At 52.3% G+C, this 62,250-nt stretch overlaps 2 protein-coding genes across 2 annotated transcripts; one reads left to right on the forward strand and one right to left on the reverse strand.

The window, feature by feature from the left end:
* The first annotated feature begins 2,935 nt into the window (after positions 1–2,935).
* LOC149444796 (matrix metalloproteinase-25-like) lies at positions 2,936–26,039 on the forward strand. The gene is made up of 9 exons (XM_089654513.1): positions 2,936–3,202; positions 8,981–9,119; positions 10,196–10,464; positions 15,572–15,748; positions 15,839–15,923; positions 18,784–18,866; positions 18,950–19,102; positions 19,313–19,570; positions 25,620–26,039. Exons 1-9 carry the CDS (start codon positions 3,163–3,165, stop codon positions 25,883–25,885), a joined length of 1,470 nt encoding a protein of 489 aa, XP_089510639.1. The 5' UTR covers positions 2,936–3,162; the 3' UTR covers positions 25,886–26,039.
* LOC149444797 (uncharacterized) lies at positions 25,942–60,276 on the reverse strand (the record flags this gene model as incomplete). Its single annotated transcript, XM_089654512.1, has 10 exons — positions 25,942–26,419; positions 27,927–28,019; positions 28,100–28,204; positions 31,353–31,595; positions 32,961–39,127; positions 54,258–54,405; positions 56,559–56,627; positions 56,732–56,782; positions 59,581–59,607; positions 60,123–60,276. Coding segments are annotated over 10 exons (7,067 nt in total), but the record flags the coding sequence as incomplete, so codon positions are not given.
* Between the last annotated feature and the right edge of the window lie 1,974 nt (positions 60,277–62,250).

The raw sequence follows: 62,250 nt of genomic DNA on the forward strand, positions 1-62,250 counted from the left end.
TGAGAGGGAGAGGAGAGGAGAGGAAGAGGGATATCGAGAGGGGAGGGAGATGGAGAGGAGAGGGAGAGGAGAAGAGGGAGAGGAGAGGGGGAGGGGTGGAGGGAGAGGAAAGGGAGAGGAGGAGAGGGAGAGGAGAAGAAAGGAGAAGAGGGAGAGGGGAGGGGTGGAGGGAGAGGAAAGGGAGAGGAGGAGAGGGAAAGGAGAAGAAGAGAGGAGGGAGAGGATTGGAGAGGAGAAGGAGAGGGAGAGGAGAGGAGAGGAGAGGAAAGGAGGAGAGGGAGAAGAGAGGGAGAGGAGAGGGGGAGGGAGAGGAAAGGGAGCAGAGGGGAGAGCAGAGGAGGGGAGAGGAGAGGGAGAGGAGAAGAGGAAGAATGAAGAGAGAGGAGAGAAGGGGAGAGGGAGAGGGAGAAGAGAGAGAGTGCAGCTGCTGCAATAGGTGATTGTTGTCAGAATCAGATGAATATCTTGTCGGTGGAGTGGGGGGGGGGGTTGGTGAGGTAGGTGGGGTATGTGGAGTGGGGGGGGGGGGGTTGCTGAGGTAGGTGGGGTATGTGGAGTGGGGGGGGGTTGGTAAGGTAGGTGGGGTATGTGGAGAGGGGGGGGGGGTTGGTAAGGTAGGTGGGGTATATGGAGTGGGGGGGGGGGTTGGTGAGGTAGGTGGGGTATGTGGAGTGGGGGGGTTGGTAAGGTAGGTGGGGTATGTGGAGTGGGGGGGGGGTTGGTAAGGTAGGTGGGAGTCGGTGGAGTGGGGGGGGGGGGTTGGTGAGGTAGGTGGGGTATGTGGAGTGGGGGGGTTGGTGAGGTAGGTGGGGTATGTGGAGTGGGGGGGGGGTTGGTAAGGTAGGTGGGGTATGTGGAGTGGGGGGGGGTTGGTAAGGTAGGTGGGAGTCGGTGGAGTCGGGGGGGGGTGAGGTAGGTGGGGTATGTGGAGTGGGGGGGGGTTGGTAAGGTAGGTGGGGTATGTGGAGTGGGGGGGGGGGTTGGTAAGGTAGGTGGGGCAGGTGGAGTGGGGGGGGGGTTGGTAAGGTAGGTGGGGTATGTGGAGTGGGGGGGTTGGTAAGGTAGGTGGGGTATGTGGAGTGGGGGGGTTGGTAAGGTAGGTGGGGTATGTGGAGTGGGGGGGTTGGTGAGGTAGGTGGGAGTCGGTGGAGTGGGGGGGGGGGTTGGTGAGGTAGGTGGGGTATGTGGAGTGGGGGGGTGAGGTAGGTGGGGTATGTGGAGTGGGGGGGGGGGTTGGTAAGGTAGGTGGGGTATGTGGAGTGGGGGGGGTTGGTAAGGTAGGTGGGGTATGTGGAGTGGGGGGGTTTGGTGAGGTAGGTGGGAGTCGGTGGAGTGGGGGGGGGTTGGTGAGGTAGGTGGGGTATGTGGAGTGGGGGGGGTGAGGTAGGTGGGGTATGTGGAGTGGGGGGGGGTTGGTAAGGTAGGTGGGGTATGTGGAGTGGGGGGGCGGGGGGTTGGTAAGGTAGGTGGGGTATGTGGAGTGGGGGGGTTGGTAAGGTAGGTGGGAGTCGGTGGAGTGGGGGGGTGGGTTGGTGAGGTAGGTGGGAGTCGGTGGAGAGGGGGGGGGGGTTGGTGAGGTAGGTGGGAGTAGGTGGAAAGGGTGGGTTGGTGAGGTAGGTGGGAGTCGGTGGAGAGGGGGTGGGTTGGTGAGGTAGGTGGGAGTCGGTGGAGTGGGGGGGGGTTGATGAGGTAGGTGGGGTATGTGGAGTTGGGGGGTTGGTGAGGTAGGTGGGAGTCGGTGGAGTGGGGGGGTTGGTGAGGTAGGTGGGGTATGTGGAAAGGGGGGGTTGATAAGGTAGGTGGGAGTCGGTGGAGTGGGGGGGGGATTGGTGAGGTAGGTGGGGTATGTGGAGTGGGAGGGGGGTTGGTGAGGTAGGTGGGAGTCGGTGGAGTGGGGGGGGGGGTTGGTGAGGTAGGTGGGGTATGTGGAGTGGGGGGGGGGTTGCTGAGGTAGGTGGGGTATGTGGAGTGGGGGGGGGGTTGGTAAGGTAGGTGGGGTATGTGGAGAGGGGGGGGGGTTGGTAAGGTAGGTGGGGTATGTGGAGTGGGGGGGGGGTTGGTAAGGTAGGTGGGAGTCGGTGGAGTCGGGGGGGGGTGAGGTAGGTGGGGTATGTGGAGTGGGGGGGGTTGGTAAGGTAGGTGGGGTATGTGGAGTGGGGGGGGGGGGGTTGGTAAGGTAGGTGGGGTATGTGGAGTGGGGGGGTTGGTGAGGTAGGTGGGGTATGTGGAGTGGGGGGGTTGGTGAGGTAGGTGGGGTATGTGGAGTGGGGGGGTTGGTGAGGTAGGTGGGGTATGTGGAGTGGGGGGGTTGGTGAGGTAGGTGGGGTATGTGGAGTGGGGGGGTTGGTAAGGTAGGTGGGGTATGTGGAGTGGGGGGGTTGGTGAGGTAGGTGGGGTATGTGGAGTGGGGGGGTTGGTGAGGTAGGTGGGGTATGTGGAGTGGGGGGGTTGGTAAGGTAGGTGGGGTATGTGGAGTGGGGGGGTTGGTGAGGTAGGTGGGGTATGTGGAGTGGGGGGGTTGGTGAGGTAGGTGGGGTATGTGGAGTGGGGGGGGTTGGTAAGGTAGGTGGGGTATGTGGAGTGGGGGGGTTGGTGAGGTAGGTGGACAGGGTCAGGACAATGGGTTACATTGTATTAATAAAGAGTTATAATTCCCGAAGGCAATGCTAAGACCTCCCCCTCAGGGTTACCCTCCCCCTTCATACCCCTAATCTACCCCCTAACCTTCCTCCCACACCCGCTGACCTCTGACCTTGGTCTAAAGTACCCGTCACCTACCCCCTTGCTCTGAATACTTACCCCCTCCCCCCGTCCGGTGGCTCTCGGAGTTCCCAGCTCCGCCCACCTGCTATCAGCCTCAGTATTGAATATGTGCAGCAGGAGAAGGGAGACTCCCTTGTCTGTCCGTGTGGTTTGGCTGTGTGTGGGCAATGGAGGACTGTGAGGAGTCAACCCCATAGAGTCCAACCAAACATCTGAGGAGGCATTTGGGTGGATTCAGCCCTTAGCAGAGGAAATGACTTCCTAAAGGGGACCTCTGCCTGTAAGTGACTCTCTTCCTCCTTCCAGGACTGGCTGACCCGCTATGGCTACCTACCCCCACCGGATCCGTATTCTGCCCAGCAACAGACGCTGGAGAGCCTCAGAGAAGCTGTGAGGACCATGCAGAGGCTTGCTGGCCTGGAGATGACCGGAGAGCTGGGTAATCACCAACCTCCCCTCGGGGAGACTCACTTCATACGCTGCAAACATGGGGAGGGGTCACCTCGGGTCATGATCCTATGTACCCCGCAATATTGGTCACCTTATCCTAAGTACCCCCAATATAGGTCACCTTACCCTAAGTACCCCCCAATATAGGTCACCTTATCCTAAGTACCCCCAATATTGGTCACCTTATCCTAAGTACCCCCCCAATATAGGTCACCTTATCCTATGTACCCCCAATATAGGTCACCTTATCCTAAGTACCCCCCCAATATAGGTCACCTTATCCTAAGTACCCCCCAATATAGGTCACCTTATCCTAAGTACCCCCCCAATATAGGTCACCTTATCCTAAGTACCCCCAAATATAGGTCACCTTACCCTAAGTACCCCCAATATAGGTCACCTTACCCTAAGTACCCCCCAATATAGGTCACCTTATCCTAAGTACCCCCCAATATAGGTCATCGTATCCTAAGTACCCCCAATATAGGTCACCTTATCCTAAGTACCCCCCAATATAGGTCACCTTATCCTAATTACCCCCAAATATAGGTGACCTTACCCTAAGTACCCCCCAATATAGGTCACCTTATCCTAAGTACCCCCCAATATAGGTCATTGTATCCTAAGTACCCCCAATATAGGTCACCTTAACCTATGTACCCCCAATATGGGTCACCTTATCCTAAGTACCCCCCAATATAGGTCACCTTATCCTAAGTACCCCCAATATAGGTCACCTTAACCTATGTACCCCCAATATAGGTCACCTTATCCTAAATACCCCCCAATATAGGTCACCTTACCCTAAGTACCCCCCAATATAGGTCACCTTACCCTAAGTACCCCCAATATAGGTCACCTTATCCTAAGTACCCCCAATATAGGTCACCTTATCCTATGTACCCCCAATATAGGTCACCTTATCCTAAGTACCCCCCAATATAGGTCACCTTATCCTATGTACCCCCAATATAGGTCACCTTATCCTAAGTACCCCCCAATATAGGTCACCTTATCCTAAGTACCCCCAATATAGGTCACCTTATCCTATGTACCCCCCAATATAGGTCACCTTAACCTATGTACCCCCAATATAGGTCACCTTACCCTAAGTACCCCCCAATATAGGTAACCTTACCCTATGTACCCCCAATATAGGTCACCTTATCCTAAGTACCCCCCAATATAGGTCACCTTATCCTATGTACCCCCGATATAGGTCACCTTATCCTAAGTACCCCCCAGTATAGGTCACCTTATCCTATGTACCCCCAATATAGGTCACCTTATCCTAAGTACCCCCCAATATAGGTCACCTTATCCTATGTACCCCCGATATAGGTCACCTTATCCTAAGTACCCCCCAATATAGGTCACCTTATCCTATGTACCCCCATTATAGGTCACCTTATCCTATGTACCCCCAATATAGGTCACCTTATCCTAAGTACCCCCCAATATAGGTCACCTTATCCTATGTACCCCCCAATATAGGTCACCTTATCCTATGTACCCCCATTATAGGTCACCTTATCCTATGTACCCCCAATATAGGTCACCTTATACTAAGTACCCCCAATATAGGTCATCGTATCCTAAGTACCCCCAATATAGGTCACCTTAACCTATGTACCCCCAATATAGGTCACCTTATCCTAAGTACCCCCCAATATAGGTCACCTTATCCTAAGTACCCCCCAATATAGGTCAACTTATCCTATGTACCCCCAATATAGGTCACCTTATCCTAAGTACCCCCAATATAGGTCACCTTATCCTAAGTACCCCCAATATAGGTCACCTTACCCTAAGTACCCCCCAATATAGGTCACCTTACCCTAAGTACCCCCCAATATAGGTCACCTTACCCTATGTACCCCCAGTATAGGTCACCTTATCCTATGTACCCCGCAATATAGGTCACCTTATGCTAAGTACCCCCCAATATAGGTCACCTTATCCTAAGTACCCCCAATATAGGTCACCTTATCCTATTTACCCCCCAATATAGGTCACCTTATCCTAAGTACCCCCAATATAGGTCACCTTATCCTAAGTACCCCCCAATATAGGTCACCTTATCCTATGTACCCCCCCAATATAGGTCACCTTATCCTAAGTACCCCCCAATATAGGTCACCTTACCCTAAGTACCCCCCAATATAGGTCACCTTATCCTATGTACCCCCGATATAGGTCACCTTATCCTAAGTACCCCCCAATATAGGTCACCTTACCCTAAGTACCCCCCAATATAGGTCACCTTATCCTATGTACCCCCAATATAGGTCACCTTATCCTAAGTACCCCCAATATAGGTCACCTTATCCTAAGTACCCCCAATATAGGTCACCTTATCCTATGTAACCCCAATATAGGTCACCTTATCCTAAGAACCCCCAATATAGGTCACTTTATCCTATGTACCCCCAATATAGGTCACCTTATCCTATGTACCCCCCAATATAGGTCACCTTATCCTAAGTACCCCCCAATATAGGTCACCTTATCCTATGTACCCCCAATATAGGTCACCTTATCCTATGTACCCCCAATATAGGTCACCTTATCCTAAGAACCCCCAATATAGGTCACCTTATCCTATGTACCCCCAATATAGGTCACCTTATCCTATGTACCCCCCAATATAGGTCACCTTATCCTAAGTACCCCCAATATAGGTCACCTTATCCTAAGTACCCCCCAATATAGGTCACCTTATCCTAAGTACCCCCCAATATAGGTCACGTTATCCTAAGTACCCCCCAATATAGGTCACCTTACCCTAAGTACCCCCCAATATAGGTCACCTTATCCTATGTACCCCCGATATAGGTCACCTTATCCTAAGTACCCCCCAATATAGGTCACCTTATCCTATGTACCCCCGATATAGGTCACCTTATCCTATGTACCCCCCAATATAGGTCACCTTATCCTATGTACCCCCATTATAGGTCACCTTATCCTATGTACCCCCAATATAGGTCACCTTATCCTAAGAACCCCCAATATAGGTCACTTTATCCTATGTACCCCCGATATAGGTCACCTTATCCTAAGTACCCCCCAATATAGGTCACCTTATCCTATGTACCCCCGATATAGGTCACCTTATCCTATGTACCCCCCAATATAGGTCACCTTATCCTATGTACCCCCATTATAGGTCACCTTATCCTATGTACCCCCAATATAGGTCACCTTATCCTAAGAACCCCCAATATAGGTCAACTTATGCTAAGAACCCCCAATATAGGTCACCTTATCCTAAGTACCCCCAAATATAGGTCACCTTATCCTATGTACCCCCCAGTATAGGTCACCTTATCCTAAGTACCCCCCAATATAGGTCACCTTATCCTAAGAACCCCCAATATAGGTCACCTTATGGTAAGAACCCCCAATATAGGTCACCTTATCCTAAGTACCCCCCAATATAGGTCACCTTATCCTAAGAACCCCCAATATAGGTCACTATACCCTAAGTACCCCCCAATATAGGTCACCTTATCCTATGTACCCCCAATATAGGTCACCTTATCCTATGTACCCCCAATATAGGTCACCTTATCCTAAGTACCCCCCAATATAGGTCACCTTATTCTATGTACCCCCATTATAGGTCACCTTATCCTAAGTACCCCCCAATATAGGTCACCTTATCCTATGTACCCCCCAGTATAGGTCACCTTATCCTAAGTACCCCCCAATATAGGTCACCTTATCCTAAGAACCCCCAATATAGGTCACCTTATCCTATGTACCCCCAAATATAGGTCGCCTTACCCTAAGTACCCCCCAATATAGGTCACCTTATCCTAAGAACCCCAAATATAGGTCACCTTATCCTAAGTACCCCCCAATATAGGTCACCTTATCCTATGTACCCCTAATATAGGTCACCTTATCCTATGTACCCCCAATATAGGTCACCTTATCCTAAGTACCCCCCAATATAGGTCACCTAATCCTAAGTACCCCCAATATAGGTCACCTTACCCTAATTACCCCCCAATATAGGTCACCTTACCCTATGTACCCCCAATATAGGTCACCTTATCCTATGTACCCCCAATATAGGTCACCTTATCCTAAGTACCCCCCAATATAGGTCACCTTATCCTATGTACCCCCGATATAGGTCAACTTATCCTATGTACCCCCATTGTAGGTCACCTTATCCTATGTACCCCCAATGTAGGTCACCTTATCCTAAGTACCCCCAATATAGGTCACCTTATCCTAAGTACCCCCAATATAGGTCACCTTATCCTATGTACCCCCAATATAGGTCACCTTATCCTAAGTACCCCCAATATAGGTCACCTTATCCTAAGAACCCCCAATATAGGTCACCTTATCCTAAGTACCCCCAATATAGGTCACCTTATCCTAAGAACCCCCAATATAGGTCACCTTATCCTAAGTACCCCCAATATAGGTCACCTTATCCTATGTACCCCCCAGTATAGGTCACCTTATCCTAAGAACCCCCAATATAGGTCACCTTATCCTAAGTACCCCCCAATATAGGTCACCTTATCCTAAGAACCCCCAATACAGGTCACCTTATCCTAAGTACCCCCAATATAGGTCACCTTATCCTATGTACCCCCCAATATAGGTCACCTTATCCTAAGTACCCCCCAATATAGGTCACCTTATCCTATGTACCCCCCAGTATAGGTCACCTTATCCTAAGTACCCCCCAATATAGGTCACCTTATCCTAAGAACCCCCAATATAGGTCACCTTACCCTAAGTACCCCCAATATAGGTCACCTTATCCTATGTACCCCCCAGTATAGGTCACCTTATCCTAAGTACCCCCCAATATAGGTCACCTTACCCTAAGTACCCCCCAATATAGGTCACCTTATCCTATGTACCCCCCAGTATAGGTCACCTTATCCTAAGTACCCCCCAATATAGGTCACCTTATCCTAAGTACCCCCCAATATAGGTCACCTTATCCTAAGTACCCCCAATATAGGTCACCTTATCCTATGTACCCCCAATATAGGTCACCTTATCCTAAGTACCCCCCAATATAGGTCACCTTACCCTAAGTACCCCCAATATAGGTCACCTTATCCTATCTACCCCCAATATAGGTCACCTTATCCTAAGAATCCCCCAATATAGGTCACCTTATCCTAAGAACCCCCAATATAGGTCACCTTATCCTATGTACCCCCAATATAGGTCACCTTATCCTAAGTACCCCCCAATATAGGTCACCTTAACCTATGTACCCCCCAATATAGGTCACCTTACCCTAAGTACCCCCATATATAGGTCACCTTATCCTATGTACCCCCAGTATAGGTCACCTTATCCTATGTACCCCCCAATATAGGTCACCTTAACCTATGTACCCCCAATATAGGTCACCTTATCCTATGTACCCCCAATATAGGCTCTCTCTCCTATGTATCTCCCACAGTGATCAGACTGTACATTGTAACTTTGATACAAGTCACAAGATGACAAGTTGCAGCAGAGGCTGATCTGTGTCGGACATTTGTGAACACAGTCAAGAATTGCACAGGCACCGGGACTTACATCACTGTGTCATCTCAGTCCAGGAAGTGAGAGTTGTCCCTGGTTGATGCCTGAACAAAGGTGGTGCTGTACTCCTGGAGAGAGAAGGCCTTGTCAGGGGAGTCCCTCCTCAGTCCCTCAATGTTCAGCTGGTCCCATGGAGAGAATATTGTACATCTGCCAATAATCCCAGATATGGAAATGTGATTCTCTCTCCCAGATGATGGCACCGTGGAGATGATGAAGAGGCCTCGCTGTTCTCTCCCCGATGTCGTCCAATCATCCGGGCCCCAGAGGATCCGCAGGAAACGATACGCTTTCAGTGGGACAGTGTGGCAGACAAAGCACTTGACCTGGAGGTATGGAGTCATGGGGACATCCGGGGAATGGTATGTCCATGTATGTGGTTGGTATGTAATGTGTCTACAAGGTGGGAGGTATGGAGTCATGGGGACATCCGGGGAATGGTATGTCCATGTATGTGGTTGGTATGTAATGTGTCTACAAGGTGGGAGGTATGGAGTCATGGGGACATCCGGGGAATGGTATGTCCATGTACGTGGGTGGTATGTAATGTGTCTACAAGGTAGGAGGTATGGAGTCAGGGAGGACATCTCAGTGGAATGTAATGTGTCCATGGGGTAGGAGGTATGGAGTCAGGGAGGGCATCTCGGTGGAATGTAATGTGTCCATGGGGTAGGAGGTATGGAGTCAGGGAGGACCTCTCGGTGGAATGTAATGTGTCCATGGGGTAGGAGGTATGGAGTCAGGGAGGACCTCTCGGTGGAATGTAATGTGTCCATGGGGTAGGAGGTATGGAGTCAGGGAGGACCTCTCGGTGGAATGTAATGTGTCCATGGGGTAGGAGGTATGGAGTCAGGGAGGACCTCTCGGTGGAATGTAATGTGTCCATGGGGTAGGAGGTATGGAGTCAGGGAGGACCTCTCGGTGGAATGTAATGTGTCCATGGGGTAGAAGGTATGGAGTCAGGGAGGGCATCTCGGTGGAATGTAATGTGTCCATGGGGTAGGAGGTATGGAGTCAGGGAGGGCATCTCGGTGGAATGTAATGTGTCCATGGGGTAGGAGGTATGGAGTCAGGGAGGGCATCTCGGTGGAATGTAATGTGTCCATGGGGTAGGAGGTATGGAGTCAGGGAGGGCATCTCGGTGGAATGTAATGTGTCCATGGGGTAGGAGGTATGGAGTCAGGGAGGACCTCTCGGTGGAATGTAATGTGTCCATGGGGTAGGAGGTATGGAGTCAGGGAGGACCTCTCGGTGGAATGTAATGTGTCCATAGGGTGATGCTGATAAGATGGTGTCACTGGTCTGCACCTTTTCAGATCTTTTGATCTGTATGTTCCTCCAGAACTGATGGAGGAGATCTGGAATCTCATATGATCTTGTAGTGAGCAGTCCTCCATCTTTCTTCTAGGATGGAGAGCTACCCCATATCCTTGGCAGAAGAAACCATAAGGACATTGATGAGGAGCGCCCTGGAGGCCTGGAGCCGGGAGACGCAGCTCACCTTCTCCGAGAGGAAGGACGAAGCGGATATTCGAGTAGGCTTTGTGGGAGGAACCCATGGTGATGGCTATCCCTTTGACGGTCCAGGTGGAACGCTCGGTCATGCCTTCTTTCCCGGAGTAGGGCCAATCGCTGGAGAAACTCACATGGACGCCGATGAGCAATGGACTTATAACCGTAAGAGGAAACCATTTACAGAATGTTTTGTTGTGTTGAGAACAGGAAAGGTGCAAATGGGCGGGGCCAGAGACTACAATGCAGAAACTGCCCAGCACTCTATCCAGATGACCAGCACTAAAAGATCCATTTCATATGTTCCATCATTAAATCCTCCCTCCGGCCTTCCTTTCAGCCTTGCACAGGTGTACCGGCTCCTCCCCTTTATTCTTGCACACGTGTACCGGCTCCTCCCCTTCAGTCTTGCACAGGTGTACCGGCTCCTCCCCTCCAGTCTTGCACAGGTGTACCGGCTCCTCCCCTTCAGTCTTGCACAGGTGTACCGGCTCCTCCCCTTCAGTCTTGCACAGGTGTACCGGCTCCTCCCCTCCAGTCTTGCACAGGTGTACCGGCTCCTCCCCTCCAGTCTTGCACAGGTGTACCAGCTCCTCCCCTCCAGTCTTGCACAGGTGTACTTGCTCCTCCCCTCCAGTCTTGTACAGGTGTACCAGCTCCTCCCCCTCAGTCTTGCACAGGTGTACTGGCTCCTCCCCTTCAGTCTTGCACAGGTGTACCGGCTCCTCCCCTTCAGTCTTGCACAGGTGTTTCGGCCCCTCCCCTTCAGTCTTGCACAGGTGTACCAGCTCCTCCCCCTCAGTCTTGCATAGGTGTACCGGCTCCTCCCCTTCAGTCTTGCACAGGTGTATCGGCCCCTCCCCTTCAGTCTTGCACAGGTGTACCGGCTCCTCCCCCTCAGTCTTGCACAGGTGTACCGGCTCCTCCCCTTCAGTCTTGCACAGGTGTAGCGGCCCCTCCCCTTCAGTCTTGCACAGGTGTATCGGCCCCTCCCCTTCAGTCTTGCACAGGTGTACCGGCTCCTCCCCTTCAGTCTTGCACAGGTGTAGCGGCCCCTCCCCTTCAGTCTTGCACAGGTGTATCGGCCCCTCCCCTTCAGTCTTGCACAGGTGTACCGGCTCCTCCCCTTCAGTCTTGCACAGGTGTACCGGCTCCTCCCCCTCAGTCTTGCACAGGAGTACCGGCTCCTCCCCTTCAGTCTTGCACAGGTGTAGCGGCCCCTCCCCTTCAGTCTTGCACAGGTGACACCACAACACTGCACTACACTCCCTCCACTGTCTCCTAACACACCACTAACTATCCTCATCTAACTCCACCAACACGCTAAGCAGCCTTATGTAGTGTGGGGCGTGGACTATGTCACTGAGACTTTGGCCAATCATTGCTCTTCCTGTGAACTCAACTGTGACTGGTCAGGTGCAATACTTTGGCCAATCACAGTGTAAGCATTGCATTGTGGGGCGCATGGGCGAACTTCCCACCGAACGCCCTTATCATTCCAGTGTTCGGCGAACACTCAAACCGCCAATGTTCAAGTCGAACTTACATTCTACCCGAACACATAGCCCATCCCTAATGCTGGATCTCTATCCTGACATGGACGGGGGATGGGTGGGGAACGTAAGGACGCCCCATCATTGGATGGAAATGATCGCCCTACAGAGGACTGAATTCACAGACACCCCGAAAATCAAAGTGAAGAAATGATTCAGCAGGCGAGTCCATGTTGGTGAAATGTCATTGCAGCAACTCAGAATGGCCCTCAGTAGTCTGTGTGGCCCCCACGTGCTTGTATGCATGCCTGACAACGTCAGGGGAGGGTCCTAATGAGACCACGGATGGTGTCCTGGGTGATTTCCTCCCAGATCTGGGCCAGGGTGTCACTGAGCTCCTGGACAGTCTGAGGTGCAACCTGGAGGTGTCAGATGGACCGAAACATGACATCCCAGAGGGGTTCTATTGGATTTAGGTCAGGAGAGTGTGGGGGCCATTCAGTGGTATCAATTCCTTCATCCTCCAGGAACTGCCTGCATACTCCCCCCACATGAGGCCTAGCATTGTCATGCACCAGGAGGAACCCAGGACCCACCGCAGCAGGAGGTACCTGGGACCCACCGCACCAGGAGGAACCCGGGACCCACCGCACCAGGAGGAACCCGGGACCCACCGCACCAGGAGGAACCCAGGACCCACCGCACCAGGAGGAACCCAGGACCCACCGCACCTGGAGGAACCCGGGACCCACCGCACCAGGAGGAACCCAGAACCCACTGCACCAGGAGGAACCCAGGACCCACCGCACCAGGAGGAACCCAGGACCCACTGCACCAGGAGGAACCCAGAACCCACTGCACCAGGAGGAACCCAGGACCCCCTGCACCAGTGTAGGGTCTGACAATGGGTCCAAGGATTTCATCCTGATGGCTAATGGCAGTCAGGGTGCCATTGTCTAGCCTGTAGAGTTCTGTGCGTCCCTCCATGGATATGCCTGAACCATGTTACAGGCAGCAGAACGTTCTCCACGGCTTCTCCAGACCCTTTCACGTCTGTCACATGTGCTCAGGGGGAACCTGCTCTCATCTGTGAAAAGCACAGGGTGCCAGTGGTGGACCTGACAATTCTGGGGTTCAATGGCAAATGCCAATCCTGCTCTATGGTACCAGGCAGTCAGCACAGGGCCCACTAGAGGACGTTGAGCCCTCAGTCCACCCTCATGAGGTCTGTTTCTGATTGTTTGGTCAGAGACATTCCCACCAGTGGCCTGCTGGAGGTCATTTTGTAGGGCTCATCCTGTTCCTCCTTGCACAAAGGAGCAGATACCGGTCCTGCTGATGGGTTAAGGACCTTCTATGGCCCTGTCCAGCTCTCCTAGAGTAACTGTCTGTCTCCTGGAATCTCCTCCGTGCTCTCGTCTCCTGGAATCTCCTCCGTGCTCTCGTCTCCTGGAATCTCCTCCGTGCTCTCGTCTCCTGGAATCTCCTCCGTGTTCTGGTCTCCTGGAATCTCCTCCATGCTCTTGAGACTGTGCTGGGAGACACAGCAAACCTTCTGGCAATGGTACGTATTGATGTGCCATCCTGGAGGAGTTGGACTGCCTGTACAACCTCTGTAGGGTCCAGGTATGGCCTCATGCTACCAGTAGTGACACCGACCCGAGCCAAATGCAAAACGAGTGAAAAACAATCAGAAAAGATGAGTAGGGAAAAAATGTCAGTGGCCTCCACCTGTAAAACCATTCCTATTTTGGGGGTTGTTTCATTGCTGCCCATCTAGTGCACATGTTGTTCATTTCATGAACACCAAAGCAGCTGCAGCTGATGAACAACCCCCTCTGCAACTTACCTGACCAGATCCATATCCCAGGAGTGTCATCGACTTGATGCTAGACTTGGATTACAAAGTCGGCCTTTCATTTTTTTAAGCCGTGTAGATAACCAAAACTTCTGGTTTCATGATCTATCCATCCCTGTGGCTTGGTAGTTCCTGGATGTGGTTTCTATTTTACACATTTTCTCTGACTTCACGTGACAAACAGAACATTGATAGTTTTCAGAGAAGTATTAACATCAGGAAAGAGTTTTGTCACATTACTTCCTCAGAGGAACAAACACATTGTGAGTCAAGTCTGAGGGATGGGGTAGGGAGGGTGTCAAACATGATGACCATTATACAACATACAGAGATACAGAGATACATCCAGAGATACAAGGATCCAGATGAAGAGATTCATAGAATCAATGAAGAAAGGCCAAGATCAATGGACCTGGTGATAACACCTACTACAGTGCAGGTCCATAGAAGGCAACCATCCCATAGGCAGACATGAGCCAAATGATTATGGCCGCTAACACACCCATCTATCAAAAGTATGTGAAACCTCCTATAAATGATGGAGTTCACGTGTGTCCACCTATCACGCATATCAATTGGCCAAATGTATGCGAAACCTCCTATAAATGATGGAGTTCACGTGTGTCCACCTATCACGCATATCAATTGGCCAAAAGTATGCGAAACCTCCTATAAATGATGGAGTTCACGTGTGTCCACCTATCACGCATATCAATTGGCCAAATGTATGCGAAACCTCCTATAAATGATGGAGTTCACGTGTGTCCACCTATCACGCATATCAATTGGCCAAAAGTATGTGAAACCTCCTCTAAATGATGGAGTTCATGTGTGTCCACCTATCACGCATATCAATTGGCCAAAAGTATGCGAAACCTCCTATAAATGATGGAGTTCAGGTGTGTCCACCTATCACGCATATCAATTGGCCAAAAGTATGCGAAACCTCCTATAAATGATGGAGTTCACGTGTGTCCACCTATCACGCATATCAATTGGCCAAAAGTATGCGAAACCTCCTATAAATGATGGAGTTCAGGTGTGTCCAGTTCGGGTTTTTGTTAATTACGGCACACAAAAGCTTTGTAGACAATCGTGCTCTTCCAACCTTGTGGTAACAGTTTGGTGAAGACCCTTTTCTGTTCCATCAGGACTGCCCCGTGTGTACAAAACCAGCTCCAAAAAAACTTGGTTTTACCAGTTTGAACCAACTTCATAAAAACATGATTGACCAGTTTGGACCAGATCCATAAAGGCATAGTTTGACCAGTTTGGTGTGGAGGAACTCAAGTGTCCTGTACAGAGCCCTGACCTCAACCCTACTGAGCACCTTTGGGATGAATTGGAACCCTGATGGTGAGCCAGGTCTTCTCATCCATTATCAGTACCTGACCTCACAGATTAAATAATAATAGATCAAATCTTTTGGCAGTAATGATGAGTGATGATATCTCCTACTGCACAAGTCCAAACATGCGTCCATAGAAGATGACCATCCTATAGACAAAGACACCATGTTCATCTTCTTACTGAGGGATAAGTGGTATTAAATCTGAAAAGAGGATTGAGTGATGACATCTCATATTGTGCAGGGCCATACATTAGTCCATAGAAGGTGACCATCCCATAGCCAGACACCACATCATGATCATCTCCTCACAGAGAGAGTAGTAGTATTAGATCTGAGAGGATTGCGTGATGACATCTACTACCATGCAGGTCCATACATCGGTTCATAGGAGGTGGCCATCCCAGAGATAAAGACATAATCTCATGTTCATCTTCTCACAGAGGGATAATAGTATTAGATTTGAGAGGAGAATTGAGTGATGACAGGTCCTCGTGCCTGATGTATGGACCCAACAGTGTAGAAGATGAGGATCCTATAGGTACAGACAGAATAACGTTCTTCTTCTCACAGAGGACCAAGGGACAGATGTCTTTGCAGTGGCGGTACACGAGTTCGGACACGCTCTGGGGCTCTCTCACTCATCTTCAGAGAAATCTATCATGAAGCCATACTACCAGGGGACGCTGGGAGACCATCGGTATTACAGGCTCTCGGCTGATGATATCGAGGGGATCCAGGCCTTGTATGGTAAGTACACCATTTCCAATGACTCCGGCACTTAAGACACCACCAATGTAACACCAACATACTGTAAATGTATTCTTTATTCTCCACTAGGTAAAAGAGACTCGGCTCCAAGACCGCCTCCGCCAGCTCCAAGACCTACCCAGCATGCAATCCCCCCACGGGGGCCCACCTATCAGTAAGATTCCTGTTTACCATTACAAGCACTAACAACTGGCTATTTGTGGAAGGCTTTGCAAACCCCAAAAACACATCTCTTAAGGCTAGATCATACAGTGGAAAGTGATACAAATAGTAACAAGATCTGCTAGGCCACGTAGTTCCCGTAATATTTCCAGCACTGGGAACCAACGAAGGACGTCTTCTCATGATGTCTCAGAGCTGACCTCATGTATGACATGTCCAATGTACTTCTCTTCCTTCCTCGGAGTCTGGTTGGTGGCCAATGAGGCAGAAAAGGTTTTTCTTGGTATAGACACTGATTGCCGGCAACCCAAAACTCCTCAACCACTAGTGCAGTCCGAACCCTGACCACCAGGGCTCATGTACGGTACTAAAGGAGCATTATAGCAACCAATATTGTATTCTGATGTCTGCATGGAGTTTATATACGTGATGATGTCACCAAATTGCCATCCTTTTCTTGATTTGAATGCTATTTATAATTTTGTGTTGTCAACCTCTGTCATGTCTGCTGGACAGCTTGGCCTACCGGTGAATGCGTAGAAACCCATTTGCACATGGCGTACTCGCATGGCATGCATTATCCACAAAGAGTTACCCAAATGCAGTATTTTCCTACAAGTGGCACTCTCAAAGTCCTACTGAACTTTCATTAAGGGGTTGTAAAGGTATGCAGAGTTTCACAAACAAATGCCAAGGGGGCAAAACTGGGTTCAAGCTTCAGGGTTTGTTTTACCTTCGTCGTTAAGACGTTGACCTAAAATTCGATTGGGCTTGAAGCCTACGTGAGTATTAATCCAACAATCTAATAATAGTGATGTATATCTGTGCTGAATCCATCATATACGGTGAAAAAGCAGCTAACACAGAACTGCAGGCAGCATATAAAATGACAAAAACCAAGATGTAGCGCTTGTTCACCCCGCTCTCACACAAAGTGTAATATGGCAATCCTCAGAAAAGTCCATAAAATGGGACTATATTTTATATAAAGCCCATATCTTTGGAAAGATGATGTGCCACCGAAGAGGATCCTCCACCGTGACGGTGATGGTGACCACTCACAGCCTCTTACCAGAGACTATGACCACAGATCATGCGGCCAGAAACAGCAAGTATGGGGAATCAATGGATGTAATGGAACCTAAATGAATCTTCTCCACCAAAAGACAATTCCAGAACTGGTAACGGGATAAAGGGAACAAAGGCTCCTCATAGCGAAGTATTTAAAATAATCCAGACCTGAATAAGAATATTGCACTTACAAACAGAAGAAGAAACCAGCATGTAAAATAAGTAAATTTCCAACCAACAAAATGGCCGCGGTACGTGATGACATCATAAGCCGTAGCTCCACCCTACGTATTTCATCATGAGACGTTGTCAGGGGCTTATGACGTCATCACACCACGCACCGCGGCCATATTCTCTGGTAAGAGGCTGTGAGCGGTGACGGTGGAGGATCCTTTTCTTCACCTTTCCAAAGATATGAGCTTTATATAAAATACAGTCCCATTTTATGGACTTTTCTGGTGACTCTAATGTATTGCCATAGTACAATTTGTGGAAGAGTGGGGTGAATAAACGCTACATATTGGTTTTTGTAATTAATCCAACAGTTCCAACTCAACTTATGAAGGATCAAGCTGAGTGATCACCTCAGATTTACCATGCCCGCAGCTGCCATAGGCTCCTCTTCATGAGCTGGCACCAAGTGATGAACCCGTGAGGAAGAACCAGGCAGGGCAGTTCTATGTGGATTCCACCTACCAAGAGTGAGTGCATTTTACCAGATGGCACAGAGGGCCTTTCCTGTTTCCGTGAGAACCTTCTTAGAAGTCTGGGCAGCCGACCAGTACTTAAGAGCTGTGAGCCCACTGTGGAGGTCATTCGAGGGACCACTTGAACAACATCCACGGCTGCATTGCACAAGTACTGGAAGCCCTAGACTAGTTGGTCTGCTAGGTCCACATAAACCTGTTATGCAGCCTCACGCACTTGGTCCGGGTCTGGGAAAGCATAGCCGAAGCCCGGCCTGATCGTGAGAAATGAATCTGTATCCTTCAATGAACTATTGTAAGCTCCCAGGATCAGGGCCCTCCTGTCCCTCTTGTATTGAACTGTATTGTCTCCCATTATATTATAAAGCGCTGAGCAAACTGTTGATGCCATAAATCCTGTATAATAATACTTATAGAGAAATTGAGGCCACCCTTACTGACCTCCATTGTGAAAATGCTGGTTCCCCAACTGTCTCTGGTTCAAGTTATGGACCTAAGACAAGCATGCAGATCAGGAAAGACACAATGGTCAGCATGACACATGAGGTATGACCTGGAGGCCAAAAACAGCCTCCTTACTTCTTCTGGGCAGGTTTTTTTTGGCTAGTTCTAAATTCTGGTATCTTTTGGCCCAGAACCTGGAGCTTTTGGTTTGGCTGTTACCAGGGCAGGATGAGGTAGGTTACTGGCTACAGGAGTTGGTTAAGTGCTCGGATACTGAGGATTTTCACTTGAGTCAGAAGTCAATACCAAAGGCTACGAACATTGGCTCCATGCACCAAACAGGACATTCAACCATCAATGCTAACGTAGGTATTTAAGAAGCTAAACCCTGGAGATTTTGCAGTGGAAAATATAAAACATCACATTATGTTCTCATTTTCCCACCACAAGGAAAATATGAAATGTTCGTTTAATGTAGAGTTGGATTGGAGCTTCCATACCATCCGTGATAAGGGAAAGATTCCAAGATGTATCACTTGTGAACCATACACTCACCAACCATGCACTATATTAATGTTTTCATGTCAAGCATTTACTCTCCACAATGTAATGTTCCATCTTTTCCATCAGGCCCCGCCCTCCACTTTTTGATCGCTGTTCCACTCATTTTGATGCTATTGCAAATATTCGAGGAGAAGTGTTCTTCTTTAAGAGTAAGGCTTGAATGCCGTTCTTTGCACAATTCTCCCCATTAAAACATTGCTTATCCCTTACAGTCTTATCTTCTCATTCTCAGACAAGGTCTTCTGGAGAATGCAGGCATCTCGAAACCTCGTATCCCTCAACCCAGCTCAACTCCACCACTTCTGGCATGGGCTACCTCTAGACTTACCACGACTGGACGCTGTGTATGAACGGCAAAATGACAGCAAGATTGTGTTCATTGCAGGTCAGTACAGAGCAGGGGGTGATGTGTGCATGAACTGGAAAGGGGTGGTCTGGGTGTATGGCCATAGCTCTACTGCATATGATGGATATGGAGGTCTCCCCCAAACTGACCGCTACGAGCATACCAAATATGGTCAGCCCTATTAAGGTGATGACTCTTTTTGCTGCATCTGCTGTGATCTTACTCCGATCCTTTCTTGTATCCGTACAGGGAATAATTTCTGGGTGTTTAAAGACACACTGGTGGAGCCCGGCTACCCACGGCACCTCTCTGATTTTGGCTTGAACACGGACAGAATTGATGGAGCTTTCGTGTGGAAGCATAACAAGAAAACCTACTTTTTCAGAAACAACCGCTTCTGGAGATATGATGAGAAACTCGGAAGAATGGATGGCCGCTATCCGCAGGACACCAACCTATGGCAAGGGCTGCCGCCTGAGATCGATGACGTTATCAGCTGGGTAGATGGTGAGTTTCATGGTTTTCACTGGGAAATTAAGGACCATGGTCCCAGACAAAAGAAAAAAACCCCAAAACGTCCCTCTTTAGATTTCACACTTTAAAATTAGGATTTTACTATGTATATCCAGTCAAACAGGAAATCAGACTGTTGAAATTAAGCTGTAGATCTCAGATAAACTGAAACCACTCGAATAACATCAGAATAGAGCAGCACCTCCTCCTTAGGATGAGGGGAAAAAAAAAAAGATAGCCACACAAGGTCCTGATTTACGTGGAATGAAGAAACCACCTTGGGCAGGAAAGTGGACTGAGGAGTCAATACCCTGTCCTGGTGAAGAACCAAGGATTATTTGCCAACTTTGACACCCTTCCAGCTGAGGTAATGGCCATCAAAAAGACAACCTTGTGTGTAAAGAGTGACGAGAAAATCTATTGGAGAGGTACAAAAGGTGTAGACTGCAACACAGACAAGGCCAAGCTAAGGACCCACGGTGACAAGGGGGGCCTGCATAGGTGGAATCATTATGTGACATGCTCCACAACGTCTAACTAATGAAGGAGATGCAATAGGCCAATATATGTTCATTGCTGGTACCAAAGCCAGAGACGTATCCCCACCAGACAGGAGAAAAGTCAAAATGAGCCCCATAAGATACTGTTTGGGATGAAACTCACGAGCCCACCAGGCAAAATAAGCCTTCCATGCATAATGGTACATCCTGCTGGAGGTCGACTTATCTTGCCTTGAGGAAGGCAGTAGTGACAGAAACCATAAACATCCTTATCCATCATGACATGGACTTCAACATCTATACTGTCAAAGCCAGCGATTGCAAAGCAGGATGGAAGATCAGACCATGCAATAGTAAATCTGAACAAACTGGATGAGGCCAAGGCTCAGCTGTTGAGATAGTTACAAGGTCTGCATTCCACGTTCTTAGCCAAGCCAGTGCACATTAGGAAGCACCAAAATGCCCTCCACCCTAATTCTGTGCAACAGGCAAGGAAGAAGCTGTAGTGAAAGAAATGCATAGATCAGGAAAAAGTGATTCCGAGGAGTCTCCAGGGAATCCACTGCAAATGCCAGATGATGCCAAGTTCAGGACAGAAATTCTGCTCTTTGTTGTTGAAGCTGGATGCCAAGAGGTCTACCTCTGGGATTCCCCAGCACAGACAAATCTCTGCCAACACCACTGGCTGAAGAGCCCTTTCTCCTTGACTTGGCTGAGGAGGGCCAGAAAATTTCAATTGACAATTTTCTACACCAGGAACATGTACAGTAAGGAGAGCAGGAATGTAAAGTTTTGCTCAAGACAATACCAAGTCTGCTTCTACCCTGAGCAGCACAAATTTTTGTCCCTACCTGATGTATGCCACAGCTGTGGCATTGACCAACTGCACCCTGATAAGGAGTCCCTGAAGGCCAGTGTAGGACAGCTAGCTGAAATCATCAAAAGTTGCAGAATGTTGATCGACAACTTCCACTCCTGAGACGACAGTCACCGAACCTGAGAGGTTCTCCAGAATACCGCCCCGGCCAACTGGCATCTCTCATCAAGACCTTCTAATTCCTCTTAAGAAAGACTTCCTAGTATCTAGGATCTCCATGTGTACGCCTCTACTAGGCTTAGGAGTCACAAACTGGTTGGAATAAAACCCATGAGACCTCTCCTCTTCTTGGACGGGTGTGATGGACCCTTGGCACAGCAGTCTTTCTAGGGCTGCAAAGAAACCCGATTCCTTTTCATGGATTGGAAGATACCCTTGAGCTCATAAAGCAACAAAATTCATGCTAGTAACTTCTAGCCACCACCCCACAGACTCAATTGCCTATGATGTCTCCCACCTGATGTGTGAGGAGGATTTGGCTCCAGAATCAGAAGACTTGGGGGGGGGTCCAGTTATCACAGAAGCTTTTGCTTATGAATGGAATGCTTCTTGGCTTCGGAAGGCAGCCAGTTTCGGACCGGTCACCTCCACCTACTTTTTAAGGAATAAGAATACGCTTTTACACAATTACCTTCTGGTGGAAAGCATCCAAGGATTGTCCAAAGAAGCATTTTATCCTCAAAGGGCAGCCTGTTGATTTGCTCCTTGCAGAAAAGTTCCACCAATCAACATTTGAGCCATGGGCCCCTTCTCATGAGGACATACTGTACATACCCACCCTTGAACTCAGCCATATAAACTTTTTCAAGGAATCTGAGAAATCTCTTAGAAAATTCTCCAAGTGTTGTCAAATGGCAGCTTCCTCCAGCTGCTCACCACAGCCCCCCAGAGGGGATGCCCTTATATGCTTAGATCTTTCATTTTTCAAGTTGGTGGGTCTTGATTAAAGGAAATCTGAGGAATACAAAGGCGCCCATGTCTTCCGTACATCGCAAAATGTTATTTAGCTTTCAATTTAACCGTTATATGGCCCTTACCTGTAAGGTATTGATCTGGAAGAACACCACAGCAAGCAAAGACTGAACTGGTACATGTGCCAATTGGTGATTCAAAGGTTCTTGAAGTAGGGTGAACTGTCTCTCCTCACCCACCCCACCACATACCAGGAGGGTCTGCCTCCCCCCCAACCCTCAGCACGTCGGGAGGGTCTGCCCCCCCCAACCCTCGGCACGTCGGGAGGGTCTGCACCCCCCCCACCATCCCTCGCCTCGTCGGGAGGGTCTGCCCCCCTCGGCCCTCGCCACGTCGGGAGGGTCTGCCCCCCTCGGCCCTCGCCACGTCGGGAGGGTCTGCCCCCCTCGGCCCTCGCCACGTCGGGAGGGTCTGCCCCCCTCGGCCCTCGCCACGTCGGGAGGGTCTGCCCCCCTCGGCCCTCGCCACGTCGGGAGGGTCTGCCCCCCCCAATCCCCATGACATGAAAACCAGGTAAATAACATTTCCAGGTGTAGTCAAGAAAAGGACAACTTCAGATTTCCATTTAAAGAGACGCTTCCACCAACTTGAAAAACTGCAGGAATAAGAACAGCAAAAAAAAATAAATCGGGTATGTGAAAGGCGTGCATGGCATGTTCTTTCTCTCCAGGTATGTGAGAGGCGTGCATGGCATGTTCTTCCTCTCCAGGTATGTGAGAGGCGTGCATGGCATGTTCTTCCTCTCCAGGTACGTGAGAGGCGTGCATGGCATGTTCTTCCTCTCCAGGTACGTGAGAGGCGTGCATGGCATGTTCTTCCTCTCCAGGTACGTGAGAGGCGTGCATGGCATGTTCTTCCTCTCCAGGTACGCGAGAGGCGTGCATGGCATGTTCTTCCTCTCCAGGTACGCGAGAGGCGTGCATGGCATGTTCTTCCTCTCCAGGTACGCGAGAGGCGTGCATGGCATGTTCTTCCTCTCCAGGTACGCGAGAGGCGTGCATGGCATGTTCTTCCTCTCCAGGTACGCGAGAGGCGTGCATGGCATGTTCTTCCTCTCCAGGTACGCGAGAGGCGTGCATGGCATGTTCTTCCTCTCCAGGTACGCGAGAGGCGTGCATGGCATGTTCTTCCTCTCCAGGTACGCGAGAGGCGTGCATGGCATGTTCTTCCTCTCCAGGTACGCGAGAGGCGTGCATGGCATGTTCTTCCTCTCCAGGTACGCGAGAGGCGTGCATGGCATGTTCTTCCTCTCCAGGTACGTGAGAGGCGTGCATGGCATGTTCTTCCTCTCCAGGTACGTGAGAGGCGTGCATGGCATGTTCTTCCTCTCCATACAGTATTCTTTTACTTGCAATGTGCTTCTGAAAATGTGAGGACTCCAGGAAGAGACCATTTCCTAGCACACCTTCCTCCCTCTATCCTATCACTTCTGGGAGTTTAATTACTGTCTGGGCTGGCCCAGCTCCTCTTTCCTTCATCCTTCCATCACCATTTATAGCCTTAAACAGTGCCCAGTGCCTACACTACTGTCCACAACCATGACCAGTCCACAGTCCTTCCATCACCACCCACAGCCGTGACCAGTTGCTCCATCACCAACCACAGCCGTGACCAGTCCCCTCCATCTTGACCAACAGCCCTGACCAGTCCCCTCCATCTTGACCAACAGCCCTGACCAGTCTCCTCCATCTTGACCAACAGCCGTGACCAGTCCCCTCCATCTTGACCAACAGCCGTGTCCAGTCCCCTCCATCTTGACCAACAGCCCTGACCAGTCCCCTCCATCTTGACCAACAGCCCTGACCAGTCCCCTCCATCTTGACCAACAGCCCTGACCAGTCCCCTCCATCTTGACCAACAGCCCTGACCAGTCCCCTCCATATTGACCAACAGCCGTGACCAGTCCCTTCCATCTTGACCAACAGCCGCGACCAGTCCCCTCCATCTTAACCAACAGCCCTGACCAGTCCCCTCCATCATGACCAACAGCCCTGACCAGTCCCCTCCATCTTGACCAACAGCCGTGACCATTCCCCTCCATCTTGACCAACAGCCGTGACCATTCCCCTCCATCTGGACCAACAGCCGTGACCAGTCCCCTCCACCTTGACCAACAGCCGTGACCATTCCCCTCCATCTTGACCAACAGCCGTGACCAGTCCCCTCCATCATGGCCAACAGCCGTGACCAGTCCCCTCCATCATGACCAACAGCCGTGACCAGTCCCCTCCATCTTGACCAACAGCCCTGACCAGTCCCCTCCATCTTGACCAACAGCCGTGACCAGTCCCCTCCATCTTGACCAACAGCCGTGACCAGTCTCCATCATGACCAACAGCCGTTACCAGTCCCCTCCACCTTGACCAACAGCCGTGACCAGTCCCCTCCATCATGACCAACAGCCCTGACCAGTCCCCTCCATCTTGACCAACAGCCGTGACCATTCCCCTCCATCTTGACCAACAGCCCTGACCAGTCCCCTCCATCTTGACCAACAGCGGTGACCAGTCCCCTCCACCTTGACCAACAGCCGTGACCATTCCCCTCCATCTTGACCAACAGCCCAGACCAGTCCCCTCCATCTTGACCAACAGCCGTGACCAGTCCCCTCCATCTTGACCAACAGACGTGACCAGTCCCCTCCATCTTGACCAACAGCCGTGACCAGTCCCCTCCATCATGACCAACAGCCGTGACCAGTCCCCTCCATCATGGCCAACAGCCGTGACCAGTCCCCTACATCATGACCAACAGCCGTGACCAGTCCCCTCCATCATGACCAACAGCCGTGACCAGTCCCTTCCATCTTGACCAACAGCCGTGACCAGTCCCTTCCATCTTGACCAACAGCCCTGACCAGTCCCCTCCATCTTGACCAACATCCCTGACCAGTCCCCTCCATCTTGACCAACAGCCCTGACCAGTCCCCTCCATCATGACCAACAGCCGTGACCAGTCCCCTCCATCATGACCAACAGCCCTGACCAGTCCCCTCCATCATGACCAACATCCCTGACCAGTCCCCTCCATCTTGACCAACATCCCTGACCAGTCCCCTCCATCTTGACCAACAGCCCTGACCAGTCCCCTCCATCATGACCAACAGCCGTGACCAGTCCCCTCCATCTTGACCAACAGCCCTGACCAGTCCCCTCCATCTTGACCAACAGCCGTGACCAGTCCCCTCCATCATGACCAATCCCCTCCATCATGACCAACAGCCGTGACCAGTCCCTTCCATCTTGAACAACATCCCTGACCAGTCCCCTCCATCTTGACCAACAGCCCTGACCAGTCCCCTCCATCTTGACCAACATCCCTGACCAGTCCCCTCCATCTTGACCAACAGCCGTGACCAGTCCCCTCCATCATGACCAACAGCCGTGACCAGTCCCCTCCATCATGACCAACAGCCGTGACCATTCCCCTCCATCATGACCAACAGCCGTGACCAGTCTCCTCCATCATGACCAACAGCCGTGACCAGTCCCCTCCATCATGACCAACAGCCGTGACCAGTCCCCTCCATCTTGACCAACAGCCATGACCAGTCCCCTCCACCTTGACCAACAGCCATGACCAGTCCCCTCCACCTTGACCAAAAGCCGTGACCAGTCCCCTCCATCTTGACCAACAGCCATGACCCCTCCCAGAGATGATGCACGATAATGATGTCCTTGCCTTCCACCCACAGGTAACACGTATTTCTTCAAGGGCTCCCAATACTGGCAGTTCAAGGATGGAGACGTGGAGGCGGAGCCCGGCTACCCACGCAGCATCGCCAGAGACTGGATGTACTGCAGGAGCGAATCACCGCCGCAGCCCACAGAGCAACCTGAGAGACGAGACCAGCAAGACTGCAACTGCCCATGTGTGCAGGGAAACCACGCAGCCCATTGGAAGGCCAGTATGTCGTTCATCGGCCTAACTGCTGTTCTCAGCATGGTGACCTGGAACTAGAGCAGGCCTCATATTGAGGCACAGGGACTCTCCTCCACCAATCAGCAGCCGTGTCCTGGCTTAGCCCAATCTTTTATTGACAGAAAGGATTCTTGCTGTACAGATTACAAAACAAAAAAAAGAACAAAAATAAACACGAAATAAGTTTCACTGATTCATCTCACTTCTTACGAAATTGCCTATGCAGGACGAAAGAAGGTAAAGGGGCGGGGTTTTGCGCCACGCCAACCAGAGCGCCACGTTATTGGGCGCCTCGAGTGAGAAGGGCAGCGCTATGGCGGACACCGAGGCAGGACGACATCTTGCCAATAAAAGTTCATTTGAGTACATGGAGGGGCAGCAAATTCACATTATAGAGTATGTCGGAGTCTGTCTGCAGCCCGGGACACAATGTCTGTACAGGAGGCCACGTCCCACAAGTCTGTAAGATCCCAAAAGTAAGACGAGGGTGTCAAAGGGGCCCTCAATGGGGGGGGGAGGGGAAACCCAAAGTCTTCTCTAGGCTGGAGAAGCAAAACCATCGATCAAGGAGACCTGCAGAGAAAGACACAATACATTACAATGGGCCACTAAAGAGGAGATTTATCTGAGACAGCGGGAGAGAGCGGAGACAGCGGGAGAGAGCGGGAGACTGCGGGAGACTGCGGGAGACAGCGGGAGACTGCGGGAGACAGCGGGAGACTGCGGGAGACTGCGGGAGACTGCGGGAGACTGCGGGAGACTGCGGGAGACTGCGGGAGACTGCGGGAGACAGCGGAGACAGCGGGAGACAGCGGAGACTGCGGGAGAGAGCGGAGACTGCGGGAGAGAGCGGAGACTGCGGGAGAGAGCGGAGACTGCGGGAGAGAGCGGAGACTGCGGGAGAGAGCGGAGACTGCGGGAGAGAGCGGAGACTGCGGGAGAGAGCGGAGACTGCGGGAGAGAGCGGAGACTGCGGGAGAGAGCGGAGACTGCGGGAGAGAGCGGAGACTGCGGGAGAGAGAGCGCGTGGAGAGCAGAGTCAGCGAGAGAGAGCGCGTGGAGAGCAGAGTCAGCGAGAGAGAGCGCGTGGAGAGCAGAGTCAGCGAGAGAGAGCGCGTGGAGAGCAGAGTCAGCGAGAGAGAGCGCGTGGAGAGCAGAGTCAGCGAGAGAGAGAGAGAGAGAGCGCGTGGAGAGCAGAGTCAGCGAGAGAGAGAGAGAGAGCGCGTGGAGAGCAGAGTCAGCGAGAGAGAGAGAGAGAGCGCGTGGAGAGCAGAGTCAGCGAGAGAGAGAGAGAGAGCGCGTGGAGAGCAGAGTCAGCGAGAGAGAGAGCGTGGAGAGCAGAGTCAGCGAGACAGAGAGAGCGCGTGGAGAGCAGAGTCAGCGAGAGAGAGAGAGAGAGAGAGAGCGCGTGGAGAGCAGAGTCAGCGAGAGAGAGAGAGAGCGCGTGGAGAGCAGAGTCAGCGAGAGAGAGAGAGCGCGTGGAGAGCAGAGTCAGCGAGAGAGAGAGAGAGCGCGTGGAGAGCAGAGTCAGCGAGAGAGAGAGAGAGCGCGTGGAGAGCAGAGTCAGCGAGAGAGAGAGAGAGCGCGTGGAGAGCAGAGTCAGCGAGAGAGAGAGAGAGCGCGTGGAGAGCAGAGTCAGCGAGAGAGAGAGAGCGCGTGGAGAGCAGAGTCAGCGAGAGAGAGAGAGCGCGTGGAGAGCAGAGTCAGCGAGAGAGAGAGAGCGCGTGGAGAGCAGAGTGAGAGCGCGTGGAGAGCAGAGTGAGAGCGCGTGGAGAGCAGAGTGAGAGCGCGTGGAGAGCAGAGTGAGAGCGCGTGGAGAGCAGAGTGAGAGCGCGTGGAGAGCAGAGTGAGAGCGCGTGGAGAGCAGAGTGAGAGCGCGTGGAGAGCAGAGTGAGAGCGCGTGGAGAGCAGAGTGAGAGCGCGTGGAGAGCAGAGTCAGCGAGAGAGAGAGAGAGAGCGCGTGGAGAGCAGTCAGTGAGAGAGAGCGAGCAGACATGGCAGAGACCACTGAGCAGCGTCCCCGGTGTACACATCCTAAGACGGTCCCTTCCCCAGAGAAGTAGAGGCAGCAGGACTGTACCTGGAGGGCCTCCTGTGGGAGTAGCGGGGTCCTGGAGAATCTCTCCGCCTCTTGCGCTCAGGGGAATTGTGATTCCTCCAGGAATCTCGTTCTCTGGAATGAAGAAGACGAAGGTCAGGGTTATCTGCAGGCGACATTTCCATCCGTCACGTGATGATGGTACGGTCACTTACCTTCTGCGGGGTGGAGGAGTGGGGGGGCGGCGTCTCTCAGCTGGAGAATAACTCAGGGAACGAGAATCCCTCAGCGAGTCGATGGGTTTACGTGGACTGCGAGACCTGGGGACAAGGAAGAGAGCGGAGGTGAGCTACTCACTACACAGGGGAAGCCATGACACCTACTGAGAACACCCCACTGCTCATACTGCAGTATTCAATAGGGGCGAGCAGAGGGCGAGCGGGAGGGGCGGGGGAGCAGAGAGGGCGAGCGGGAGGGGCGGGGGAGCAGAGAGGGCGAGCGGGAGGGGCGGGGGAGCAGAGAGGGCGAGCGGGAGGGGCGGGGGAGCAGAGAGAGCGAGCGGGAGGGGCGGGGGAGCAGAGAGAGCGAGGGGGAGGGGCGGGGGAGCAGAGAGAGCGAGGGGGAGGGGCGGGGGAGCAGAGAGAGCGAGGGGGAGGGGCGGGGGAGCAGAGAGCCAGTACAAGTGGGGTAAACAGAGAAAGCTGGGAGAGCCTTTGAAAGAGCGAGCGGGGGGAAATGAGCAGAGGGAGAGCGAGCGGGGGGAAATGAGCAGAGGGAGAGCCAGAGGGGGAAATGAGCAGAGGGAGAGCGAGAGGGGGAAATGAGCAGAGGGAGAGCGAGAGGGGGAAATGAGCAGAGGGAGAGCCAGAGGGGGAAATGAGCAGAGGGAGAGCCAGAGGGGGAAATGAGCAGAGGGAGAGCCAGAGGGGGAAATGAGCAGAGGGAGAGCCAGAGGGGGAAATGAGCAGAGGGAGAGCCAGAGGGGGAAATGAGCAGAGGGAGAGCCAGAGGGGGAAATGAGCAGCGAGCCAGAGGGGGAAATGAGCAGCGAGCCAGAGGGGGAAATGAGCAGCGAGCCAGAGGGGGAAATGAGCAGCGAGCCAGAGGGGGAAATGAGCAGCGAGCCAGAGGGGGAAATGAGCAGCGAGCCAGCGGGGGAAATGAGCAGCGAGCCAGCGGGGGAAATGAGCAGCGAGCCAGCGGGGGAAACGAGCAGAGGGAGAGCGAGCCAGCGGGGGAAACGAGCAGAGGGAGAGCGAGCCAGCGGGGGAAACGAGCAGAGGGAGAGCGAGCCAGCGGGGGAAACGAGCAGAGGGAGAGCGAGCCAGCGGGGGAAACGAGCAGAGGGAGAGCGAGCCAGCGGGGGAAACGAGCAGAGGGAGAGCGAGCCAGCGGGGGAAACGAGCAGAGGGAGAGCGAGCCAGCGGGGGAAACGAGCAGAGGGAGAGCGAGCCAGCGGGGGAAACGAGCAGAGGGAGAGCGAGCCAGCGGGGGAAACGAGCAGAGGGAGAGCGAGCCAGCGGGGGAAACGAGCAGAGGGAGAGCGAGCCAGCGGGGGAAACGAGCAGAGGGAGAGCGAGCCAGCGGGGGAAACGAGCAGAGGGAGAGCGAGCCAGCGGGGGAAACGAGCAGAGGGAGAGCGAGCCAGCGGGGGAAACGAGCAGAGGGAGAGCGAGCCAGCGGGGGAAACGAGCAGAGGGAGAGCGAGCCAGCGGGGGAAACGAGCAGAGGGAGAGCGAGCCAGCGGGGGAAACGAGCAGAGGGAGAGCGAGCCAGCGGGGGAAACGAGCAGAGGGAGAGCGAGCCAGCGGGGGAAACGAGCAGAGGGAGAGCGAGCCAGCGGGGGAAACGAGCAGAGGGAGAGCGAGCCAGCGGGGGAAACGAGCAGAGGGAGAGCGAGCCAGCGGGGGAAACGAGCAGAGGGAGAGCGAGCCAGCGGGGGAAACGAGCAGAGGGAGAGCGAGCCAGCGGGGGAAACGAGCAGAGGGAGAGCGAGCCAGCGGGGGAAACGAGCAGAGGGAGAGCGAGCCAGCGGGGGAAACGAGCAGAGGGAGAGCGAGCCAGCGGGGGAAACGAGCAGAGGGAGAGCGAGCCAGCGGGGGAAACGAGCAGAGGGAGAGCGAGCCAGCGGGGGAAACGAGCAGAGGGAGAGCGAGCCAGCGGGGGAAACGAGCAGAGGGAGAGCGAGCCAGCGGGGGAAACGAGCAGAGGGAGAGCGAGCCAGCGGGGGAAACGAGCAGAGGGAGAGCGAGCCAGCGGGGGAAACGAGCAGAGGGAGAGCGAGCCAGCGGGGGAAACGAGCAGAGGGAGAGCGAGCCAGCGGGGGAAACGAGCAGAGGGAGAGCGAGCCAGCGGGGGAAACGAGCAGAGGGAGAGCGAGCCAGCGGGGGAAACGAGCAGAGGGAGAGCGAGCCAGCGGGGGAAACGAGCAGAGGGAGAGCGAGCCAGCGGGGGAAACGAGCAGAGGGAGAGCGAGCCAGCGGGGGAAACGAGCAGAGGGAGAGCGAGCCAGCGGGGGAAACGAGCAGAGGGAGAGCGAGCCAGCGGGGGAAACGAGCAGAGGGAGAGCGAGCCAGCGGGGGAAACGAGCAGAGGGAGAGCGAGCCAGCGGGGGAAACGAGCAGAGGGAGAGCGAGCCAGCGGGGGAAACGAGCAGAGGGAGAGCGAGCCAGCGGGGGAAACGAGCAGAGGGAGAGCGAGCCAGCGGGGGAAACGAGCAGAGGGAGAGCGAGCCAGCGGGGGAAACGAGCAGAGGGAGAGCGAGCCAGCGGGGGAAACGAGCAGAGGGAGAGCGAGCCAGCGGGGGAAACGAGCAGAGGGAGAGCGAGCCAGCGGGGGAAACGAGCAGAGGGAGAGCGAGCCAGCGGGGGAAACGAGCAGAGGGAGAGCGAGCCAGCGGGGGAAACGAGCAGAGGGAGAGCGAGCCAGCGGGGGAAACGAGCAGAGGGAGAGCGAGCCAGCGGGGGAAACGAGCAGAGGGAGAGCGAGCCAGCGGGGGAAACGAGCAGAGGGAGAGCGAGCCAGCGGGGGAAACGAGCAGAGGGAGAGCGAGCCAGCGGGGGAAACGAGCAGAGGGAGAGCGAGCCAGCGGGGGAAACGAGCAGAGGGAGAGCGAGCCAGCGGGGGAAACGAGCAGAGGGAGAGCGAGCCAGCGGGGGAAACGAGCAGAGGGAGAGCGAGCCAGCGGGGGAAACGAGCAGAGGGAGAGCGAGCCAGCGGGGGAAATGAGCAGGTAGGAACATAGAGCTAGAGAGTGCGTGCAGAGACAGAAGTATGGAATCATTGAAGATGAGGCTGCAGCTCCCAACCCAGGAATCCATTGGTTGATTGCAGTTGTGTGGGGTCACTGACAGGCACGCCATTTTTATGATGCAACAGGAGGCCCCCCTCCCTACAAAGAATTGGTCATGTGACCACCTGTAAATGATTGGTTGGTAAGTGAAGTTCTCCCCATAATAGAGGTCTCACCTCCTCCTCCCAGGCGAGGGTCCCTTCTTGCTGTCGGCTTTATTTGCAGATTTAGGAGATGAGGAAGAGGACGAGGATGAGGAAGAAGATGAAGAGCCTGAGCCCGATGAAGAGCTCGATGAGGAGGATGACGATGAGGAGGATGAGGAAGAAGAACTGGAGCTTCGGGATCGGCGGGGTTCTCCTTTAGCCACGGAGACCTCTTCCAGTGTCTTGGGTTCTGCTGGTGGTGGGCTGGGGACCCTGGTGGGGGGGAATCATAGAACACACAGGTCATCCACTAGTGTATGGGGAACACGCACTACAGCCCAGGTAGGTCACCACGGGGTCTTCAGAGCCAATACAACCCTCCCCCCCCCCCCCCCCCCGACAATATCCACCTCGAGGGATTCCTGACAAATCTCTAACAGCAACGGGCTCCATCCAGAAGTCGGCAGCTACCAGGGGCGCCGGAGATGTTCCAACGCCTTGGGGAAGCTTCAGGAAGTGTTCATGGATGGTCTGACTGCTGGACATGCTGGGATCTGATAGGTTGTCAGAGCCTTGGGCCTGCATTAACCCCGACCTTTCCTGGTCCCTACGGAGCCTAAACATGACAGCCCAAAACCAATAACACCAGCGCCACCTGTCAGTCAGAGGAGAGATTGCACACTCCTCCAGTCTACAGACCGCCGTGTCCCCTATGCTGCCTTGAAAGTGAGACTGAGGCTCCACAATACGCCAAAGATATCGGGAAGTACACTGGACGCCCCGCCGCCAGCAGGTACTGGACGCCCCGCCGCCAGCAGGTACTGGACGCCCCGCCGCCAGCAGGTATTGGACGCCCCGCCGCCAGCAGGTACTGGACGCCCCGCCGCCAGCAGGTACTGGACGCCCCGCCGCCAGCAGGTACTGGACGCCCCGCCAGACTTGACACCCAACAAGGCCAAATCTTCATTCAGACCGTAGGATCAAACGCCGCAGATGCAGAGCTCCGCTCCTCCCCCATGCCGGGGTGACAATCGTGTCCAATTCATGATCTATAGACACTCATGGCCTCCTGAACAGAGACTCCGCTGAAAACTTGGGATCTGGAGGCCCCAACGTTCCCAGGAAGTTGCAGGACAGACATCACCGGTGCCTAGGTCTCTGGGCCGGAAGTCGGGGTCTAATGGAAGTTTGAGGGGGTTTCTTACACCTAGGGATCCTGCATGGTGGCTGGGGGTCCAGCATAAAGCACCTACTTGGTTAAGGGTGTGCCCTGCCTGCCATTGGATGTGAGAACCTCAGTGGGGGGGTTCCCACGACTAGCAGGGGGAGAAAGCACCACTGAAAGCAATGGGAGGCTGCCAGGTCCTGCAGCTAATGGCAGCCACTAGGGGCTCCTGTGCACATTGCAGCACCTGCCGCCTCAGCAGGATGTGTTTTTGAAGCTTTAACCGCTTCCCTGCCACCCCCAAAACAGAAGTAAACAGGTATGGAGGAGTCATCACTTTGACCCATTCAGACATGGGTGTATTTTTAATGACTGTGCTCTGACATAAAGGTGCCTACAAACTCCTCTTGCTATGCATTTCCTTCAAGGTAATCCTAAAAGGTTGAACCCTTAATAAACAGAAAAATAATTACCTTTCTGCATCCAAAGAAACTGGGGCAGCCTTTGAGGAACTGGCTTCTGGCTCTGACCGCGAAGCTGAAGGACTCTTAGAGGATCTCTCCCGCCTCTTCTGCTGCGTTGGAGACATCAGACTTGGTCTATCTTGTTCTGTGGATCCATTAGCGTGACTCGGTGAATGGGGGGCCTTCTCGCCTTCCAAATTTACCACAGTAGCACAAGTTATGTTTTCTGATTCTAATTTTTGGTTGTCCGCAAGCTTTGATTCCATTTCAGAATTGTTCTCTCCACTTCTGGAAGATGGAGGAGTATCTGGAGCATCATTTGCTTTCAGAAGCCTTGGAGGAGACCTGCTACATTCATCCAGTGCTGTCCGGGGAAAAGAAGAACTAAGGCTTGCTGAAGAAGACTCTCCCTTGCTAGCAGAAAGTGCTTGGTCTTGGACGTTTGGCTCTCCAAGCACTGGGCTTTTTTGCAACCTCACAGCATGCTTCTCCAACTGTGGAGGAGATGGTGATCTCTGAGAATTATTTATATGAGACTGAACATTGCTGGACCTTGCTGGAGAGGTAGGATGAGATTTAGTGACAGGACTGGAGGATTTTGCTGGTGACCGTGGACTTTTGTGCCGTAAATCTGATTTATCTGTCCTTGGGGACCTGGAGCGTCCTCGCCCGCCTGACAAGCGAGTCCTTTCTCGACCAGGTGGTGATGGTGAACGGCCGCGTCTAGCCCCTCTGGTGATTTGTGCACTCCTATACCTATCAGAAGATCGGGACCTTGCTCGTCTTTCAGGTGACCTGGATCTCCTCTGTGGGCTCCAAGGTCTCCTTCTTCTAGTTGAGGAACTAGATCTTTCCCTCTGATAGTAAGGTCTCTCTCGTCGGTGTGGCGATCTTGATCTTCTTCTAGGAGAAGGTCTAGAATTTCCATGGCGGGAATACCGAGAAGAATCTGGTCTTGATAACGATCTTGACCGGCCTCTCCAAGGAGGTGACCCAGAACGACCACGACGAGAACGCCAAACTCGTGATCGAGACCCAGAATGGCCTTGTCTAGGAGATGAAGGGGACCGGCGACGAACCCATCTTCTATGCTCATGCCACGATGGCGACCGCCTGGAAGAGGATCTTGAGCGATTTCTAAATGGGTATCTGTCCGTCCTTGACCGTGAACGTGATCTAAATGCTCGAGGTGGCGTCCTTACTTGTCGTCGTGGTGGTGTCTTGGACATTCTTTTTCTGGATGGTGACCTTGAAGGCGATCGCCTTTTCTGTGGATGTATTTCCCTGCTTACTGGTGATCTAGAAGAGGAATGGGAATGGCTACGTTTCTCTTTGTCTGTCCATTTCCTTGTTTCACGCTTTGGTGACTCCGGAGACAGCTCCCTTTTAGCTGGCGATGCAATACGCCGTATAGGTGGAGGATCTGGCTTGGTGACCTTTTCAGAGGGTTTTGATCGATCAGATGTAGAATGCTCTTCTGAAGAGCTGTTCTCACTTGAAGAATCAGAGCTGCTGTCTTCAGAAGATGAATCAGAGCTACTAGACTTTGAGGAACTACGGGACTTGGGGCTTTTATTTGTCTGAGGAGTTACCGATACTCTACCAGTACTTTGTTCATCATGTGCAGTTGTCATGGAGTCCATCTGGCCATGAAGTGAATCAGTCTGAGCATTTGAAAAATCAGCTCCATCTAAAAGAGGTGGCTGAGGACTTGTCTGCTTTGGAGAAGGTTCACCTTTATATGTAATATCTGCAGGTGTTCTGACTTCACTTGGTTGAGAAACAGGACTGGTCGGTGGTGGTGAGGCATGCAACTTGTCTGCAGTGGCTTTACTGTCTGCAGCAGAAATGGGATACTCAACATAAGCATGAGGAACAGTCTCAGAATTTGATGCAATCATCTGAATCTCAAGGGATGCGCTCTCTTTTACCAAGGAGGACATCTCCAAACAGTGGACGGGGGAGTTGTGACTACCTTGATGATCATCCAGATTGACTTCTGCAGATGGAGATTTAGTTTGGTTGCACAGATCAGCATCTAAATGTTTTTCAGCAGCTGACTCTAATGGTTTGTCACAAACTGCATCTTCAACAGATTTTTGTTCTGGGGAATAACTGGTTGCAGGAGAATCATGGCTAATCCTTAGTCTTTTAGAGGGAGGAGATGTTGCCTTCTTTACAGGCGAAGAACTTGGTTCATCATCCTCTTCAGAAGACGAAGATGAGGAGGAGGAAGAGGACGACGATGAGGATGATGAGGAGGAAGAGGAGGCAGAGGATGAAGATGAGGAGGATGAAGATGAGGATGAACTGGATTTTTTTCTGTCAGATCTTTTCTTTGCCATATCTCGGACTGGGGATGAGTCATCCATCAGTGGAACTTCATTCCTGGAAATATCATGGTCAGATGAAATGGGCCCTTTCACAGGCATTTCAAGAACTGCTGGAACTGGGGAGGACACAGAGTCCTTGACAGGTTCATGGATCAGCCTATCCCTGCTCAGCCTTGACTCTGTTCCATTTACATCTAAAATAGGGGATGTAACTGAACATTCCTCCCTTTGCTCTGGACTTGCTTTGCTGGAAATTGTACTATGGTCTGGTTCCAGTTCAGATTTATTTGCAACTTCAGTTGCAATCTTTGATACCTCATCTTGAGAAATCTCACTATCAGAGGAGGTGTTGCTTTTTGAACAAGATCTTTTATCTGAAGAGGATTCATCTCTAGTAGGAGAAATGTCCATCTCTTCTTGCTTCTTTGGAGAAGGTTCTGGTTGTACCTGAAGTCGCTGTGTAATTGAGGACTTTGAAAATGCTGGAGACAAAGGTCCACCAGCAGAGGCATCCAAAGACTTCCCTTCGTTTCTGGAAGATGGAGACCGTGAATTATACTCTTCGTTTTCAGAGGATCGTGATTTGTATGGTGGTGTCCTTGATGCACAAATTTCAGGGGATCCTGAATGAGATTTTTTCTGAGGCGACCTGGGTTTAGTGTCTCGTTCAGATGAAGAATCAGAGCTAGAGGTACGTTTGTGAGATCTCTCTCTTAACTCAGTTACTGAGGACTTAGAATTGGCTTTTCTTGGGTGGTCTGATGATCTGGACCTTTCTCTAATCTGAGGGGATGCTGAATCATGTTTAGATAAACGAGAGACCTCTTTATTACTGTGAGAAGATTTTAGATTGGATTTTGAACCTGAAGAGGAATAAGAATCAGATCTTGCAGGATGTTGGTAAGATGTTCCAGAAACAGCTCCACCATGAAGTGGCTTACTCTTGGGGGGCCTTTCAGATGATGAGCCTGAACTATGCCTTTGCCTACCTACGTCAAACTTAGCTGAGCGGTCTGAAGAGGAACTCTCAGTACCCCTTGATCGTCGTCTTGGTAGTCGTTCAGATGACGACCTGGAGCTGGTTCTTTTTGGTTCAGGTCTGCTTCTTGACCCTCTCTCTGAAGAAGATCCCGAACTTGATCTGGTTGATTGCCTCCTAATTTTTTGTTGACTGTCTGAACCCGTTTGGGATTTTGCCATTTTGTTTCTAGGCCCTCTGTCTGGAGAAGACTCTGAACTGGACTTAGATTTTGCTGACCTCGATCTCTGCTCATTTTCTGATAAGGGTCTATTAGCAGGCAGAATAGATTTAACTGTACCATCTGGAGACGCCTCACATCTTTCCCTATATTTAGAGATTGGCTGATTTGAAGACTTAGGCCTAGCTTTGGACTTCTCTTCACGTTCTGATAAGGAGTCAGATCTACTTCTGCTCTGTAATGATTTTGCTTTGAGTTCCAAAGTGGATGAACGCTTTGTCCCTGGTTTAAGTCCTTTAGTGTCATGTTCTGACTGAACTCTTGATTCAGTGCTCTTTGACAACAGTTTAGCTCTGTATTCACGTTCTGTTGATGAACCAGACCCTTCTTTGCTGTGTGAACTGGAAGAGCCATCTTCACTTTCTGATGAAGAACGAGATCTATTTTTACCTAAAGCACGCGTCGAACCTTTCCTGTCTTCTGAAGACTGGAGTTTGGATTTTGGCCGGGATTCACGTTCTGAAGAGGACTCTGACCTATATTTATTACCAGAAGTTTTTAATTTGTCAAGAATGGGTCTTGACTCATCTTTTCGAGATGATCCATATTTACCCTCCATGGAACGACTCTGCAATGGAGATGCAGATGACCTTGTATGGGAAATTTTGGCCGACTCTTTAGATCCTGGTCTACGCTCAGGAGAAAGATTAGACTTCTTGGCCAGTGGGGCTCTAGACCTATTGATCTCTCCACCTCTGCTACGAATAGGTGAAGATTCTTCTGTCAACCTGCTTCTACGTGATGTCTGTGAGACGGGAGAGGCTGATGGACTTCGCCCTCCTGCACTCTTGTTATTTAGGGGCTCTGTACGTCCGGATGTCTTGTATATCTTTTCTTGTTCAGGAGAGCATCTATTTTGGCGCCCCTTTGGTTCTGGTGAGGAACTGTACCTTTTTTTGCTGGACTCCAATTTCTTATCCGTTTTTCTGGCCGAACCTTTTTCAGACGAAGGTGATCTTGATCTTCTTGATTTGGATCTAGATACAGACCTCTGGGATCGATCCCTTGATGAAATCTTTTTCAGGAATGGAGACACTGAACGTGATGAAGATTTTCTCCTGGAGGCCTGGGGTTTATCTCTGGGCGACGCTAACCTCTTTTGCGTCATTCTAGAAGACGACTGTTGCTTAGGAGATCGTGAGCGAGACTTCTTCTTTCCATATAATTGTGGACTACGGCTACGTGACTTAGAAGCTATAGAAGCATCAGAAGGTGACCTTCTCCTTTGATGTCTTGAGTTTGATCGTGACCCGTCTTTATCACGATACGTCACAGAAGGAGACCTTGCCCATTTTTGTTCAGATTTGGTCAGTTTCTTCTGCTTTGGAGACCGAGAGCGGGATCTTGTTCTCTTGACTGGCGAGCGAGTGCGTGATCTTTCCTGTCTGTCAGATGAGCGGGAATGTGACCTTTCCTTTCTCCGAGGAGAGCGTGTGATGGGGCTTACACGGCGAACTGGTGACCTAGACAGTGATCTTTTGGATGAATGGGTACGAGACCCTTCACTCTTTTTAGGAGTTTCAGATCTGTCTCGCTGCTGAGTTGATTTGTGTTTATCACCATGGGAAGACCTCTCTTTATCACGCTGGTGACGTGGAGGTGTTTGTGACATAGATCTCTGCCTTCGCTGGGGAGTTTTTGATCTGGCACGACGTGGGGGCGTTGGAGATGGCACTCGTGCTTTTTGGGGAGACTTAGAGGGAGAATGAGCTTTGCGCTTTGGACTCTTGGATTTTCTACGTCTAGGAGGGGTAGAAGGCGATCTGGCTTTGTGCTGAGGTGTTACTGATCGACCTTTCCTTGGTGGGCTCTTTGAAGTGGAACTCCTTCCTGGAGGGGATCTTAGTTTGCGTGGTCTCTGAGGACTAGGAGAAGCACTTTTCTTTGACCTCCTATCACGGTCCACCTGTCTAACCGGTGAGGGCCTCGTCCTTTTGTCCTCCGTTTGTGTTACTGACTTGCCATGCTTATCTCCAGCATCTGATTTGTAATTTTTTGTACTTTGCTTGCCACCAGCCTGACTCTTTCGCACATCTCTGACCTTCTCATGATCAGACACTTCACTTCCTGATGAAGACGATGATGAGGAGGAGGAAGAGGAGGAGGAGGAGGAGGAGGAGGAGGAGGATGAACGTGTAGCTTTTGAAGTCTTACTTGGGGCTGGTGGTGAGCGCTTATTACTAACACGCTTGTCATATTTGGATGAACTCTCTTGGGGTGCTCGTTCTGGGGAGGCTTGGTCTTGAGATGGGCTTCTCTCTCTTCTAGACCCTTTAGAAGATTGTGTCTGAGTAGCAGGAGATCGACGACGAAGAGGAGAATCTTTCCTCCTCAACCCTTCTGCTCCTTTGGCGTCTGAAGAGCGCTCCTTTGGACTGTCCCGCCGGCTTCTCTTTCGGGGTATGGGACTGGACGTGGGAGATGTTTCTCGGGAAGGTGATCGGTATGAATTCTTCTCAGCCTTGTCTCTGTGTCTGTCTTCTCTTTTATTATTTCGGTCAGTGGCTGTCCGGGAATTATTACGTCTTCTTGGAGACGGAGATGCTGAACGGTCTCGGACAGATGGCTCTTTCCTCAATCCCTTCTGTCAAAGACAGCACAAGGAACAGGCAAATGTTACTTACAATAAAATATTCAATCAATCTAATCTGAAATAAAGGAAATGAACCCCAAACACCCCACATGGCAACAATGTAGCCGAAAAGGTACATGGATTTTCCTTAGTCTGCTGGGCACATGTTTACCTTGCACCAATGGCAGCTCCATTTACTTTGAAGCAGCATACTCCTCAGATCTTCCCTCAAAGACTAATCTGATCATTTTGTGTCCATGGGACTGGATGCTTGTGGTTGCTCTATCCTCAGCACCACCCACCTCACCACCCCTGTGACCATCGGCAATTTTGTGGACATCATCATGGAAGGAACCATTGTATGGCACTGTACCCGAGCAGGAACTTCCTGCCTGTCTTACCTTATCGCTACCCAGCTCTACCTACTCGTGATTTGCCCCCCCCCATGAGTCAAGTAATCCTGCACTGCATTTGTGTTCCTTACTTACCTGTCTGAATCCAATGTAAAGTGGAGCTCCACCCAAAGGGGGAAGTTCCACCTTAAGGATTGGTCGCCCGCTCCTGTTAAGGATTGGCACGCCTTTGGGGAACGGGTACCCAAAATTGACAGGTAGGTACCCGCTCCCACTTCCGCTGCCTAGGCGATCAGAAAGTTGAAGTTGTCCTCCCCGTAGTCTTCTGGGACACGACAGGTCCCAGAACACTACGGGATCATTCAGAAAGCGCAGTGCTACTCGCGTATGTGCAATGGGCACCCGGCTGTGAAGACGCACGCTGTCACAGCCGGGTGCCCACACTGAAGATGCCGGCACCAGGAACACAGGGCGGCAGGTGACACGGGCTGTGGGGGACACATCCCAGGATCAAGGGTCAGGTAAGTGTCCATTTTTTAAAAGTCAGCAGCTGTAGTTTTTGTAGCTTCTGACTTTTATTTTTTTGGATAGAGACATGGGTGGAGGGAGACACGGATGGATGGGTGGGTGGGTGGAGGGAGACACGGATGGATGGGTGGGTGGGTGGAGGGAGACACGGATGGATGGGTGGGTGGGTGGAGGGAGACACGGGTGGGTGGGTGGAGGGAGACACGGATGGATGGGTGGGTGGGGGGAGGGAGGGAGACACGGATGGGTGGGTGGGGGGAGGGAGGGAGACACGGATGGGTGGGTGGGGGGAGGGAGGGAGACACGGATGGGTGGGTGGGTGGGGGGAGGGAGACACGGATGGGTGGGTGGGTGGGGGGAGGGAGACACGGATGGGTGGGTGGGTGGGGGGAGGGAGACACGGATGGGTGGGTGGGTGGGGGGAGGGAGACACGGATGGGTGGGTGGGTGGGGGGAGGGAGACACGGATGGGTGGGTGGGTGGGGGGAGGGAGACACGGATGGGTGGGTGGGTGGGGGGAGGGAGACACGGATGGGTGGGTGGGTGGGGGGAGGGAGACACGGATGGGTGGGTGGGTGGGGGGAGGGAGACACGGATGGGTGGGTGGGTGGGGGGAGGGAGACACGGATGGATGGGGGGAGGGAGACACGGATGGATGGGGGGAGGGAGACACGGATGGATGGGGGGAGGGAGACACGGATGGATGGGGGGAGGGAGACACGGATGGATGAGGGGAGGGAGACACGGATGGATGGGTGGGTGGGGGGAGGGAGACACGGATGGGTGGGTGGGTGGGGGGAGGGAGACACGGATTGGGTGGGTGGAGGGAGGGAGACACGGACGGGTGGGTGGAGGGAGGGAGACACGGATTGGGTGGGTGGAGGGAGGGAGACACGGATTGGGTGGGTGGAGGGAGGGAGACACGGATTGGGTGGGTGGAGGGAGGGAGGGAGACACGGATTGGGTGGGTGGAGGGAGGGAGGGAGACACGGATTGGGTGGGTGGAGGGAGGGAGACACGGATTGGGTGGGTGGAGGGAGGGAGACACGGATTGGGTGGGTGGAGGGAGGGAGACACGGATTGGGTGGGTGGAGGGAGGGAGACACGGATTGGGTGGGTGGAGGGAGGGAGACACGGATTGGGTGGGTGGAGGGAGGGAGACACGGATTGGGTGGGTGGAGGGAGGGAGACACGGATTGGGTGGGTGGAGGGAGGGAGACACGGATTGGGTGGGTGGAGGGAGGGAGACACGGATTGGGTGGGTGGAGGGAGGGAGACACGGATTGGGTGGGTGGAGGGAGGGAGACACGGATTGGGTGGGTGGAGGGAGGGAGACACGGATTGGGTGGGTGGAGGGAGGGAGACACGGATTGGGTGGGTGGAGGGAGGGAGACACGGATTGGGTGGGTGGAGGGAGACACGGATGGGTGGGTGGGTGGGGGGAGGGAGACACGGATTGGGTGGGTGGGTGGGGGGAGGGAGACACGGATTGGGTGGGTGGAGGGAGGGAGACACGGACGGGTGGGTGGAGGGAGGGAGACACGGACGGGTGGGTGGAGGGAGGGAGACACGGATTGGGTGGGTGGAGGGAGGGAGACACGGATTGGGTGGGTGGAGGGAGGGAGACACGGATTGGGTGGGTGGAGGGAGGGAGACACGGATTGGGTGGGTGGAGGGAGGGAGACACGGATTGGGTGGGTGGAGGGAGGGAGACACGGATTGGGTGGGTGGAGGGAGGGAGACACGGATTGGGTGGGTGGAGGGAGGGAGACACGGATTGGGTGGGTGGAGGGAGGGAGACACGGATTGGGTGGGTGGAGGGAGGGAGACACGGATTGGGTGGGTGGAGGGAGGGAGACACGGATTGGGTGGGTGGAGGGAGGGAGACACGGATTGGGTGGGTGGAGGGAGGGAGACACGGATTGGGTGGGTGGAGGGAGGGAGACACGGATTGGGTGGGTGGAGGGAGGGAGACACGGATTGGGTGGGTGGAGGGAGGGAGACACGGATTGGGTGGGTGGAGGGAGGGAGACACGGATTGGGTGGGTGGAGGGAGGGAGACACGGATTGGGTGGGTGGAGGGAGGGAGACACGGATGGGTGGGTGGAGGGAGACACGGATGGATGAACGGAGACACGGATGGAAATTTCGGTGGTCGAAACATTTCCGCTGAAAACACCCCTATAGGCTGATATGAAATACGCATCGATACCGAAAACAACCCCCCGCCTCCCCCTCGCCACTCGGTAGTTCTCAGCCCTACCTGAGTCCCCATTCATTGATCCCAGCACTGGGCATAGAGATCATTGAAGGAAAGATGGCCTCCACTCATCTCTATGCCCTTGGAGGACCATTATGTCACTTCCGGTTACAGCGCCGCCCTATAGCTTCCAGAAGTACTGCTACAGGGTGGCTTGGGTGCGCAAAATCATGTATATAGGAGATTTTGCATTTCCGGCTGTCAATCACCGGGTCCCGGCCAGTGATTGCTGAGGATCTCCGATGGGGGCGGGGAAGAACTGTTAGTAAACAAAACAGTCCTCCCTGTCAGCTCCTCCACTGCACAGCCCAGCCCTCCACCGCACTGCATAGCACACAGCACAGCCCTGCACTGCACTGCCACTGCACAGCCCAGCCATCCACTGCACTGCACAGCCCAGCCATCCACTGCACCGCATAGCACACAGCACAGCCCTCCACTGCACAGCCCAGCCCTCCACTGCACAGCCCAGCCCTCCACTGCACCGCATAGCACACAGCCCAGCCCTCCATTGCACAGCCCAGCCCTCCACTGCACAGCCCAGCCCTCCACTGCACAGCCCAGCCCTCCACTGCACAGCATGGCGCACAGCCCAGCCCTCCACTGCACAGCCCAGCCCTCCACTGCACAGCCCAGCCCTCCACTGCACAGCCCAGCCCTCCACTGCACAGCCCAGCCCTCCACTGCACAGCCCAGCCCTCCACTGCACAGCCCAGCCCTCCACTGCACTGCATAGCACACAGCACAGCCCTGCACTGCACAGCCACTGCACAGCCCAGCCATCCACTGCACCGCATAGCACACAGCACAGCCCTCCACTGCACAGCACAGCCCTCCACTGCACCGCATAGCACACAGCCCAGCCCTCCATTGCACAGCCCAGCCCTCCACTGCACAGCATAGCGCACAGCCCAGCCATCCACTGCACAGCCCAGCCCTCCACTGCACTGCATAGCACACAGCAGAGCCCTCCACTGCACTGCACAGCCCTGCACTGCACAGCCCAGCCATCCACTGCACCGCATAGCACACAGCACAGCCCTCCACTGCACAGCCCAGCCATCCACTGCACCGCATAGCACACAGCACAGCCCTCCACTGCACAGCACAGCCCTCCACTGCACAGCCCAGCCATCCACTGCACAGCACACTGCACAGCCATCCACAGCACTGCACAGCCATCCACAGCACTGCACTGCACAGCCATCCACAGCACAGCATAGCACACAGCACAGCCATCCACAGCACAGCCATCCACAGCACAGCACACTGCACAGCCATCCACAGCACTGCACAGCCATCCACAGCACAGCATAGCACACAGCACAGCCATCCACAGCACAGCACACTGCACAGCCATCCACAGCACTGCACAGCCATCCACAGCAGAGCACACTGCACAGCCATCCACAGCAGTGTGCTTACAGTGAAGCACACAGACCCCGCCACCTAGTAAACCAGCACACAGTTAACCCTTTGATTGCCCCTCAGGTTAACTAGATGAATGCTTTTTCTGATCCAATGCTGTACAGTGCAGAGGAGAGATATGGGCTCTTACTGACCCCTGATGTCTACATAAAGAGGACCCGTCACTAATTATTTCTATTACAGGAGAGGATTGCATTCCTTGTGATAGGAATAAAAGTGATTACAAACTTTTTTGTTTCTTTTCTTTTTTTAAAGTGACAGAAAAAAAAAAAAAAAAAAAAAAAGTTTAAAGGGTCCCCCTCGCCCCCCCCCATGATCACACGTAGTGGTTAACACATATGTAGTGTTCACCAGAATCAGGGGGGGTGGAGCCTGAACATGGCGGCTCGGGAGAGCGTGGAGTAAGTACTCCTCGCTCCCTTCCCCGAACATCTTCCCTATGAGGTCCCGGTCCCATAACTAGCTGCACTGGAGCAGCATTGGAGTCTGCTGGAGCCTACTGGAGTCTTACCCAGTCGGAGTGTGGTCGAGGAGACGGCGTGGCGGCGAGCCCAGAAGAGAGACGGCTGAGTTCCTCTTTCACTCGGCGTCTCTCGCGTTAGCTCCGGAGCAGGACTGAGGTTGCCCGGGAGACGAACATAGCGGCTCCCACACGTGGGTAGCCGCGGAGGAGCTCTGGGAGCAGAAGAAACAGCCGGCTTCCCGGCGTCCAGCAGCCCAGGGGAGACAAGTGAGTGATGTGTAGAGGTGTAAAGTGGAACGGTGCTACATACCTCTATACCACCTCCATCCCTCTAGCTCCCTTACCTCCTCCAACCCAGAAAATAAGAAAAGAAAGATAAAGGCTTAAAGAGACCCAAAGGAATCCCCCAAGGAAAGACAACTATAGGAGAGGACTGCATACTGAAAAGTATTCCAGTGTGGAGGGTGAGTGATAACATTGTGTATACTGCAGGGGTTGTTATATACTCCCTATATACTCTCTATATCCTGGACTTATGTATTGGATTTTTCTTCTCTGTACATCAGATTTAAGCAATGCTTTCATTGGGCGCAAAAGGAAATTGTATTTTCTAAGTTGAGAGAAGGAAATTGGGGATTCCTTGGGAGGGTCTGAAGGTTTGGAGGAGCTGAAGACATGAAAGGTAAAAATACAAAAGGGAGTGGGTCTAAGAACCCTCAAACTGGTTCGATTAAGAAGTATATACCACAAGGAAATTTGACCCCAGAAAGACCTCAAGGAGTGAGTGAAAAAAGTGAACTGGAAATAAGTCTGGATAATAGTCCGAGACTTTCCCTGGGACCGGTATATAATAGTCAACAACCACCGGAAGGTATAGGGCCGAGAGAAATTGAAAGAGATCTGCAAATACCAAATAAAAAGGAAATGGCGGAGATGTTTAAAAATTTGGAATTATCAATAAAGCAAGAGATGGGCATAATCCGGGAAGAATTAGAACAACTGCTAACCAGGATGGAGGAAACAGAGGAAAAAGTTCAGGGTCATGCTCAAGTTATCCCAAAATTAGAGAGATGGATAATAGACAATAGAAAAGAACAAAAAAGATTGTTTTTTATGATGGAAGAACAAGAAAATAGAGAAAGGAGAAATAACTTAAGAGTAAGAGGAGTCCCAGAGTTGACCCAGGGGGAGGACTTAAAAGAGTTAATCCGCAAAATCTTGAACTCCATAGTGGATAAAGCTGAGGTGGTGATGTTTAAACTGGATGGAGTGTACAGGATAGGGAAGTACCAACAAGAAAAAAGATTTGAAAAACCAAGAGATATAATAGTTAAATTCCACAATTTTGGAGATAAAGAGGAGATATGGAGAAAGATTAGGGGAAGAACAAATATTCCATATGGAGAGAAAAATATCCAAATTTTTGCGGACTTAACAGCAGAGACTTTGAGAAGAAAGAAAACATTGAAACCTTTATTAGAAGAGATGAAAAAACATAATGTGAAATATAGATGGGGACAAGCAGCGAGTCTGATCGGTTGGAGGGATGGAATTTCGGCAACTCTGAGATTTCCGGAAGATATGAAAAATTTTTGTGATAAATTTGGATTGCAGAGACTGGAGATACCGGGTTGGGAAGTGGAGGAGGGAGACTTATATACCAGTAGGGAAGGAAAGTGGCAGCTAGTTGGAAGAGTAAATAGAGAGCTATCAGATAAAGGGACCCCGGGGAGGAGGGGGGGAAGGGGAGCGGCCATGAGCGGAGCCGAACCTCCAAGGTAGGGATCAGAGGTGGAGTATGATCCAAAGGCAAAGAAGGCCTTGGGGGTGGGTGGGTGGGGGGAGTTGGGGGAGGGGGGAGATGGGGAGGGTGGGAGGGAGGGGGGAGGGGATGGGAGTTGGGCGGGAGGGTGGGAGGGGAGGAGGTATTGGGGTAATACTCTGTATGACAGAAAGGATAAAGAGGAAGAGGCAATTTGGAAGAGGGATGGAGTTAATTGGGAATGATGGAAGAAATACAGTTTATAACCTATAATGTGAACGGGCTGAGTTGTCCAGGGAAGAGATTTAGGTTGTTTAATGAGTTACATCACAGGGCTACGTCAGTGGTATTTTTACAGGAGACGCACTTTGAGATAGAGGCAAACGTGAAATTGAAATCTAGATACTACCCAACATGGTACTATGCAGATTCTCCAATTAAAAGAGCAAAAGGGGTCGCAATAGGTTTGGCAAAGAATATGAGATTTGAGCTGGAGGATAGAAGAACTGACCCGGAGGGGAGGTTTTTGTTCTTAAAAGGTAGACTGCAGGGGATTGAGTGTACTTTAGCCAATATATACTGCCCTAATAAAAATCCGGAGATGTATATGAAGGGCCTGTTGAAAAAATTAATGGAATTTAAAAAAGGGCGCTTGATTGTAGCTGGAGACCTAAATCTCTGTATGGACCCACAAAAGGATAATACCTCTTCTGTGCAAAGAGAGGGGAGTAGGTCTCTGAGAGTCTTGAAAAAAGCGATGCATGAATATCAACTAGTGGACACTTGGAGAATAACGCATATGAAAGACAGAGACTATACCTTCTTCTCTAATGCACATGAGATATACTCGAGATTAGATTACATCTTAATAGACCATCAACTTATAGATCATCTGGTTAAAATTGACATAGAGACAAGGACGTTCTCGGACCATGCCCCGGTCGTAATGAAAATGGGATGGGGAAGAAGGTGGACTGGAGGATTAGGGTGGAGGTTAAATGAGGCTCTTCTTCTGGATGAGGATGTAGTTCAGAAAATCGAGAGAGAGATTAAGGTATACTTTAAGGAGAATGAAACTGAGGAAGTATCGATAGCTACAGTCTGGGAAAGCCACAAGGTATTCATAAGAGGAATCTTGATAGCGGCAGGAGCAAGGAAGAAAAAGGAAAGAAGAGAGAGGGTCAGTGGGCTTTTAAAAGAAATATTGGACTTGGAGCAGATCCATAAAAAGAAAATAACAAAAGATACGAGACAGAAGCTATTAGATAAAAAAGATGAGCTAGAGAGGTTGATGGATGAGGAAAAGAGAAGAGTATACAACAGGGTTTTGAATGAGAGATATAGATGGGGAGACAGACCAGGAAGATATCTAATGAGAGCTTTGAATAAAAAGAAAAATAGGAACTATATAGAAAAGATAAAAAGTTCAAAGGGGGAGCTGGTCCACTCAAATAAAGAGATTATTAAAGTGTTTACGGAGTATTACAAAAAGTTATATAATATTAGTCCCCAAGGCCCTCTAAAAGAAGCTCAAGAGGGAATTAATGAAATAAAGATGACATACTTAAAAAATGCGGGATTACCAAAACTAAGTGAAGCACAGTTGAATGCTCTAGACGCAGAAATCTCCCAGGAAGAAATTAAAATAGCATTAAGAAGCACAGCGGGGGGAAAAAGCCCAGGCCCGGATGGCTATACAGTTAAGTACTATAAGAAATTTAGTGAAGTACTGTTACCCAAGCTGGAGAAATATATGAATGCTTTGGGAGGTGGGATGGAAGTGAGGAGAGAATCCCTACAGGCCCATGTAGTACTTATTCACAAGGAGGGAAAAGATCCATCTCAATGTTCCAGCTATAGACCTATCTCATTATTGAACACAGACACTAAACTGTATGCAAAGGTGTTAGCAAACAGGTTGAAGGATCTGATGCCTGAATGGATCCATGGAGACCAGGTGGGCTTTGTACCGGGGAGAGAAGGTAGAGACAACGGCTTGAGAACCCTGATGCTTATTCAGAAAAGTAGAAAAGGGAAGGCCCCGGTGGTGCTCTTGTCAATTGATGCAGAGAAGGCATTTGATAGAGTGGACTGGGGCTTTATGATGGACAACTTAAAAGTGCTGGGGATAGGTGTTAGAATGCGAGAATGGATAAGTAAATTATATAGGGAGCCTACTGCAATCATCACGGTAAATGGGGAGAGATCAGAACCCATTGGAATGTCTAATGGTACAAGACAGGGCTGCCCACTGTCCCCTTTACTATATGTACTATCACTTGAACCTCTGCTGTCAATAATAAGAAAAAGTGGATCGGTAAAGGGAATTCAGATAGAATCCATAGAACATAGAGTTGCGGCCTTTGCGGACGACTTGTTGTTCTATGTGGGGAATCCCCTAATAACTCTCCCAAATATAATGAAGATTCTGAAGGAGTACGGTGAACTATCAAATCTAAAAATTAATCCAACGAAAACGGAGATCCTGAATATTAATATATCAAAGAATGAAAAAGAAAAACTACAAAAAGAATTTCCCTTTATATGGAGAGAAAAAGAGATAAAATACCTAGGAATAAAACTCACTGCCTCATCTAAGCATTTGTATAGATTAAACTATATCTCTTTGATAAACGAGATCAGGGAAGATTTAAAAAGACTAGAAGGAGGAAATCCATCCTGGATAGGACGTATAAACTTAGTCAAAATGGTAATTATGCCTAAAATACTGTATAGATTTCAAATGGTACCAATTAAAATTCCAGAAGCCTTCTTTAAGATAATGAAAAAAATGTTAACAAGATACATATGGAAGAATAAAAAACCTAGAATAGCATATGAAACATTGAGTAGGACTAAAGAGAAAGGGGGATTGGGTCTACCAGATGTCAAGAGATACTATAAAGCAGTGGTCTTAGCAAGAATATATGACTGGACATTTAACCATAAGGGGAAAAGCTGGGTAACAATTGAGAATGATCTTAGTGGCATTAGATTGAGTCAGATGATATGGGTTCCACCACAGTTTAGGGGAATTAAAGAAAGTACAAGTATCTACACTTTAAATGTCTTTAGGGTATGGGACAATTTACACAAAAACATGAAATGGGAATTCAATTCTATATTAATGCCTCTCACAAATACTGAGTACTTTCCCCCGGGAAAGAATAAGATATCAGGGAGATGGTTTAGAAAGGAGGATACCCAACTGAGAGATGTTTTGGTGGAGGGGAAATTGAGATCACTTAAAGATTTAATAGAGAAGAAGGGAGATATTTTTATTAGAATAGATGAGTGGAAATATCATCAATTGAAATGTTTTATTGGAAATTTACCGAAACCCCTGAGAATAAAACAGGAGTGGAATATGTTTGAAAAGTTGTTAGAGACACGAAAGGATGGGAAACACGGTATTTCAAAAGTGTATAGAATACTCACAGAATTAGACACAAACACAAAGTTAAACTTTATAACAAAATGGGAAAGAGATATGGGAGTTGAGTTTGACGAAGATAGACAGAGAAAGTTGTTTAGATTGATACACGATAATATTAGTACGAGGGAGGTTGAGGTTAATTATAAGTGTGTGACACGATGGCACATTACACCGAGTGTAGAACACAAGATGAACGGGGAAAATTCAAATATGTGTTGGAGAGGATGTGGAGAGATCGGCACGGTGTTTCACATATGGTGGGAATGCCCGAAGATCCAGGCTTTTTGGAGGATAATAGTCAAATTGATTAAAGAAATAACTGAAGTTGACATAGGGTTAGACCCAACGACGTGCCTCCTACACAATGTGGAGACATCAGTAAATAAATATAAAGATTCAGGTATATGGTACTTCTTGAATGCTGCGAAAGGGTTGATACCCAAGTTTTGGCGGAAATCGGAGGTACCGAAGGAGGAAGACTGGATTAATAGAGTAAATCAGATAGGTAGAATGGAAAGATCATACCATATGCAGGAAGATAAGATGAGAGTTTATTCTAGGAGGTGGGAAAAGTGGGAAAGAGCAAGATTAAAAGAGAAATATAGGAAAATATAAACTAACATGTTAGCAAAGCCTCAAGAGATTAGAATGGGCTAGAGTTTGCAGAGGGGGAGGAGGGGGGATGAGGGGTGGGAAGGAGGGGTTGTGGGATGGGGAAGAAAAGAGTTTTTATAGTAAGGGAAAGGGTAGAAACGTCATAAATGTTTATTTGTATAAGAATTTTTTTCCCTTTGGGTTTTTGTATTAATATGAAAAAATTTAATAAATATTTAAATTTAAAAAAAAAAACACATATGTAGTGTTCAATCCACACACATGAGGTATCGCCACAAACGTGGGAGCGAGAGCGATGATTCTCACACCAGACCTCCTCTGTGACGTCACGCTGCTAACCTGTGGAAACGTTTAAAGCGTCACTCATGGAGACTGAATTACAGTAGTTTGGCGCCATTTCACAAGTGTGCGCAATTTTAAAGGGAGACATGTTGGGTATCTATTTACTCGGCATAACATCATCTTTCACATTTTACTAAAATATTGGGGTATATATTGTGGGGGGTTTTTAATCACTAAAGTGCATCTTTTTATTAAAAAAAAAAAAACTGCGTTTGAAAAATATATTGATTTTTTTTAAAAAACTGTCCATTTTGATGCTGGTTTTCGGCGAAGTGCATCCTGAATTTTCAGTTATGGATGGAGACATGGAGGAATGCATAAAATCGATGGAGAGATGGAAAGAGGCATGGGGGGGAGGCATGGAAAGAGGCATGGGGGGGGAGACATGGAGGGACGCATGGGGGGGGAGACATGGAGGGACGCATGGGGGGGGAGACATGGAAAGAGGCATGGGGGGGGAGACATGGAGGGACGCATGGGGGGGGAGACATGGAAAGAGGCATGGGGGGGGAGACATGGAGGGACGCATGGGGGGGGGGGGGGGGGGGGAGACATGGAGGGACGCATGGGGGGGGGGGGGGAGACATGGAGGGACGCATGGGGGGGGGGGAGACATGGAGGGACGCATGGGGGGGGGAGACATGGAGGGACGCATGGGGGGGGGAGACATGGAGGGACGCATGGGGGGGGGGGAGACATGGAGGGACGCATGGATGGATGAATAGAAGGAGACATGGATGCATGGAGAGAGGCATGGATGCATGGAGGGAGGCATGGATGCATGGAGAGAGGCATGGATGCATGGAGAGAGGCATGGATGCATGGGGGGAGGCATGGATGCATGGGGGGAGACATGGAGGGAGGCATGGGGGGAGACATGGAGGGAGGCATGGGGGGAGGCATGGAAAGAGGCATGGGGGGGGGAGACATGGAGGGACGCATGGGGGGGGAGACATGGAGGGACGCATGGGGGGGGGGGGGGGGGAGACATGGAGGGACGCATGGGGGGGAGACATGGAGGGACGCATGGGGGGGAGACATGGAGGGACGCATGGGGGGGGGAGACATGGAGGGACACATGGATGGATGAATGGAAGGAGACATGGATGCATGGAGAGAGGCATGGATGCATGGGGGGAGGCATGGATGCATGGGGGGAGGCATGGATGCATGGGGGGAGGCATGGATGCATGGGGGGAGGCATGGATGCATGGGGGGAGGCATGGATGCATGGGGGGAGGCATGGATGCATGGGGGGGTGGCATGGGGGGAGACATGGAGGGAGGCATGAGGGGGAGACATGGAGGGAGGCATGGGGGGGAGACATGGAGGGAGGCATGGGGGGGAGACATGGAGGGAGGCATGGGGGGGAGACATGGAGGGAGGCATGGGGGGGAGACATGGAGGGAGGCATGGGGGGGAGACATGGAGGGAGGCATGGGGGGGAGACATGGAGGGAGGCATGGGGGGGAGACATGGAGGGAGGCATGGGGGGGAGACATGGAGGGAGGCATGGGGGGGAGACATGGAGGGAGGCATGGGGGGGAGACATGGAGGGAGGCATGGGGGGGAGACATGGAGGGAGGCATGGGGGGGAGACATGGAGGGAGGCATGGGGGGGAGACATGGAGGGAGGCATGGGGGGGAGACATGGAGGGAGGCATGGGGGGGAGACATGGAGGGAGGCATGGGGGGGAGACATGGAGGGAGGCATGGGGGGAGACATGGAGGGAGGCATGGGGGGGAGACATGGAGGGAGGCATGGGGGGGAGACATGGAGGGAGGCATGGGGGGAGACATGGAGGGAGGCATGGGGGGAGACATGGAGGGACGCATGGGGGGAGACATGGAGGGACGCATGGGGGGAGACATGGAGGGACGCATGGGGGGAGACATGGAGGGACGCATGGGGGGAGACATGGAGGGACGCATGGGGGGAGACATGGAGGGACGCATGGGAGGAGACATGGAGGGACGCATGGGGGGAGGCATGGAGGGACGCATGGGGGGAGGCATGGAGGGACGCATGGAGGGAGACATGGAGGGAGACATGGAGGGAGGCATGGAGGGAGGCATGGAGGGAGGCATGGAGGGAGGCATGGAGGGAGGCATGGAGGGACGCATGGAGGGACGCATGGGGGGGAGACATGGAGGGACGCATGGGGGGAGACATGGGGGGACGCATGGGGGGAGACATGGAGGGACGCATGGGGGGAGACATGGAGGGACGCATGGGGGGAGACATGGAGGGACGCATGGGGGGAGACATGGAGGGACGCATGGGGGGAGACATGGAGGGACGCATGGGGGGAGACATGGAGGGACGCATGGGGGGAGACATGGAGGGACGCATGGGGGGAGACATGGAGGGACGCATGGGGGGAGACATGGAGGGACGCATGGGGGGAGACATGGAGGGACGCATGGGGGGAGACATGGAGGGACGCATGGGGGGAGACATGGAGGGACGCATGGGGGGAGACATGGAGGGACGCATGGGGGGAGACATGGAGGGACGCATGGGGGGAGACATGGGGGGAGGCATGGAGGGAGGCATGGAGGGAGACATGGGACGCATGGAGGGACGCATGGGGAGGAGACATGGAGGGACGGAGGGAGGCGCGGAGACGTGGAGGGAGACATACATGGATGGATGGAGACATACATGGATGGATGGATGGAGACACGGATAGATGGATGGAGACACGGATAGATGGATGGAGACATGGATGGAGACACGGATGGATGGATGGAGACATGGATGGAGACACGGATGGAGACACGGATGGATGGATGGAGACACGGATGGATGGATGGAGACACGGATGGATGGATGGAGACACGGATGGATGGAGACACGGATGGATGGATGGAGACATGGATAGATTGAGACATGGATAGATTGATGGATGATGGAGACACGGATAGATGGATGGAGACACGGATAGATGGATGGAGACACGGATAGATGGATGGAGACACGGATAGATGGATGGAGACACGGATAGATGGATGGAGACACGGATGGAGACACGGATAGATGGATGGAGACACGGATAGATGGATGGAGACACGGATGGAGACACGGATAGATGGATGGAGACACGGATAGATGGATGGAGACACGGATAGATGGATGGAGACACGGATGGAGACATGGATGGAGACACGGATGGATGGAGACACGGATGGAGACACGGATGGATGGATGGAGACACGGATGGATGGATGGAGACACGGATGGATGGATGGAGACACGGATGGATGGATGGAGACACGGATGGATGGATGGAGACACGGATGGATGGATGGAGACACGGATGGATGGATGGAGACACGGATGGAGACACGGATGGATGGAGACACGGATGGAGACATGGATGGATGGATGGAAACACGGATGGATGGAAGGAGACACGGATGGATGGAAGGAGACACGGATGGATGGAAGGAGACACGGATGGATGGATGGAGACACGGATGGATGGATGGAGACACGGATGGATGGCTTTGTGTTGAATATTGGTTTTGGATTGTGGTGCTCGGATGCCGTGTAGTTCCACTTGAACACTGATGGATGTAGCAGTGTGCAGGTGGTGCAGGCGGTGACTGAGGGTAGATTTCTCCCCTCATAGACCGGCCCACTGAAGGCCATTGATGTGGAAACGTGGCCCCTGTAGGTGTCCATCGCTGGTCACATGCACCACTATAGCGGCTGCAGGCCACAGAAAGGCGAAGACGGGAACTTCTGGGGCCACGCAGGAGGGGAGGGCGTGACTCAAGTGCAGCTCACAATGGATCCTGCCATTACTAAGGACACAACGTGGCCGGCTCAGGAGTCAGGAGCAGGACACCTAATACAGGGGTGTTTGTTATACCACCCTCCCCTCCCCCCCAGAACCACGGACAGCACCAAACATGGAACACAGCAGGGTCCTACAATACTGACACTCACCTCCCTGGGGGGTGGCTCTGGGCTCCGCCCCCTGTCACCTCGGCGATTTCGGGTGGGGGTCACGGATCTCGGTCTCTCTGGGCTCTGCCTTTTGGTGTTGGACTTGTTCTGTCTGTCAGATTTGGTTTTAGAGGGACTGCTTCTGGATCTACAAGGACAGAAAATAAACACGGTGAACTATACAACACAGAGCCGGGATGGAGGACCACCTTCTACAGACGCTCTGCGGGGGGGGGAGATGGGGGGGTCAGTGTCCCCGATCCCCGTCACACCAGTCATACAATGGCGCTGCACTGTGCTGGGGACCGCAAGGGAGAACATTGATGAAATATAACATTTTATTCAATGTCTTTATTAAAGAAAAAATTGTGAGCAAAATTAAAATTACAATTTGGGGGGATTTGTACTGTCCTGACATTTGGGGGGGATTTGTACCGTCCTGACATTTGGGGGGGATTTGTACCGTCCTGACATTTGGGGGGGATTTGTACCGTCCTGACATTTGGGGGGGATTTGTACCGTCCTGACATTTGGGGGGGATTTGTACCGTCCTGACATTTGGGGGGGATTTGTACCGTCCTGACATTTGGGGGGGATTTGTACCGTCCTGACATTTGGGGGGGATTTGTACCGTCCTGACATTTGGGGGGGATTTGTACCGTCCTGACATTTGGGGGGGATTTGTACCGTCCTGACATTTGGGGGGGATTTGTACCGTCCTGACATTTGGGGGGGATTTGTACCGTCCTGACATTTGGGGGGGATTTGTACCGTCCTGACATTTGGGGGGATATCTGTACCGTCCTGACATTTGGGGGGATATCTGTACCGTCCTGACATTTGGGGGGATATCTGTACCGTCCTGACATTTGGGGGGATATCTGTACCGTCCTGACATTTGGGGGGATATCTGTACCGTCCTGACATTTGGGGGGATATCTGTACCGTCCTGACATTTGGGGGGATATCTGTACCGTCCTGACATTTGGGGGGATATCTGTACCGTCCTGACATTTGGGGGGATATCTGTACCGTCCTGACATTTGGGGGGATATCTGTACCGTCCTGACATTTGGGGGGATATCTGTACCGTCCTGACATTTGGGGGGATATCTGTACCGTCCTGACATTTGGGGGGATATCTGTACCGTCCTGACATTTGGGGGGATATCTGTACCGTCCTGACATTTGGGGGGATATCTGTACCGTCCTGACATTTGGGGGGATATCTGTACCGTCCTGACATTTGGGGGGATATCTGTACCGTCCTGACATTTGGGGGGATATCTGTACCGTCCTGACATTTGGGGGGATATCTGTACCGTCCTGACATTTGGGGGGATATCTGTACCGTCCTGACATTTGGGGGGATATCTGTACCGTCCTGACATTTGGGGGGATATCTGTACCGTCCTGACATTTGGGGGGATATCTGTACCGTCCTGACATTTGGGGGGATATCTGTACCGTCCTGACATTTGGGGGGATATCTGTACCGTCCTGACATTTGGGGGGATATCTGTACCGTCCTGACATTTGGGGGGATATCTGTACCGTCCTGACATTTGGGGGGATATCTGTACCGTCCTGACATTTGGGGGGATATCTGTACCGTCCTGACATTTGGGGGGGGATTTGTACCGTCCTGACATTTGGGGGGGATGTGTACCGTCCTGACATTTGGGGGGGGATGTGTACCGTCCTGACATTTGGGGGGGGATGTGTACCGTCCTGACATTTGGGGGGGATGTGTACCGTCCTGACATTTGGGGGGGATGTGTACCGTCCTGACATTTGGGGGGGATGTGTACCGTCCTGACATTTGGGGGGGATGTGTACCGTCCTGACATTTGGGGGGGATGTGTACCGTCCTGACATTTGGGGGGGATGTGTACCGTCCTGACATTTGGGGGGGATGTGTACCGTCCTGACATTTGGGGGGGATTGGTCCTGACATTTTTGGGCCTGCCAGGGATAGGAAGGACCTCTAAGTGGGGCTGGGGTGGGGACAGGGAATCTTTAGCACCTCATGAAGGGGGGATTTGTAGCCTCCACCCAACTCCACAGCCAGTATGATGGGTACAGGATGGCTGAGGATAGGACCTCATATGAGTGGGGAGTCTTCAACCTCACAGTCCTATGAGGGGGAATGGGACTGCTGGTGATGGGACCTCTGATGGGGGATCTTCAGACCAAACACAGAAAGGATGATCAGTGGGAACAAGTTTTGAATTTATTACAGGAAAAGCAAAAAGGTAAAGCTATCAGAAATGCCCACCCCACCCTTCATGTGCAGAGTACCTGCTGGGGGAGCGGCTTTCCTCCTCCGAGGACGAATCATGTCGGTGTTTTGGGGAATTGCTTGGAGACCTGTAAGTAGACATTAGGTCAGGGGACCACCTCAATTATTCAGCTGAACCAGATTCTCGGTACATTCTCTCCGACACACTACACTCTGCAATCCGTTCCTTTACCTCTTACTCTTCTTGTCCCTCGCTTTTCGCTTGCTCTTCGGGCTGGGTGACCTGGAAAAGGATTGAACTCATCAACAGACCAATGGGGGATAACCGGGCGACCAGAGAGGCACCTCAATGACACCAGAGAGGTGCTTCCATACAAACATTCTCATTACAAACCCAACCTGGAACCCAGATATCTTCATCCTAATGCAAACTCCACATATCATCAAAAACCCAACCTGGAACCCGGATATCCTCATCCCAACATCCAGACATCTTCAAAAACCCAACCCGGAACCCAGATATCCTCATCCCAACGCAAACTCCAGACATCATCAAAAAGCCAACCTGGAACCCAGATATCTTCATCCCAATGCAAACTCCACATATCATCAAAAACCCAACCCAACCAGGAACCCGGATATCCTCATCCAGACATCTTCAAAAACCCAACCTGGAACCCAGATATCTTCATCCCAATGCAAACTCCACATATCATCAAAAACCCAACCAGGAACCCGGATATCCTCATCCAGACATCTTCAAAAACCCAACCTGGAACCCAGATATCTTCATCCCAATGAAAACTCCACATATCATCAAAAACCCAACCTGGAACCCGGATATCCTCATCCCAACATCCAGACATCTTCAAAAACCCAACCTGGAATCCAGATATCCTCATCCCAACATCCAGACATCTTCAAAAACCCAACCCGGAACCCAGATATCCTCATCCCAACATCCAGACATCTTCAAAAACCCAACCCGGAACCCAGATATCCTCATCCCAACGCAAACTCCAGACATCATCAAAAAGCCAACCCGGAACCCAGATATCCTCATCCCAACCCAACATCCAGACATCATAAAAACACAACCCAGAACCCAGATATCCTCATCCCAACATCATCAAAAACCCAACCCGGAACCCAGATATCCTCATCCCAACCCAACATCCAGACATCATCAGAAACCCAACCCGGAACCCAGATATCCTCATCCCAACCCAACATCCAGACATCATCGAAAACCCAACCCCGAACCCAGATATCCTCATCCCAACGCAAACTCCAGACATCATCAAAAAGCCAACCCGGAACCCAGATGTCCTCATCCCAACCCAACATCCAGACATCATCAAAAACCCAACCCGGAACCCAGATATCTTCATCCCAACATCATCAGAAACCCAACCCGTAACCCAGATATCCTCATCCCAAGCCAACATCATCAAAAACCCAACCCGGAACCCAGATATCCTCATCCCAACCCAACATCCAGACATCTTCAGAAACCCAACCCGGAACCCAGATATCCTCATCCCGACCCAACATCCAGACATCATCGAAAACCCAACCCGGAACCCAGATATCCTCATCCCAACGCAAACTCCAGACATCATCAAAAAGCCAACCCGGAACCCAGATATCCTCATCCCAACCCAACATCCAGACATCATCAAAAACCCAACCCGGAACCCAGATATCCTCATCCCAACATCATCAAAAACCCAACCCGGAACCCAGATATCCTCATCCCAACCCAACATCATCAAAAACCCAACCCGGAACCCAGATATCCTCATCCCAACCCAACATCCAGACATCTTCAGAAACCCAACCCGGAACCCAGATATCCTCATCCCAACCCAATATCCAGACATCATCAAAAACCCAACCCGGAACCCAGATATCCTCATCCCAACGCAAACTCCAGACATCATCAAAAACCCAACCCGGAACCCAGATATCCTCATCCAAACCCAACATCCAGACATCATCAAAAACCCAACCCGGGACCCAGATATCCTCATCCCAACCCAACATCCACACATCATCAAAAATCCAACCCGGAACCCAGATATCCTCATCCCAACCCAACATCCAGACATCATCAAAAACCCAACCCGGAACCCAGATATCCTCATCCCAACCCAATATCCAGACATCATCAAAAACCCAACCCGGAACCCAGATATCCTCATCCCAACGCAAACTCCAGACATCATCAAAAACCCAACCCGGAACCCAGATATCCTCATCCAAACCCAACATCCAGACATCATCAAAAACCCAACCCGGGACCCAGATATCCTCATCCCAACCCAACATCCACACATCATCAAAAATCCAACCCGGAACCCAGATATCCTCATCCCAACCCAACATCCACACATCATCAAAAACCCAACCCGGAACCCAGATATCCTCATCCAAACCCAACATCCAGACATCATCAAAAACCCAACCCGGAACCCAGATATCCTCATCCCAACATCCAGACATCAAAAGGCCAACCCGGAACCCAGATATCCTCATCCAAACCCAACATCCAGACATCATCAAAAACCCAACCCGGAACCCAGATATCCTCATCCCAACCCAATATCCAGACATCATCAAAAACCCAACCCGGAACCCAGATATCCTCATCCCAACGCAAACTCCAGACATCATCAAAAACCCAACCCGGAACCCAGATATCCTCATCCAAACCCAACATCCAGACATCATCAAAAACCCAACCCGGGACCCAGATATCCTCATCCCAACCCAACATCCACACATCATCAAAAATCCAACCCGGAACCCAGATATCCTCATCCCAACCCAACATCCACACATCATCAAAAACCCAACCCGGAACCCAGATATCCTCATCCAAACCCAACATCCAGACATCATCAAAAACCCAACCCGGAACCCAGATATCCTCATCCCAACATCCAGACATCAAAAGGCCAACCCGGAACCCAGATATCCTCATCCAAACCCAACATCCAGACATCATCAAAAACCCAACCCGGAACCCAGATATCCTCCTCCCAAACCCAACCCTAAACTCTGATATCCGAGGCTCACCTGTGTTTCTTCTTCTTTGATGAAGACCTGGAAGAAGAAGGAAGACTTTAGTTACAAAGCTGATGCTGGGGGTGGGAGGTGTACTGGAGACAAACCAATCTGACTGGACTTATACAGAACATTCTAAGAAAAGGAGTGGTGTATGGATCATGAATGTGTCCCAACAGTCCCGAAATACAGATCCATACAGGACAGGAAAGGTCCCAATACCACCAGGGACAGGAAAGGTCCCAATACCACCAGGGACAGGAAAGGTCCCAATACCATCAGGGGCAGGAAAGGTCCCAATACCATCAGGGACAGGAAAGGTCCCAATACCATCAGGGACAGGAAAGGTCCCAATACCATCAGGGACAGGAAAGGTCCCAATACCATCAGGGACAGGAAAGGTCCCAATACCATCAGGGACAGGAAAGGTCTCAATACCATCAGGGACAGGAAAGGTCCCAATACCATCAGATACAAAGAGGACTGTTGGAGGTTTGATTACAAACCATCCACAGAAGTCGGGGAGCAGGTGTTCCGGGTCCGGCAGGAATTACCTGTGCTTCCGGGACTTGGACTTCTCTTTATGGCTGGAGGATGGGCTGGAGGACCTGAGGGAGACACAAATTATAGATGAAGGAGACGGATCCCCCGGAGAGTGCTGGAGGGGAGAGGAAACCAGGCCACCTGAAGATTGGGCGGCTGTGTTCTCTGGTTGGTGACAAATCTTACAGAACACCTAATCACCGAAATCGTGTCAGAGATCCCCTCAGCCTGAGCCCTACACAGCCCCAGAATCTGCCCCTCCCCCTGCATGCCGTACATCTGCTCCTCCACCCCCCCCAGCAGACATACAGGTGACTCCATCCTCACCTCCCCCCCCCCCCAGCACACATACAGGTGACCCCCCCCCCCCCAGCACACATACAGGTGATTCCATCCTCACCCCCCCCCCCCCAGCACACATACAGGTGACCCCCCCCCCCAGCACACATACAGGTGACCCCCCCCCCAGCACACATACAGGTGACTCCACCCTCACCCCCCCCCCCCAGCACACATACAGGTGGCTCCACCCTCACCCCCCCCCAGCACACATACAGGTGGCTCCACCCTCACCCCCCCCCCCCCCCAGCACACATTCAGGTGACTCCACCCTCACCCCCCCCAGCACACATACAGGTGACTCCACCCTTACCCCCCCCCCCAGCACACATTCAGGTGACTCCACCCTCACCCCCCCCCCCCCAGCACACATACAGGTGGCTCCACCCTCACTCCCCCCCCAGCACACATACAGGTGACTCCACCCTCACCCCCCCCTCCCCGGCACACAGAGGTGGCTCCATCCTCACCCCCCCCCCCCCGGCACACATAGAGGTGGCTCCATCCTCACCCCCCCCCCCCCCCGGCACACATACAGGTGACTCCATCCTCACCCTCCCCCCCCCCACAGCACACATACAGGTGACCTTCCCCCCAGCAGACATACAGGTGGCTCCATCCTCACCCCCCCCCCCAGCACACGTACAGGTGGCTCCACCCCCCCGGCACACATACAGGTGGCTCCCCCCCCAGCACACATACAGGTGACCCCCCCCCCACCCCCCTCCAGCACACATACAGGTGACTCCACCCTCACTCCCCCCCCCAGCACACATTCAGGTGACTCCACCCTCACCCCCCCCCCCAGCACACATACAGGTGGCTCCACCCTCTCCCCCCCCCCAGCACACATTCAGGTGACTCCACCCTCACCCCCCCCCCCCAGCACACATACAGGTGGCTCCACCCTCACCCCCCCCCCAGCACACATACAGGTGGCTCCACCCTCACCCCCCCCCCCCCCAGCACACATTCAGGTGACTCCACCCTCACCCCCCCCAGCACACATACAGGTGACTCCACCCTCACCCCCCCCCCCAGCACACATTCAGGTGACTCCACCCTCACCCCCCCCCCCCAGCACACATACAGGTGGCTCCACCCTCACTCCCCCCCCAGCACACATACAGGTGACTCCACCCTCACCCCCCCCTCCCCGGCACACAGAGGTGGCTCCATCCTCACCCCCCCCCCCCCGGCACACATAGAGGTGGCTCCATCCTCACCCCCCCCCCCCCGGCACACATACAGGTGGCTCCCCCCCCAGCACACATACAGGTGACCCCCCCCTCACCCCCCCAGCACACATACAGGTGATTTGACCCTCACCCCCCCCCCCCCAGCACACATACAGGTGACTCCACCCTCACTCCCCCCCAGCACACATACAGGTGGCTCCATCCTCACCCCCCCCCCCCCGGCACACATAGAGGTGGCTCCATCCTCACCCCCCCGGCACACATACAGGTGGCTCCACCCCCCCGGCACACATACAGGTGACCCCCCCTCACCCCCCCCCAGCACACATACAGGTGACTCCACCCTCACCCCCCTCCCCCCCCCAGCACACATACAGGTGACTCCACCCTCACCCCCCCCCAGCACACATACAGGTGACTCCACCCTCACCCCCCCCCCAGCACACATACAGGTGACTCCACCCTCACCCCCCCCCAGCACACATACAGGTGACTCCACCCTCACCCCCCCCCCCCAGCACACATACAGGTGACTCCACCCTCACCCTCCCCCCCCCAGCACACATACAGGTGACTCCACCCTCACCCCCCCCCCCAGCAC

Source organism: Staurois parvus, unplaced genomic scaffold (genome assembly GCF_062004578.1).
Source record: "Staurois parvus isolate SC_StPar_1 unplaced genomic scaffold, SC_StPar_1.0 ptg000771l, whole genome shotgun sequence".
NCBI lineage: Eukaryota > Metazoa > Chordata > Amphibia > Anura > Ranidae > Staurois > Staurois parvus.

What these genes read in the sequence shown, in the direction of transcription:
- LOC149444796 (XM_089654513.1), top strand. Translation starts at nt 3,163, where the DNA reads ATGCAGAGGCTTGCTGGCCTGGAGATGACCGGAGAGCTGG. An exon ending in ACAAAGCACTTGACCTGGAG is followed by an intron (nt 9,120 to 10,195) that starts GTATGGAGTCAT and finishes TCTTTCTTCTAG; the next exon opens with GATGGAGAGCTACCCCATAT. An exon ending in TGAGCAATGGACTTATAACC is followed by an intron (nt 10,465 to 15,571) that starts GTAAGAGGAAAC and finishes TTCTTCTCACAG; the next exon opens with AGGACCAAGGGACAGATGTC.